This window comes from Eucyclogobius newberryi, unplaced genomic scaffold, assembly GCF_026437365.1.
Source record: "Eucyclogobius newberryi isolate DKJ021-1_F unplaced genomic scaffold, fEucNew1.0.hap1 SCAF_3, whole genome shotgun sequence".
Classification (NCBI taxonomy): domain Eukaryota; kingdom Metazoa; phylum Chordata; class Actinopteri; order Gobiiformes; family Gobiidae; genus Eucyclogobius; species Eucyclogobius newberryi.
Window position 1 is genome coordinate 29,372,358 of NW_027315945.1, and position 70,654 is coordinate 29,443,011.

General features: G+C 41.4%; 5 protein-coding genes across 9 annotated transcripts in view; 4 read left to right on the top strand and 1 right to left on the bottom strand.

Moving 5' to 3' along the window:
- Positions 1 to 3,730: 3,730 nt before the first annotated feature.
- On the bottom strand, positions 3,731 to 6,529 carry LOC140374062 (uncharacterized). Its single transcript, XM_072460842.1, has 4 exons — positions 6,168 to 6,529; positions 5,535 to 5,589; positions 5,203 to 5,317; positions 3,731 to 5,107 (listed from the first exon to the last, which is right to left on the bottom strand). The coding sequence occupies exons 1-4, from the start codon at positions 6,453 to 6,455 to the stop codon at positions 4,657 to 4,659; spliced, it is 909 nt and encodes a 302-aa protein (XP_072316943.1). The 5' UTR covers positions 6,456 to 6,529; the 3' UTR covers positions 3,731 to 4,656.
- A 194-nt stretch (positions 6,530 to 6,723) lies between these two features.
- LOC140373980 (uncharacterized) lies at positions 6,724 to 10,451 on the top strand. The gene is made up of 4 exons (XM_072460741.1): positions 6,724 to 7,341; positions 7,449 to 7,503; positions 8,398 to 8,515; positions 9,034 to 10,451. Exons 1-4 carry the CDS (start codon positions 7,045 to 7,047, stop codon positions 9,062 to 9,064), a joined length of 501 nt encoding a protein of 166 aa, XP_072316842.1. The 5' UTR covers positions 6,724 to 7,044; the 3' UTR covers positions 9,065 to 10,451.
- Positions 10,452 to 10,948: 497 nt separating this feature from the next.
- Positions 10,949 to 15,514, top strand: them4 (thioesterase superfamily member 4). Its single transcript, XM_072460659.1, has 6 exons — positions 10,949 to 11,158; positions 12,405 to 12,594; positions 12,888 to 13,050; positions 14,086 to 14,196; positions 14,813 to 14,937; positions 15,365 to 15,514. The coding sequence occupies exons 1-6, from the start codon at positions 11,054 to 11,056 to the stop codon at positions 15,406 to 15,408; spliced, it is 738 nt and encodes a 245-aa protein (XP_072316760.1). The 5' UTR covers positions 10,949 to 11,053; the 3' UTR covers positions 15,409 to 15,514.
- Positions 15,515 to 17,433: 1,919 nt separating this feature from the next.
- rorc (RAR-related orphan receptor C) lies at positions 17,434 to 59,021 on the top strand. Of its 5 annotated transcripts, XM_072460988.1 has the most exons (15): positions 17,434 to 17,540; positions 17,630 to 17,709; positions 22,587 to 22,616; positions 35,761 to 35,846; positions 36,149 to 36,290; positions 37,446 to 37,513; positions 37,544 to 37,695; positions 37,729 to 37,763; positions 41,503 to 41,604; positions 42,512 to 42,633; positions 43,779 to 43,911; positions 44,892 to 44,999; positions 45,927 to 46,037; positions 56,674 to 56,783; positions 58,665 to 59,021. In XM_072460988.1, the coding sequence occupies exons 2-15, from the start codon at positions 17,658 to 17,660 to the stop codon at positions 58,830 to 58,832; spliced, it is 1,419 nt and encodes a 472-aa protein (XP_072317089.1). In that variant the 5' UTR covers positions 17,434 to 17,540; positions 17,630 to 17,657; the 3' UTR covers positions 58,833 to 59,021. The 5 variants fall into 5 exon arrangements, with proteins under 5 accessions (XP_072317089.1, XP_072317088.1, XP_072317087.1 ...); XM_072460987.1 differs by having other exon boundaries at positions 37,446 to 37,498; positions 37,529 to 37,763; positions 58,665 to 59,018; XM_072460986.1 differs by having other exon boundaries at positions 37,544 to 37,763; positions 58,665 to 59,017.
- A 4,156-nt stretch (positions 59,022 to 63,177) lies between these two features.
- The window catches only part of ecm1b (extracellular matrix protein 1b), a 9,377-nt gene continuing 1,900 nt past the window's right edge, over positions 63,178 to 70,654 (top strand). Inside the window, exons 1-9 of the mRNA XM_072460800.1 lie at positions 63,178 to 63,327; positions 64,550 to 64,603; positions 64,725 to 64,796; positions 65,417 to 65,485; positions 66,298 to 66,330; positions 67,059 to 67,315; positions 68,285 to 68,490; positions 69,316 to 69,607; positions 70,257 to 70,438. Coding sequence (XP_072316901.1) covers positions 63,252 to 63,327; positions 64,550 to 64,603; positions 64,725 to 64,796; positions 65,417 to 65,485; positions 66,298 to 66,330; positions 67,059 to 67,315; positions 68,285 to 68,490; positions 69,316 to 69,607; positions 70,257 to 70,438 — 1,241 coding nt within the window. The 5' untranslated portion in view covers positions 63,178 to 63,251. The remainder of the gene's footprint in view (positions 63,328 to 64,549; positions 64,604 to 64,724; positions 64,797 to 65,416; positions 65,486 to 66,297; positions 66,331 to 67,058; positions 67,316 to 68,284; positions 68,491 to 69,315; positions 69,608 to 70,256; positions 70,439 to 70,654) is intronic.

Genomic DNA, 70,654 nt, shown 5'->3' on the forward strand with positions numbered 1-70,654 from the left:
TTCATTTTTTTAAACACTGAGGTACATTTTGGGGTAATCCCTCATTCGAGTGTTCCATTGTAGAAAGAGATTCAGTTGTATCATCTGTACTCTGTTTTTTAGGAAAAAACTAAATGTTTCGACTTTCATCCAAGACAATCATCCCGATTTAGAATGACTCTTAAATGAGAGTCGAAACGTTCAGAGTCCAGATGACAACAACTGAATCTTTTTCTACACCGAGGTAAATTGTGTTCATTTTAGACAAGGCAACTTACTCCATTGTTTGTTCAAAATATAATTACAGTACAATCTAATCCAAATGTAGACTTGGTATGACCTTGTTCATGGATAAATATTATAGTCTCAGTTTAGTCCCCATTTTGACCTGATGTTTGTGCGTGTGTGACATAGTTTATCTCTGTTTTAAATGTTTCATCCAGTAACTCCTGTACTAGTCCTTAATTGATTGACAGTTGTACTAGACATTTAACTCGGCGTAGCCCTCTTTACCTCATGCACATATTCCCACCACCTCTGGACGGTTCAGACTCGCTCGCCGCTCTCTTTTTCTCTTTGGGTGTCGACCTTGTGGTGCCACTGGGGCGGAATGATGGCCCTGTGATTGCCTGTGCGCCTGGAGGGAGCGTTTGCCCGGGACAGACCCACAGATGGGGCAGAGATTGGACATTTATTCAAAGTTCAAAGTTTTATTATGATGTATTTACTTAATAAACCTAATATTTGACTAGTTTTTCAGCACACTTTGTATTAAACGTATTTACTAACGTGGAATAAAAATTGGATTGGCTTATTCATGGGTTTCAGTGGCCGGTTTTATGCAACATTTTGAGAGTTTTTCACATTCTTAAGATATAATATTTTGTTTTAATGTATTAATCGCTATTGAAACGGTCCTGGATTCTGAAACCTATAGATAGTCGACGGCTTTAATTTAATCACGTTAAGTATGAATATAAAAAATCCGTCAGAAATGTCACACAATTGAACCTAAACTCTCGAATTAAGAGATCATTTTTCTACCTGCAAGCAAAATAATGAACTTGGATTTATTTAAAAATTATTTCAACACCGTCTGTCCCTAAGTTTAATCTTTGCTATATAATAGAAAGTAGATTTGTGCGATTACAGTTTGGCAAAGTGTACGTTTTTATTCACCCATATGACAAATGTACAGTCATATCACAATATTTGCATATTTACAACACATAATTACATCAGGTTAATACAAATAGCACTATGTATGTAAATAATAATAATTCTCATAACACACACATACAAAACCCCCTTTGTAGATTAAGGCTCGAGGTTGATGATTAAATTATGGTGGGTTTAGAATGTAATAAGTGATGACTTGGCATTTTATTTTTTTAATATAGAGGCGCATTAAGTTCATTTTAAACCAGAGTGTTATTCCTGAAAAGTTACTAACTCAATCATTTGGCCAAGTCTGACTTACTTTGCTATAATTTTAGTTCCATAAAAGTGGCTCAGCTTAGTCACTGTGGTATACTGCATTATTGTCTCGTCTTTTATGCTTTTACACTCCAGGATATGGCTGCATTTATGTTTATTGTTGTCTAGTGCAGTGGTGCAAGAAGTACTACGTTTTGTTACTAAGTAACAGATACAGGAGCAAAACAAAGAATATTCAAGTAAAAGTATAAGCAGCACATACAAAAATCTACTCAAGTAAACATTTTGAAGTTTAAAAATGTACTTTAAGAGTAAAAAGTAAGAGTATTTCGAACTGATTTTGAGAACTGTTAATGTGAACTCAAAACTTTTTCACATTATGTCACAACGAATGTGTTTACATAACTCCTCAAACCAGTTCGTCCTCAAACCAGTCCTTCCAGTTTTTTCACATATTTTCCTGCTCTCGGATGTAATGAAGTAAACCAGGCACTGTAAAAACTACTTGCTTGTTACTTTCCACTTCTGGTCTAGTCCAGGTTTAGTTATAATATTATAGTCTCAGTTTAGTCCCAATTTTGACCTGATGTTTGTGCGTGTGTGACATAGTTTATCGCTGTTTTAAATGCTTCATCCTGTACTAGTCCTTAATTGATTGACAGTTGTACTAGACATTTAACTCGGCGTAGCCCTCTTTACCTCATGCATATATTCCCACCACCTCTGGACGGTTCAGACTCGCTCGCTGCTCTCTTTTTCTCTTTGGGTGTCGACCTTGTGGTGCCACTGGGGCGGAATGATGGCCCTGTGATTGCCTGTGCGCCTGGAGGGAGCGTTTGCCCGGGACAGACCCACAGATGGGGCAGAGGCGGCTCCGGCAGTGGGACAGGGGGCAATTCAGTCAGACGTTCTCATTTGATCAAAATATGGCAATTTCCAACAATGGATACATGATTTATTTAGCTGGAGTCAGCCTTAATGCAAAGAAAAGTTTATAGGACTTTTATCAAAGGTCAAAGTTTTTCAGTACACGTATTAAACAAATTTACTAACGAGGGATACAAATAGGATTGCCCTGAGCATTTTGAGTACTTTTACCCATTCTTAAGATATAGTCTTTTCTTTTCATTTATTAATCGCTTTTGAAATGGTCCTGGATTCTGAAACCCATGGATAGTCGACAGCTTTAATTTAATCACGTTAAGTTCAAATCTTAAAAATCCATCAGAAATGTCACACGATTGAACCTAAATTATTGTTCTTTTTGAAATTCCTGCGAGCAAAATAATGAGCTTGGATTTGTTTAAACATTCTTTTAACACTGTCCTTTAGTTTCATCTTTGTGTCTTTGTGCCACAGGTAAGTGTCTGTCAACGTCCACACCATGTAATGCACAAACAACATTCTTTTTGTGCTTTGTTTGTTGCCCGAAACTGCCCAAACTGTGGTCACTTTATCCTCAGAACTGGGCCTTTATGAGGGAAACAAAATATATTTTTTCTGAGGAAATTATGTTATTTTGTTACTGACAGAATGTTTAGAGATGGAAATATCTAAAGGTATAACACACACCAAATGTCTACTCAGTTTCTACCAGTTTCCAAAAAAACTGAATAGTCTCAAATGCACAACAAAAATATGAAATCTATTTGTTGTATTTGTTTAGTAGTAGTATTTGTTTAGTAGATCCGGACTGGAATTTTTGGGCATGCAATTATCTGGTTGGGTGCCAACTGTTACCTAGCAACCATCCTGAAAACAGGTTCTCCTGGTTTTCTAATTATTGACTTAGACTGCTGTAGTAGTCCATATGGCAGTTTGCGAAGAGAAGTTGAAAAAGAAAACTTGAAATTTACTAGTCGAGTCGAGTTTACCTGAAATAAAGGCATTATATGGTATCATTGTTTGTCAAATCATAACTATAGTGTAACTGATATGGATTTTGGGTCTTGTTTTCAGTATGGTTGCTAGGTAACAGTTGTGGTATGACCTCTATATATGTCACATCTACATCTTCTGCTCATGTCCAACCAGGAAGTAACACTATAAATGTCATCAAAATGGGCAAACTGGGCAAAAATATATGGGTGAAATCTTAAATACAAGTCCATTATGTTTTAGTGAAATGTGTAGTTTAACCTGTTGTAAGCACCTTAAACACAGTAGCAATTAGTAGGGTGTTGGCTTTCAACTTGCATCACACAAACTGCATTGTAGGCGTTTGGGTTGGACATTTATCAATAGAAAAATTACTTACAGGTAGAACAAAAACATCCAATTAACATTTTTATTCACTAGAAACTTTTAACGCTAACAAACAATATTTTCAACACACCACATAAATAAGGCAACATTTTGTGGCACTTTACTTGAGTTACTGTGAATTGTACTTCATACTTACCGGTAGTAATAGTAGTAATAATACATCTTTTTAAGTAAAGCCACTCTTTGCTGCAGTTTTTGACTTCTATATTTCATGTCTGACCAATGTATATATGTACTTAGAAAAGTACATATATACATTCATACATACATAAATAAAGAGCCCATGGTACACATCAGGAAAATTAATTCAGTTCACACAACATGATTCTGTAGATAATCACATGATACAATTAGCCTTTTAATTTTAACATTGCATATATTTCAAAATGTGGAGGCAGTAATCACACAGGCCCAATTGTTGCCAGTTTAAAGGACTATAAGCCACTGAATTAGGCTTTTGTGGATTCAATCTCTAACCCAAAACTGATCGAGTTCAACAGTATAGGTGTTTTATCAGGTTTTTCCTTTTCTACGCAGATACAATTGAGATTTTCACGTCATGAAATGATCAAATAGCGTGAATGGGACAGAGCCACAACAGCGCCTGAAAAATAGATTCTGAATCTCGGTGAGACTTTCCCGGTTAATAAAGGTCAATCAAATAAATAAATTATATTCCCATTTGCAGAGTCTCGCCATAATAAATCATTGTTAAAACCGCACATCGGACCGAGTGTCGGGTTGCTAATGAATGATGACCAACAACACGTGTAGAATGTGATGATATGAAAGCTTAAACTGAGGACACGTCTGGTTTGTACAAAGGTATGTATTTTTGTTTTCAAGCTACACATATTTATTCAACGTGACTCTGCAAGTTTTTCATGGGACTTTAATAAAAATGGGCGCGACAACACTATCACTGATTGGAATAAGCCAGGCGCAGTTGTGCATGACAGTTACTATAGGATTTTATTATTTTGGCGCATCTTGCTTTGGCGCTTCTTGCTTTGGCGCATCAGGGTTTGGCGCATCTTGCTTGGGCGCATCTTGCTTGGGCGCATCTGGGTTTGGCGCATCTTGCTTTGGCGCTTCTTGCTTTGGCGCTTCTTGCTTTGGCGCTTCTTGCTTTGGCGCATCTGGGTTTGGCGCATCTTGCTTTGGCGCATCAGGGTTTGGCGCATCTTGCTTGGGCGCATCTTGCTTTGGCGCATCTTGCTTTGGCGCATCTTGCTTGGGCGCATCTTGCTTGGGCGCATCTGGCTTGGGCGCATCTTGCTTGGGCGCATCTGGCTTGGGCGCATCTGGCTTGGGCGCATCTGGCTTGGGCGCATCTGGCTTGGGCGCATCTGGGTTTGACGAGTCTGCTTTCCCCTCGTCCTTCTTTTCCGCTGCTTTTGTTTCTTCTTTCTTCTCAGGACAAAAACTATAAACGTGCAAGTGCAGACACAGAAATGTTACAAATGATGGGTCAAACCACACAAAATGAATGAATGAATAGGACGTTACTGTAGAACATACTCTTTCACTGATGAGCCAGGTTTGAGGTAGTTACAAATGGGACTTTGTGCAGTGAGTTTTTCGTTAAGAGTTGCTATCTCTGCTTCCCAGGCCGTCCTCTCCTTTGTACTTTCATCTGTCAAACGAAATACATTTTAGAACAGTATTTTAGACTGGGCAGTATTGTATAAAATGGGCCAGAGCCTAAAATGTGTGCCGAGACCAAACCCCTTTAGGCAATAATGAGCCACATATTTGTTTGAATTGCCAGTTTATGAATGATTTTCCACCAATCACAGCTAGTTTGGCAATGGCCGAGATAGGTTTGACATTGGAGGTTGAAGAAAACATACCTTGGAAGGTTTTTGCTTGCTCTTGCAGGGATCCGACTTCATCTGTCGCCAATTTCTGCCAAAATAAAAAACAAAAGACAATTATTCATATTTGTAATGTACAGAAGATTAAAACCTTGTAGGAAGAATGATCTGTCCAAGTTTGTTTTTTTCCAAGCTTAACGCTGCCTGCTTGTCTCCATGAAGATATATTCCAATTAAATGTGTTATTTCTTAAAAGATATATATAATTAAAAAATGTGCAACTGTGAGCGGGCTCGCCTTGCCGCAGATCTGATCAAATTTGTGCCACACACTTAATATGATAGGAGTTCCTCCCAGTTTTTATATGACACAAAACAACAGACCAGAAAGACACAGATAGCAAAAGAGTTCTGAATATAGAAACAATTTATTTTGTAGCCATCTGTTGTAGACACTGTTTTCACACAGACTACTGAATGTGTAAAAAAACAAACAAAAAAAACAGTCCCTTGTGATGGTCTTCTTCCCTGCTGCCAGAAATATGCCCATAAAACATTTCAGGAAAAGTTACGCATTGCACCTTTAATTAGCCCATGTTTTGCCCGTCTCTATATGTACATTGCACATATGATTACATGCTTACACCTGTGCCATGATAAACACGCATACCTTCGTGTTCAAACACATATCCAGCTCGCTTTTCTTAGTGTCTGTGTTCAGTCCAGGCATCTCTTTCTGGAGCAACGCTTGCGCAGCCTTCCCCGACTCCATATCTTTATCGGCCTTCGCCATCTCCGTGTGGTACTCCGTCACCATGTCCTGCACCACCCGCAACTTCACAGACAAAAACGTGTCCTGCTTCTCTCGTAAGACCAAATCTTTAACGCGGATTTTCATGAGCGCAAACGAGCCCAACGACACCACAAGAGAAATCGGCAGCAGCATTTGCAACTTCATGATCGATTGCGGGCTAAATTTGGCCGATTAAACAATCTGAAAAATGAACTCAATTCACTACATGTGAATCTACGGAAACCTTATTCCCCTACTGCACCTGTCTGTCTGGTTCGAGCGGTGTTTCGGAGACAGCCAATCACGTTCCGCGCTCACCCTTTAGGCACGCCCCTATTCGGGACTCGGCGCTCGTGATTGGCCGCGTGACACCTGTACACGTTTTGCTGGACATCCCGAATGAGAAAGAGAGAGACAGAGAGATAAGGAGAGAGAGTTGGCAGCCGAAACAGGAAATTAATAGACAACTTTTCCTATTTCTTAAGCCTATTTTGACTACGGTTGACATTTAAGAAGCCATGACGTTTTGAGTTCGGTCTAACTGATGAAAGCTCTGCAGCAGACGCGCGTTCCGGTGGTGATTTGAGTGACGTGGGTGTCAATAATACACCTGCCGTCTTGTTTGCTTATCCTGAAGAGCAAGTTGAGCAGGTTCCGCGGGGGGCAAGGTGCTCAGTGGCACACACACACGGGCGATGCGCGTTTGAGGCGACGGCGATTTCTGTCATATGTGGAGGACTTGCCCCGGTGCAGAATGAAGTTGCTTATCTTCGTGTGCGTGGTGGCAATGGGTGTCACGGTCGTGATGATCTTCCAGCTCGTGCGCCAAGAGTTGACCAGTAGAAATGTGAGAGATTCGACCATAAACAAAGCCGCCGAGATATCGAGACAAGAAACGGCGCTGGCAGGGCTGAAAAAGAATTTCTGGGGGAAAAAAGATGACCTCGAGAAGCTTACCAAACAGGTCGAGGAGCTGAAGAAGACGACGGACACTCTGAAACAAGAGAAAATTACTTTGGAGGGGAAAATCGGCACATGCAACAAGGAAAAGGTAAAGTAGGAACTGAAAGGATGTATTGTTTTAAACTGGGCAAAGGTTACGGATAGACTACAGGTCAAAGTATCTTTAATGATGTTTAATCCTTATTGTTTCTTCAGGGTGATGTGGAGAAAACAAAGAATGAAGTCACGGATTCCTTTGGTAAACGGAAAGGTAAGTGACTGCCACATTTCTGCTACATAGACGTATTATGTATCTTTGGATGTTTTTATTGCCTTTTAAAAATGTACAAAAAGCTGGATCCTTACTGTGAGCAGGCAGTTACAGGCCAGATCTGTGCAGAGGCAACACTGTATTAATGTATGTTTTTTTTTTTACAAATGAAACACCTGCAATTAAAGTGCAAGTTACACTGCCTGTCCAAAATAAAGGGTCACTCTCTCTAATATTTGGTCGGAGCACTTTGATTTGATTACGGCACAATTCTGCAACATTAAGACATTTTATTTCCATCCAGTGTTGCATTATTTTTCACACAGATCTTGTATTGATGATGTGAGAGAGTGACCGCTGCACAAAGCCTCCTCCAGCTCGTCCCAAACACTCTCACTGGGGTTCAGATCTGGGGTGGATTAGTTCCTGCTTCTCCTTAGATGTTTTCTCTCAATGATGTGACCCTTCTCAAACACGCCGACATCTTTTTCCATGACCATGGGATTTGTCTTTCCACACGGTTGTTTCAGAAATGAGAAGCTGCGTCAGTTTTGGTTTAAATACCGTGTTACAGCTGAAAGACCACCCCCTGCAGCTGCTCGTACCTACCGTAATTACTTGGTGGAATCCAAGTGTAGATATGTTTAACGCCATACTGTGGAACGTTCCAGGCAAAGCAATAACTTCTCCATGGCGACAAGCAGATACAGAATAGGACCGCCCCAACAGAACATACACCTTTCACTCATTAGTTATAAGTCTTTGTGAATCATCTTTACTTTTACTTTAGTACTTCCACCACTATCCGCTCTATCCCTCTGAACTTAGAAGTGTGAATGATCTGTGTCTGTACTTTGTTATCAATCATTTTCAATTGTGTCTTTGAATCTGAAGATGAGCACGACGAGGCCAAACAGATCGCTCAGAAGACCATCGAGGATCTGAAGGCACGCATTCTGGAACGAGAGAAAACCATTTGTTTGTCAGTGGATACAACCAATGCTGAGGCTCGGTAAGGATCCAAATTGTTTGCATTCAATTTCAAAAATTAAACTATATCGACTCTCTTTGCAGTAGTGTGACAAATATCTAGCATGAGATACAAGTATAGCCTATAGGGCAGGACAGGACAAAGCACAGATGACAACAGAAAAGAGAGAAAAGATGCTCCAAGCTATTTTCCATCATGCTCAAGTTACATCTAGACTAGTTTCTGTTATGGAATATCACACAAAAACATACTCGACTTCAATAAGTAAACATGCCAGGCTCCACCACCCAAAAAACAATGATGTTTTGCACCAATGTACAGAGAAACATATTTCTTACCACATAATAAAATAAGAAGTTAACAAATAATGACCTAACGACCAACAGTGATTGTTAGTTTGATGGGCGTTTAGTTACCATATGTTCTTAGTAATATTTGGGTGTGACTGTGCATGCAGCCACACCCAATTCATATTTAAATGTTTAACGTCTGAGTAGGAAGTAGATTATTATTAACATTTCCCCTTTTAACTTTTGCAGGAAGCTGTGTGGTATAGGTGACCCGCAGTAGATCTACCAACATTTTGGTCAAACCAGTGAAACTACGTTGTACTGAGCACATCTTGAACCAGTGGAAAAGTTGGTTTGTCTGATTTCTAAGTGAAAGAACAAATATGTGGCCAAAAAGAAACCCCCTCATCTCTTCCATGTAATTTATTTTTGAAAAGTGTGGATATTTTATGTTTCAAAATAACAAACCCTCTTCCTTTTGTTGACTTGGTTCAGTCCGCGTGTGCAGTACAGTCACTGCTTCAGAAGCATTCTCTGCTTTTAAAACCTTTGACACCTGACGGGATTAAACTTAACTGTTTATTATCAGCAAAGTAAGAGAGAGAGTGTGAGGCTAAGTAAAGAGAGGAGAGGCAACAGGTTAGAGCAAGTTGGCAATTAGTTTTCGCTAAAGTGACTGTGCTCTCTAGTAATGCACGAGTCAGGCTTTATTCGAACCGTGGGTCCTGCAATTTTGGCGTTCTCTGACCCGACCCGGATAAATTGAAGAAGATTTACCCCGATCTGCCCCGCGTCCATTAAAAAGGTTGCATATTGAAATGCAGTGTAAATTGGACGGTTTTGATTCTGTCGGAAAATGTACCTGAAAGCTCTAAACTGTTGACAGTATGTAGGATCTGCACCTGAGCAATGATGCTTTTTAACAAAGTCGGCATGATTAATAATAATTTAAAAAGGAACTGGAACTTTGCGTCTGTTTTTCTCACCCTCACTCTCTCGCTCGATCACTTGCTCAGTGCAAGCCCAGGAGCAGAGCCAGACGTGTTCTCTGTATGTTAAGCTTCAAAATTCTGCAAGTTTTTTTTATAATCTGACATTCATAGAGAAATTAGTCTAATGAGGAGCTGCGTCTGAATGCTAAGTTACATGTGCAGTGTGGACATGGATACGGCGGTCAGTATTTTATAACCCACACAGCAATGAAATTGGATTTAGACAACCTGTGCATCACTAGTGCTCTCTGCCTCCTCTGTCTCTCCTCTAAAGTTTACAGCGAGTGCTTGTTCTGACTGTGGACCAGAGGCTGAAGGTTGGACCTGTTTTGCTGTGTCGTGTTTGTAAAACTTGCTCCTTGTTCAGGACAAGAAGCAAGTTTACAAACATCAGTCCAAAGTTTGCAAAAACGGGTCCAAATAGTGGTGCTCGGTCCAGTTAATCTCATTTTAATGCTAGGGTTGGATGATCAAAAAGACCATTTTTATTTGTATTAAAAATGAATAAACAAATGATAGTAATTCATAAGTCACCATTTCATCTTCGCCCCTGCTCTGAATGCAACTGAAGTTTCAGCAAAGTGTGACGCTGTGCCAATGAAACGTTTGTATGTGTCTTATGCGCCCTCTAGTGGAGGCTTGATGGGATTAATACTAGTAAAGCCAGATATTGAATGTGATGTGTTTATTTTTAGTGGTTTTCTATTACCATTCTGCCTGTCAGTCTGTACTAGGAAGTCCCACAGGATCTTGGCTCAGTCCTTCTCTCTCTGTTTCCAAATTTAACCTTGGGGTTTCCGGTCCATACTCCGCACAGATGTTCCTCCACAACGCCAGCCACTTGGTTATATATTTGTTATCTCTGTCAAAGCGTTCGAATTGTATTTTCCTTGAATAAAAGACAAAACAAAAACACATGGCTGCTGGAACTGGACGTTGGTTGTACGTTGCCATGGCGATTATCTCCTTTAGTTAACTGACACAATTATTTCCTCTTTGCGCACGTCAAGTTGAATGCAGTACCGGAACTACCAGTGGGCGGCGACATCATGCGCGGTTCACGCCCTCTACGCTGAACGTCAGAACCAGCGAAGAAGAATATAACACATTGAACCGGCTTTTAGTTGTTTTGACCATGGTTTTGAGCCGTTTTACGCATATTGTGAAGGCGGCTGTACAGAACAAGCTCTCCGAGAGTTCCACAAAACATGTAGAGCTGTGTTTCTCATCAGCGGAGGGTTTGTTTGAATAACGTGAGCTGTTATATGTGACCGGTTATGGCGAGGGTCCTTGGTCAAATGTTCAAGGGCTTCCACACTCTGCGCATCGTGAAGACTTGCGTTTCTGCGGAGTTTTACGGAGCTAAACTGCACACCACAGTGGTAAGTTATGCCTAAATATATATATCTGTTTTAGTCACAGACGTGCTGGTGTGACTGGTTCACAATATCCCTCCCGTGAATGGGTTGTTTTCCAGATGCATCTCTATTATGTGTAATAACCCGAAAACATGAAGAGTGTGTAAACGAATGACAGTTTGGGTACGTCATACATTCCTGAATGGAGGCAACTAAAATGAAGTGGAACATAATGTGATTTCAATGCAGAAACTTGGATTAACTACAACATTTCATAAAATATATATTTATTTAAAACGTCAATCAGATACATGGGATATAACTTGTATCGAAGAGAAATACGGTTGTACTTTACATTGTATTTATTAAGATGTTATATAAGATTTTCTTGTTTTGTTATTCATTCTATCTACAGATATTACATAAACTGAACTTTGCGTGAACCTCAAACACAATTTGAAGCTAGTATATTTTGTAATTGACCAAAAAAACTGATATTTCTACTCTGAAAATTCTAAATTGTTGCTTATTTTTTCTGATAAAGCCTTAAAATCACGAGTGTTTAGATTTGATATCAGTCAATCATTGACATTTGAATAATGTGATGGTCTGCTTCATTTAGCCTCAATCTAACCCATTTTGAACATGCAGACAGCATAGTCCAAACATTAGTGTCTAGATAGGGGACACTGAACAAAAGTAAGTTTTTTTTATGATCTGTGTTTTATCATTTAGAAACTTCATCATCATACATTTTAGACACTCCTGGGAGATAAAAAAAAAATACCTCTTAATTTAGTTTGAAGAAATAGGCTTTTATAAATGGCATGAGCTTATTAAAGCAGTCTGAAAAAGGGAGGAATACAGCCTTTTTCTATTCTGAGTCATGATTACATTTCTAACAAAAAGTGGGAGTCATGGAGCAACTGTTACTCCTGACTCAAAGTTTAAAGAGATATGGGATCACAACTTGTTCCTTTTACCGAAAACCTCATTATTTATAGTAATTAGGAATAGTAACTGTGGCGTGTGCTCTGACACAAAAAAAGAGGCAGCTGAATCCACTGTCAGTTTACTCGGTTGCTCTGCTCGGTATACATATAAGTGCTTAATGTTACTGTTAACATTATAGCAACAATTTTCTAGTACATAGCGCTTTGCCTTGAATGTTCCACAGTATGACATTAAACCTTTTTACCTCCATTTATATTTTAATCTCGTGTTGTAATCAAAATCATATTATCATTTCTTCTCTTTTTTTTTTTGACAGAATTTGCCAGGAATTTTCTCGAGACGACCAAGAGACTTCAGTCTACCAAACTCATCATGGGGCCCCAAAATGATGGAGCTTTACGATCATTACAACAGCCAGTGTGAGATGGAAACAGAAGACGTTCAAAAACAAAAGGAAGCTTGGATCCGACTCCCAAGCTATAACCGCTTTATCAAGTATGCCACAGGTAAAGAACTGCTCACGGCACTGTATTATATTGTTTCATTGCACTTATTTAACTTAACTATTGTTTTCTATGTCTTGCGTTGTCGTTCTTGTCGATTATGTGGATGTATGTATGGTCCAGACTGGGGAAAAAGTGGCCACATTTTTGTTTAATCTTCAACATAATCATCCGCGAAATATGTAGTCAAACCTGTCATATGCACTTTGAGTTTGTGAATGTATAAAAAAGAAGAAAAAATGAGCGTTGTTGGAGCCACTTTGATGTTATTAATATTTAGCGCCTGTGCTCTTCAGGTGGACAGTACCTGAGCGCAATGATACAGTCGAAGGCGAGACTTTTCACCAGGAATATTAAACAGGCGGGAGCAGCTTTTGAGTACGTCATCTTTGTGAACAAGGAGGAGAAGAAAAGCGTCTGTTTATTCCAAGCAGGACATTTACTGGAGGGACCACCAGGGTATTTCACATGTCTTTACAAAATATCATCTGCTTTAGAGGCAAAAATGTGTCTTACAAATTTCTTAGAGCCAGTGCATTTCTTTATATTGCATTCAAAGGGGAAATATTCTGCCGACGTTAATGACTTTTAACCTTGGTATGATAATGTTTCCTCATTTATTTTAAGACATGCAGGGGGTTTATAAGTGGCATGTACACTCTTTCCAAAAATAAAAACATGTCATTTGTTACCGGGAATTGAACGGGACGTCAATGGACCTGTTTCCAAACCGTTTTTTTAGATGTTCCAGTTTACAATGAACAAAATGTAAAGCAATGATCTACTTATGGTATAGTTAGGGTATCACGTAGTGTAAAGGACCCCAGGAAGAGTAGCTGCCTGTTAATTTCAGCTAATGGGCTCCTAATTATAAACATAAAGATAAGCACAAAGATAAGTTCAAGGCCAAGAACCTGAAAAAAAACTCATATCTCTCCGCAATGTACAAGGACGGCAACAGCAAAGTGTTTATTCAAGATTAATACGGACTCAAATAGGGCTATTAAAACAAATACCCTAAAAGTTTACCCAAAAATATAAGGGCTACAACTAACGATTATCTTAGTAGTCGACTAGTCAAACGGTTAATTCTATTTTACATTGATTAAGTTTGAAATATGGTGCCTGAAGACAGAGATCATTTACAACTATCTATTATTGAAGTAGTTTATTCTTTATTGACATTATGATTTAATAAGGCCACTGTGTTATAATAGGTCTTTTCATGTGTGCTTTAGAGTCTAGTCCAGATAACGTTTACGATTATGAAAATACGATTATTTTCTGTAGACAAACAACCGACAACGTTTCAAAAATACTGAATACACTTAAATAACCCGAATCATGGTATTTGTCAAGTTGTTCCAGGGAAAAAGCATGATTTTCATATCGATATTGTAATGTAATAAATATCTGCCCATGTGCCTGCGCCTGATCGTCTGTATAGTGTTCCACGGGGATAAAGTAACGGTGTAAAATCTCTGTCTCATTCAGTAATGTTCACGGAGGGGCAATAGCCACTATGATCGACGTGATAACAGCGACACACGCCACGTTTATCTCTGGAATGGTTATGACTGCCAACCTCAACATCAACTATCGAAGGCAAGTGTTTTTTAAACTTCTTGTCTTTCAGCTTTGGCACAAACCACTACATTTTAAAAGGCCGTTGATTAAATTGTTTAGTCAATGCCATGGACAACAGCTATCTCTGCAGTGTACTCCGGGCAGCAGGGAAAAAGACACTCACAAAAAAATGGGTGACACAAATTGCACTGACAACGACTTTGTTCCCGGTTTATGGAACAAAATACAAAGACCTTTTAAATTAAATTATTGTATGCCTTTTAATGAATTCAGCGTACTGGTTAGAGACTACCATTGGTTTTCTTTTTGAATGTTTTAGGTATTTGTAAATGTTTTATATGCATTTTATCAGGTTATCATGTGTTTCTTTGTTTTCTTTGTATGTTGTATGTTTCTTTCATTTGGTTTCCCCTGTATAAATGAATGTTTAAAAAATTGTATGAAATAATATTGTAGATTGTAGATCACTTACATACTTAAAACACTTATTTATATATTTAGATTTAAATACATATATTAAACAAGTAAATAAAAATACTACATAATGCTGCAGTTGACAACAATTAAGATGGAGAAAAGGGATGATTGTAGCAGTAGTTTTCTCTCTAACCTTTCATTTCCTTTGCCTTCACAGTGCCATACCGTTAGGGAGCACAGTGTTACTGGAGACAACCTTGGACAAGATAGAAGGCAGAAAAACATATATCAACTGTAAAGTGACCAGCGCTGACGGCTCCAAACTGCACACGGAGGCAACAGGTAAGACGGGTTCTGAACAGGTTTATGTGCTCCTGATAAAAAGGACAAATACAGTGATACATAATCAAACATGCCAGCAACGCCAAGCTCCTCGGACAGTAATGACACAAAGACAAGGCTCTTTTTCAGTCCATATTGAAGAAGATAGATTTTAAGGTAACATTTTATTTATTAATTTGGTTTATTTAACAGGGACAGTGAGTGTACTTGAATCAACATTACTGTAAATGTACCAGACTTCGCCAGAGAGACTTTTTTCATCTGTAGGTCCCGGAGCGATGGTAAAATGGTTTCCCTAAAACACAACAATAAGAGTTACACAAAACAGTCCACTTAAAAGGTAGCGATGACACAGATCTTACCCAGCCCTACACTGTTTTGTAGTTTTGCCTTATCTGGTTTTCTAAATACTAACTTTGTTTTTCAGGCCTGTTTGTGTCTGTCAACGTCGGCCACCTGTTGGGGATTTAACAAGACACGTGCTTTTATCATTTTATCTGCAGTATGTTTGCATTATATTCTTTATCTGCATTATCACTAAACTGTTTTGTTACTACCTCATGCTTACTAACTTGAAGTTGAAATCATTTTATTTATATATATATTATCATTATTATTATTTATGTCATTCCCTGTTATTTAGATGGTTCCATCACTCTCTAAATATAACTAATATATACCAGAGAATAATTGTTCTGATGTAAAATAATAATAATAAAAAGTTTTTTTTATGACTTATTAGTCATTGTATTTATACGTTTATGTCACCTTTTTACGACTGAGTATAAGGGCCAACCAAAAATAAAAATAAAATATGCAGCACTACGAGAATAATGTCATCAATTAATGAGGAAAAAGTCGAAGCGGCACCTTTCCTGTTACACATCATCCACAAAGTATTGGATAAACTCTTTACTTTCTCCATGATGTAGCTGTAGTGCATCATGGGCTCAAACAGCAGCCGTGCTCGTGCCACAGCCGCCCGGAGACAGGAGGCTTGGTGTTATATTCACACATGTTCTGCTCCTCTAAGTTGTTTTTCACTGTGAGCACAGTCACTCTTCTCACATGCTTATTGTGTGCACTTAAGTTTTATGCCCGGATTCTAACCTTTTGTGATCCCTTAGACAAACTCAGTCATTGTGTTTGGGACAGCCAAAAAGTACAACGGATTATAAGGGCCAAGCTACAAGTCTGTATTGAACTGCAATGTGTTAATAAAACCTGTAGATGGCAATGTTCATCTAAAGTTGATTTTTATTTGACCAACAGGAGGCAACTATTTAGGGCCATTTATCTTCAGTGACCACAAAAAATATTCAATTTGCTTCAGTGTTGTTTGATTTTATTAATTTGAAAATATGTTGATGTGTGCAAATGACCAAGTCTTAATCACACAATTCATAACCAGGCACAACTTTTTTTTAATGGGGAATCACTACCTGCTCGTCCTTTCATGGGTTTCAGAGTGATGAACATCTCGCACCGTTGCCATAGCAATTAAGAATTCTAAACAAAATATATAGTTTCAATGGTCAAAACACTTATAATCACAAACATACAGAAGTGTTACCCTAAAAGTTTCCTTATTTAAAAAAAAAAAAATACTATAAATGATAAACTCAGTATTCAACATTTGCTAAACTTCAAACTATAACATTCACAATATGATCTACATTTCCATTTGTTTACACCACATTTGCCACATTGTACGTGCGTGTTTGATATTGCCATGGTTTGCATCGTGAGTTTTCAACCATCAGCTATTGTATCTGTCATTTTCCAATCAATCAGTGGTTTGTGTGTGTTGGTTTGCAGCAGCAGTCGTTCTCACACTCTGGTCTGGAGTGTGGTTTGTGAGTACGAGGAGGCGCATTTGTTGGTCTTGGGGCCCCTGCACGTCTAAACGCAGATGGAAATGCTGGCTTTGCACTTGACAGCCTTTTTTTTTTCTTTTTTGTGTGTGTGCTTTGGGTCTGTTACGCAGTGGACGCCAACATCAGTTATTTTTCGCATTTCCCTTCGTGCTGTGGTCAACATGCTTTGGTTTTGAAAGTGGGGGTCGATTATGGGCATGAAAACCACCTGCTGACAAAATATAACTTGCGTGCAGTTTTTGTCACAACACCTATAACTGACCTCTAAATTGAACCCAGTGAAATAAGAATCACAGTAGAAAAGAAGAAAACAAACATTAAACATTGGCCCATACAGCAGCTCAGGGGCCTCCGCTCCCCACATTATTCAGCTGAGAACTGTGCGCCGCGGCTGCCCAATGCTTTGTGTTTTCTAGATTAGTATCAACGCGGGATTACGTTTCTCAACCGTAGAACCCGATCCACTGGCGTTACGTAACGGGGTGGTGACATAACCCGCTCCGGGCAGTGCAGGGACGCGGTCAGGGACGCGGTCAGGGACGCGGTCAGGGACGCGGTCAGGGCGCGTGGAGTGGACAGTGCAGAGGAAGCGGGGCCGGACCGCTCAGCGATGGGGACATAATTATATATCACAAATAACTGGGAAGCTGCGGCGTGGACGGTGAACTTGGACATGTCCGTGCAAGACTTGAAGTGTCTGCGCCGGCCCGGCCGTTAACGCGTCAGGTACTTCTCCCGTTTGTCTTACAAGTTGACTGAAGTGTAGAGGCTATAGTGTTGACCAGGTTGTGTGTTCTCTGTGCGCGTGCGTGCAGGGCTCCACGGCGTTGTCCCAGGAGAGTTATGGACTATGAAGGGCCCCTCCTGCCTCCCGCCGACAGCCTCATCACCAGAGGTAACACAGAGAGTACACGTATATCATCACACATATTACTACGTTCACTACACACACTCTGGCCCCTGATCACATGTGGGTCCAGTTTGTCTTCTTCATTCATTATCTGTTGGCATGATCTCCTCAAGAGTCAGATCGTTCTTCTATCTTTACCTGCAGCTCAAAGCCCATTGACTACTGCACTTAAAATGCTCTGAGTGTATAAGAGTGACAGGAAAGCCGAGTAATCCCATGGATTAGGTCTCATTTTGATTCTGTTTTTGGAAAGGCTATTTACTATTCAAATCCTATTTTAACTTTAAGAGAGTAGAGGGTATTTTAAATACAGTTCTCCATTGCCACAAAGACCCACTGGACAAGTTACACTGAACTCAAAGCACAGAATTAGGGCTTCAGCCTTATGGGCAATAAAATCTTAATCGTAAGTATCAACTATAAAGGTGTGTGTTCTGGTGAAAAGTGGTAGAAGAGACCTGTTCAAACATGAACTGAAATGCTTGTTACTTAGATATTTTAGTTTCACATGTTAATGTTCCTGGATTCTGACTTTAAAATTAAAATGCAAATGTATTTGCAAATGCAATATTTACTGTAGCCTGTGCTCTACTGGTTTAAACACAACTCTCACAACAATGGCTTAACCTGCAGATGGAGGACATATGTGTTTCTCCTTCTCAGTTCATTCACAAACCTCATGTTCAACTCGTTCTCCAGAATTCCCTCACTTAGGCTCATTCATGACTGGTGATGGTGCTGGGCTTTAGGTAGTGACCGTTCAGATCAGAGAGAGTACGCATAGCTTTAAACACACTGGATTTATACAATAAAACTGGCAAAACCAATGAGAGAATGATGTGAGGCTTCTTGACCTTTTTGATGGGATAATCGTCTTGAGAACTGAAACACCAAAAGAAAACACCTGCAACGTGGCAACATGTCCAATGTTTTTGTAATTAAGAATAAATCAACATTGCAATTGTTATAGTAGATAGATAGATATATATATATATATATAGATATAGAATAGTAGAAGCATATTTTCATTGTATCTGGGGTCACAGATAGGTAATGTTAGTGAAATTATTTATACAGTACCTAAGCTCTAACTTAATACAGTTAGAGCTTTTCCCAAAACCATGCGACCCTTTTTCAGAATTCAAAACTACCTTCAACCATAGTTCCACCGTGGACATTTATATAACTAATTAAATACAGTACATTTAGGTAACACTGAGCCATTAAACAATTTAACCGTCTGCACCGTCACAATGGGGCTTTTGTGCGAAACGCCATGAAAATCAAAATACACGCTGCGTTTTGACTATATGAATATGAATATGTACACAACGCACCTTTAATCTTTACAATTATTCAAATCGATTTTAATACACAGTCCATAACAATATCACAGAAATACATCAGGTTATGTTCAAGACGATCAGTAGAGAACCAGATTGTCTCAGGACTTCAGTCATGGAGCGGTGACTTACTGGATGTGCACCTGAAATCTGTGGAGGTGGAAGTTGACTGTGGTTATCGAGTTTTAATTTTGCTGAAGTGACTCTTTGACAAAGTCTTGGTTTTAGTGGCTGCTGTGGGTGTAGTCTTATTTTTCTCAAGTAAAAAAGCTTTTCATGCTCTGCTCCTCACAGTTTGAGCCCGTAGTTTAGTCAAAGTTACTGTATATTGTGTCTGTATTAAGTAACAATGATCAGTGATGATGTATAAAATGTAGCGGTGGGAGACTCATAGAAAAACTAATGTCACAATTGTTGTTTTGGAGATGCTAAAATAGAATATCAATTTCATTGTCTATAACAACATTGATTAAAAAGGCAGGAAAAAGTAGATTAAACAAACTAACAATGTAATCTTTCAAATAAAGATGTAAATAAGTGTTGTTAGTTCTGCAATACTTGAACCTCAGTTCCAATATGTACAAATTTAGTACATTTGTGATGGATTATTATTTCAACTGAATATTGTCATTAACAAAATGATTGCGTTGTGAGGGTTTTTTGTGTGGATACCGAGCAACTGTGAAGCAATTAACGCCTTGTCAAGATGTAAAATTTAGGAATTTTAAAAATATATTCTAAAATACTTTTGCCTTATTTATAATTTTGTTTGTGGCAGAACTTCAGGGATAATTTATATAATAAAAAACTGTGGATATCGGTTATGCCTTTTGCAGAATAGGATTGAATAAACATTTAAAAAGCCGTCCAGTCTCAACAGTCCCTCACAGTTAAATATCTATTTGATCATTCTATATTATAAACTTGAATACATAGATTGTGCTGTTTAAAAGTCTATTTCAATTCAGTTCATATTTCTGTTGTCCAATATTATCACAGCCTTTGAATATAAAGATTGATTTGGTTACAAAATTAAACAATTCATTAGTCAATTAAAGAAACACAACGGGCTCTAAAAACCTTAAATGTGACGTGTAAATTGTATGAACAGATTGTCATTCAAGATCTAAAATAAGAGAAGTTTGTGAGCTCATTTTCATATTGAAGTGTGTTTTTTCTTACAGTACATGTTTGTGGCCTGTAATGACCTAGTTGACGGAGGGCTCTTACTAAATATATAAAAAAAACTTTTAAAAATGTAACAGAGCTCTCATTGGTTTCTGCTTTAAACCAACAACCACCTGTTCCTTCTGACGACACCCGCAGCAGTCATCACACACTGTTACAGTATAATATCTACATATACTCTATACAGCACTAGTTCTTTTCCAACAGGATGACAAGGACTTTAATTGATCTCAATCATTGACTAAATCACACACTTTGTATTAAATGTTCTTATATATAATTATGGGCTCCCAAACAGTAAACGATACAACCTTCTTATCATACTCCAACAAAAACTTTGTCAGAGACAACTACAATTGTCCTTATCCCTGCCCTTTTATGTAGCCTTGGTATATTTTATTTTTTACTAATTGTCTTGCTGTTTTGTGCTACTTTACTTATTTATTTATCTATTTATTAGCTAAGGAAAATTTACTTCTGTCAAGTGGACGCCCGTTTTAAAAGGAGACGTTTGGCCACTCAAAACATCTTCACTCTTAAGAGAAGTACATTTTCTTTTGCTATGGAACTGACTGTCTCCACAGACACCTGGATATTTTATTGAAATGTGTGAGCTACTGTGTCCAAGTCATTTCTCTTGAGGTCTAAAAACTAAAATAATTTAATCAACTAAGTATTTACCCAACACACTTTAAGCTTTCCATTCCAAAAATATGTACCACTTTATAATAACTACTTCCTCATTGGCCTTAACAAAGCATTGACAAAGACTCATCGTGAACATGTCGTTGACAAAGACTCATCGTGAACATGTCGTTTCTTAAGAATGATTCGAGCTTAGTAACTACTTCATTAATGTTAGGGTGCTTTCTTAAGGCAGAAATAAGTGTAGCCATTTTAAAGTGTTACCCAAAAAGTCTACTTAAGGGTTGCATCTAACATCTTTTACATTACTTACAATAGTAATGTGTGAATGAATCAAAAGGGAGTTTGACAACGTGTTACTTTGCACTGCAGAACTGTCTTGTGGCCTCTGGTTCCACTACAGTGCTGGTCTTGCCTTGACAAGTGGCTTGGTGGTATTGAACTTTCTGTGCATTTTCCGCTGTTGTTTGTGCATCTGGTTCATTCCATGCTTTTTGCTTATGAGGCAAAACAGATTTGATGAGGGGAGGAAGACAGTGAAACCACAGAGCCCCGAGCCCAGACCAGCTTCAGCTATAACTCTCCAGTGATATTATCTCTCTCCTTTGACGCACACGGCGCCATAAATAACACTTGGTCTCAAAGGTGCCCCCTCTTTTCGTTTGCCTAGCCCCGGTGTAATTTAAACTTTCTCACAATTGTGGTTAAACAGCCAGACGCACACTAAAAGGTGCTGATTGCTTCATAGTCGCCCACCAGCCTCTGCTTCTGCCTTGTTAACGTTGACTGTGCGTGAGATCCTCCGCAGTTTGGAGACAGGTTGTGACATAACAGAAGGCTTTGATCGAAATGTGTAAATGCCACAATATACAGCATGGTACACGTCTATTGTAGAAGAACAGCAGTTTCATAAATGATGACTAAATATGCAATACTTGTTTGTGTGTCACACCTTTATTGATTAACAGGGGAAACACTGGGTCACATTAGTTCAATTGATCAAGAAAAACAGGCCCAAAAAGCACATAAATAAACTTTATAATATATAATCTACCAATATGCAATATTTACATCTTTGTTACATCTTTCTTGGATCTATTATGGCTATACATTAGTATCCAAAAGATGTCGTTATGTTCAGGAAATATTTTATACAATTTGTACATACGCCAAGTATGATCATAAATGACAAGTTTAAGATTATTATTCACAATTGTTGGCCTTTGAACCAAACACTAAAATCCTTTATTTGCTTTCTCTTCTTTCCCATCCATCTTTGTGAAATCCACCTTTCTGAATGAAAAAGTAAAAATATCGTCACATAAAAAGCCAGATAAATAATAAACACGATGAACCGAATAATCACATTATACAAAGTGGATGTATTATTCACTATTCCAAGTCTCAAGACATTTATCAGATATGAAAGTTGAATGAGCGTCTTGCTTTGTGTCGTCTGATTCAACGGATTAAACCAGCTCATTTTGAGCCTACTTCATACAGTACATAATATACACTTTCTCCTTCTGACTGATAAAAAATAACAATCACTCACAGCAAATATCAATTCAAATAAGAATATTACATGTTTTAAAATGCCAAAGTGCTCACAAAGCAAAACTGTAGGGAATCATGAACAGCCTCTTATTTTCTGATTCATTGTCATTCATCGTCTTTGTTCTCTAGACGCAGTTCTGTCCAAGAAGACTCACCTAAGTAAGTACCTCTTCCCTGACTGTTTGCACGCACTCACTCACATCGCGTTTGTGCTAGATCTGGGCACATGCGTTGTGGTTAAACTTGACAACATCGGGGTGCAACATGCAGCAGTGCACCACCTGCAGTCGGCAAAACACAGAGTTGGGAGTTGGGCCACTAGCCATACGACGCGCACACCTGTTGTAGCCTCGAACACCGCACACTCGCACCGATCATAACACCCGGCTCCGGCATCGACGAGGAGATGACAGCGATACCGGGGCTGCTTTTTTTAACTACTCGGTTTTGCACTTTCTACCACAGTTGAGCGCACCTGGGTGGGTTATCGACGAGGTGAGAGGAGGTCTCGTTCAGATGGCTCTACCTAACGTGTAATTGATCTATGCAGGAGTCGACAGTGTGGGATAAGCAAAGGGAGAAAGGGATTAAAGTGCATGTGACAGGTTTTCGTGTTTTTCTTATTGTTACTCTGTTCGGTGGGATGGTGCCTGTGGTGAATGTTTGTCATCATCAGTCGTACATCAGTCGATTGTAAAGACATTTGGAAAAATAAAAGTTGAAAATTACAGGAAGCAGAAACTGAATCCCTCTGTGATGTCATCAATGAGCGACAGTACATCAAAAATGCAGGGACAATTTACAGCAACAGGCACAATTTTTGGACAGTTTAAACAGTCATTCGACAAAATAAAATTGGCGTTGTTCATCTTTATTTGACTAATCATAACATCTGTGCCTTTTAGACAAGTTTTTGCCCTTGCTTACAATATGGTTGCTAGGTAACTGTTGTGGAATTGCCTCTAGCTATTGCTGCGTTTGTGTTGTTTTTCCGAGTTGATAAATGCACACAAACGCTCGCACAAGACGGGACCAAATCCAACTGATTTGTTTCTTTTTTTATAATTTGAGTTCTTTGACTAAAGGTCACTACATTTAGGGGTTTACTGTTCATATCATTAGATCAAAAGAACAAGAGTTATTTACTGATTGTTAAATTAATAATGGCAGTATCTTTTCCAAACCAAATGTTTAATGTTAGCTTTTTGGAAGGCTACAACAAATCATTCTGGTTTATAAAATGATATAAAAAGATTCAGTGATTTCCTTATTGACTTTATTGACATTATGACATAAAAGCACATGAAAGTAAAAAGTCACATCACAGAAACACAAGAACCAGAGGACGGCATGAGCAAAACGTTTAGTAAATGACTATATTTAAGAATTTACTCAGTGAAATGTGCAGTCTAACCAGTCGTAGGCACTTTAAGTTGTATGCAGGTACAGTATATTCAAGCAATGGAGGAAAGTTGAGTTGGGTATATTCTTTATTTGTCTGGGACCATGTACAAATTCATTAAAATACAAAACATCTGTTGTGTTCCAGACTTACCAACTGCTACTTTCCACACAACAATAAAAATACATCAAAAAGATAATAACTCACATACATACATTGACAAACAGAGATCAGACCACCGACTGTCACACAGTCTCTGCTGACTCAAATTGGAACTTGTTTAAAGTTCAAAAAGCAAGTTCACTGCATGTACTCATAGTATTTGTTTTTTAACCAATTGAAAGTTAACAGACATTTCAGAAGTTTCACACAAAAAAATACCTGCAAAAAGAACAAAAGAAGCTGCATACTTAAGTGGTGAATACTGTTTTTTTTTTAAAAAGTGTTTTTGTTTGTTTGTTTTAATCTTTGGGACACTTTACAATCAGTTCTATCTATACCTTTAGCAACACTTAACTTAAACCAGGACCCATTTTTAGTACATTTTTATGAATCGCAAAAACATTGTCTTGTTAATTTCTTGCGATCGAGATATGTGTGTTTTTGTCACTGTGCCCACAGCTGCGTTAAAGGTAAAAGGAAAAGTACCTTGAGAAAGTCAAAGCACGGGACTGTCCCCCTTCCCTTTGATTCTATCTCCACTCACTCACAAACACTCAAACACACGCGAACGAGGAAGATACAGCGAGGCGGGTCTGTCACTCAAAAGTCTTACTGCGCTCTAGTGAGCAGCACCTGCCAACTTCAAGGACAAACCCACTCAAGAAACAAGAGGAAAGGAAAGGGAAGACTTAAGTTGGGTCGATAGTGAGAGAAAGTGAGTTTGTGAAAGTGGGACACGGCCGAGAACAGAGGAGGATGTTGCGAGGTAGGGATTCTTTGGTGCATCTTAACCTATATCTGTGTGTGGGCATGACTTACAACATGAAACAATCCTTTTGATCCTTTTTCTGTTTGCGATTAGTCTTGTTATTAACGATGGCATTGCAAAAAGGGTTTGACGTTAACTGTATAGACTTTCAAAAGTTACCGATACATGTTTAAACAGCTGCACTTACCTTGGTTGTAATGTTTTGGTGTGTAGTTTGGAATAAGGACAGCAATTCTGGGTAAGCAATAAAGTTATGTTTGACAATATTCAATTTCTGGATAGGGATTTATGTTCTAGTAGAAAAAGAAAGTAAATTTGCAAAAAGTGTATGTATTTGAGACTGAAATATGATCAGCAAAACTAAACTAAAGGGCTGGAAAGTTTAGTTTGCTTAAGACACGTGTATATATATATATATATATATATATATATATATATATATATATATATATATATATATATATATATATAGACACAGATTACAGGTTACTTAAATACTTAATTACTTTGTAATTTGCTAATCGTGACCATTCAAACTGTGATTTCCCTTTGATTGCGATTCATCTTGCTGCCTTTGAGTGGCTTCCAGCTTTAACCCAGAACACTGCAACTTAAATATTTTTAAAATCTGATCATAATTTTTCGTTAATCTCATCATAACAATAACATTACATCAAGCTCCAACTTTGATTTGTCGCACGAAACAAGCAAGTGATCAGACAAGTGTGCTGTAGTGTTCGCTGCAGCGCTTTGTGATTTCGCCCGACTGACTTATGGTTTTGAAAATGACTCAAATTTCGAATTGCGTCTCAAATATTTCTGCTTTCTCGCTCCCACATTTACAGTGCGAGGCAGCTAACCCGAGTACAGTGCAGAATCTCAAGACCATTTCTATTGTTTTGTACTATTGTATCTTAGTCGACCAAAATATGAACCGCAAACAATGGAACAAACTGTAGATCAAGACGTAGTTAGTGCTGGTTTAGTCCAGTTTTAGGGTCTGAATTTTGTGTTGTTTGTGCAAGTGTGAACGCAGCCTAAAATACTGTAATTTAAAAATCAGGTTCTAGTAATGCAAACCTGATTGAATCTTTCTCGAACTGTCCCTATATTGAACTACTGGCATTAGTTTATGATTACCGGTAGTTGTATTTATAATGGCCTTTTCATCATCAGTTAATTGAAACCTTTTGTGTTTGGTAGAAAGGTAAATTTATTGTGCTGTGATTAAAAACATGACAATTAGTAAAAATGGACAGTGTAGTAACATGGAAACGTAGCGCGCAACTCAACTAGTTTTAAGCTGCGTTCATTCTCAACAACACATCAATATTTGGACTAAAGTTGTTCTTAACTTGGACTGGACCGGGACTGAACCCAGACTGGAACAGGACCAGGACCGAGTCTACATCAGGACTAAACCCAGACTGGAACAGGACCAGGACCGAGTCTACATCCGGACTAAACCTCGATCAACCAGGGCCAGACCAGGACGCTACGTAAGAGGACATAGACGTTCAAATGACAAACAAAAAAACAACAATAACAACAAATACCGGTACGTCCAACACAGACTAACATAACACAAAATGCTAAATAAAGTCCAACAGCCAAGTTATAAATGATTCAAATGAAGTGCTCGCGGAGAAATAAAGGATCTTTAGACTGCAGAGAACCTGAACGCTGCAGGATTCGTACACTTTCACCTGAAGTGCAGTATCTTTGTCGTGATGAGATTCCTGTTCATTTTTTAGTAGTTTTATCACAAAGGATTTCCTGGTTCCTCTGGTGCAAACCCTGCACATCTTCTCCTGAGCTTTGGGTGTCACATGAAAGAGCACAGGTGACACAGGCCCCCGACTTTGGTTAACTGAAATTTACAAATGCTACTGTGACAGCGCCACCGCCTCACACACAAAGACATCAAAAGATGATGATGATTTTATGGTAATTCTTTTATTCTTTTAGAGTTTTTGAACCCCTGATTTCCCACACCTACAAACATGTTTTTGTTTTATTTTGGTTTCGGATGTAATTTTGATGCTAAATGTGTCACTTTTATGCAGGTTTAATTTTTTTTTATCCTAAACCTCACATCGTCGTTTTATGGTTTTGCTTTTTAAGAAAATTATAACGTGCACATTCTTTTTTAGACGTCTATCCAAAAGAGAAGTCTCGACGGTAAATTGCCAGCTAATTTAATCTCAACGTAATGTTATGGATGAGATACAAAATTATACATAAAACTATAAAACCAAAATTTAAAAAATTAATAAAACTGAAAACCCAAAACGTATTTTTGCAGTGTCAGCAAAATCCTGCCTCTTCTCGCTTTAGGTGAACAACATTTTCATAATTTTGACTTATCGACAGATCAGGAAAGCACTATTGTTTATGAAATCACACGTCGCCTGTAGATAAATATGTCTATCATTGTAGTATTCAGTGCATTTAGACACCAAACAGTTATTATTTACTGTTTTAAGATAAGATAAGATAAGATATTCCTTAATTAATTCATTTGAAATTCGTTTGCCGTCTTTTGCAATTATTGTACCTTAGCCGATGTTCCATGCATGGCTGCTGCTGTACGAGCGTCTGACACAAATATTTAAATATCACATCGTTAAAAATCGCAAAAAGCTTCTCGACACCTCATCTGCGAATGTGTAGGAGGTGGAAGTCTTTTATATTGACTACCTGAGATTGTTCCACTGCCGGCGCTCTGTGAAGAATTTGTAATGTTATGATAAATGTTAAATGTACAAAACGGAACAGAAATACAAAGAGCACGACCAGAGTGAACAGAATAGAAGGCAGCAAAATATAAATAAATGACATATAATCCAACTTTGGTCCAAAATCTGTCAAATGTATGCATTTGAATAGCTGCATTGTAAGAGTAGTATTTCATTGACTGTTAACTGAACTGTAAGTGGCTGATGCAGCAGCTTTTCAAAGTGGCTGTTATCTGTCCATCTCTCACTGTAGACACGCTACAGGAGATACTGGCCCTGATTGGATAAGAACGGCAAACAAAAGACACACTACTACTACTACTACTACTACTACTACTACTACTACTACTACTACTACTACTACTACTACTACTACTACTACTACTACTACTACTACTACTACTACTACTACTACTACTAGTACTACTACTACTACTACTACTACTACTACTACTAGTGAAGGATTAAACAGACACCGTTATAGATCAGTGTTTCCCATCCAGCTGATGTTGTATAGATATTTTGTATAGTATTTGAATATAAATATGTTGTTTTTTAGTAAATTCAATATGCTTAAAGGAGAAATATTATGTTTTTTTCAGGTGCTTAGTATTAAACTGTATCGTAAGGAGATCACCATTTTACATTTTGTTCATTGTAAAGCACGATATTGATCTAAAACAGATTCATAAGAGAAACAGGTCCATTGACTTCCTGTTCAAGACTGCAGAACTTATAAGCTCCGCCTCTTCGTAGTGACATTTCACCATAACAAGCAGCAGATTGTCATTTACATGATTTTATTTTTAAAAAAAAGTCTCACCCTAATTTACCCTTAATTTCTCAATAATAAAAAATAAAATAAATAATAAATAAAACAATCTCAATAAGTAGAGGGGTGTGGGCTGAGATGGGGGGTAGGTGAAAACTGGAATGTTCTGAGCACTCTGCAGGATTACTCAAACATACAGGAATCAATCAATCAAAATACAACTTTTAACAAGCTAATGATGAGGAAACGATAAGGTTAAAAACTCACTGAGGCTGAATTAGCATAATGTCCCCTTTAATAATGTTTTGGAGGCTTGAGATGTCAGCGTCGTTAAAACAAGAAAATATAAAAGTAATGATTTACAGTAGACTAAACTGATTTGTTGGAGGTGTTCGCAGTGTGAGGCAGAGGACGCTTACTTGAGATTCAAATAGTTGGGAACCAGTGTGACTAAAACCATGGCAGTGTTTCAAGAGCAAGAGAGAAGAACTAAATCTACTGTGTTACTAAAATGTTCATGAATAAAACAAAACACTCTCCAGTAGTTCTGTTTGGAGAGAATGTTCCACATTTATAGCATTGAACTGACACAGAGCCTTGAACCCTCTCACTTCAGAATCAGAAAACTTAAGAAATAATCTATATATTTTACTATAGATTGTTACAGATTAGTCAAAGCAGTGTTAGCAAAAATGACAGTAGATTGTGAACAAGCGTGTGTGTGTGTGTTGCATGTGTGTGTGTGTGTGTGTTGCGTGTGTGTGTGTGTGTGTGTGTGTGTTGCGTGTGTGTGTGCTGCATGTGTGTGTGTGTGTGTGTTGCGTGTGTGTGTGTGTGTGTGTGTGTTGCGTGTGTGTGTGTGTTGCATGTGTGTGTGTGTTGCATATGTGTGTGTGTGTGTGTGTGTGTCTGTGCATGTGTTTGTGTGTGTGTGTGTGTGTGTGTGTCTGTGTGTGTGTGTTGCGTGTGTGTGTGTGTTGCGTGTGTGTGTGTGAGTGTGTGTGTTAATAATAATAATAATAATAATAATAATAATAATAATAATAACTTTTATTTATATAGCGCTTTTCAGTGACCCAAAGACGCTGAACATAATAAAAAAGGGGGGGGTATTTACAGACACGTACAGAACACATTAATATACAGATAAAATGAACAAGACAGAAGAAGTAGAGAGAAAAACATGGGGATGTAACAGGGGGTAGAAGAGTAGGCAATGGGGTAGAGGAGGCTAGGGGTAGGGGAGGTCATAGGCTTGGGTGAAGAGGTATGTTTTTAGGCGGGATTTGAATGTTGTGAGGGTTAGGGTTGTGAGGGAGAGTGGCGGACAGGTTGGGGGAGGGAGTTCCAGAGTCGGGGTGCTGTTCGGGAGAATGCTCTGTCGCCAAAAGTTTTGAGTCGGGATGTTGGTGCAGTCAGGGTGAGAGAGGAGGAGGATCGGAGAGCTTGGGTGGGGCGGTGGGGGATGAGGAGGTCAGACAGGTAGGGGGGGGCAAGGTGGTGAAGAGCTTTGAAGGTGAGGAGGAGTATTTTAAAGTTTATGCGCTGCTTGATGGGGAGCCAATGGAGAGAGCGGAGAACGGGAGTGATGTGATCACGGGACCAGGTGTGGGTGAGGAGGCGGGCAGCGGAGTTTTGGACCATTTGGAGTCTGTGGAGGGAATGGGAGGAGATGCCAGTGAGGAGGGAGTTGCAGTAGTCAAGGCGGGAGGAGATGAAGGCATGGATGAGGGATTCAGCAGCGGGGAGGGTGAGGCAGTGTCGGATTTTGGCGATGCGGCGGAGGTGGAAGTATGAGGTCTTGACGATGTGGCTGACATGGGGAGTGAAGGAGAGGGTGGGGTCCATGATGACACCGAGATTGCGTACCAGGGTAGAGGGGGTGATGGTCGAGGTGTCGATGCTGAGTGAAAAGGGACCAGTTTTATTGAGAGTGGATTTGGTGCCAATGAGGAGGAGCTCTGTTTTGTCACTGTTCAGTTTGAGGAAGTTGAGAGTGAGCCATGATTTTATTGTAGAGATGCAGGTTTCGATGTGGCTGAGGGGAGGGTTTTGGGTGGATTTGGTGGTGAGGTATATCTGGGTGTCGTCAGCGTAGCAGTGAAAGTCCAGGTTGAGTTGGCGGAGGATGTGACCAAGGGGGAAGATGTAGCAGATGAAGAGGAGGGGGCCGAGGACTGAGCCCTGGGGTACCCCCTGCGTTACTGGGGAGAGGGTGGATGAGTGACCGGAGAGGGAAATGAACTCTTGCCTGTTGGTGAGGTAGGATGTGAGCCAGTCAAGTGCAGAGCCCTCAACACCCAGTTGGCGCAGCCTTTGTAGGAGGATGGAATGGTTTATAGTGTCAAAGGCTGCGCTGAGGTCTAGTAGTAACAGGATGTTGAGGGCCCCGGAGTCTGCAGAGGTGAGGAGATCGTTGAGTACTTTGACCAGGGCTGTTTCAGTGCTGTGAAGTGGGCGGAAGCCAGATTGGAGGGGTTCATAGAGGTTGTTTGACTGGAGGTGGGTGTGAAGTTGGGCGGCGACGATGCGTTCCAGCGTTTTTGAGAGGAACGGCAGGTTGGAGATGTGGCGGTAGTTGGAGAGGTTGGCGGAGTCTAGGGTGGGTTTTTTGAGGATGGGGGTGATGGAGGCCAGTTTGTAGATGGAAGGAACATGGCCGAGGGATAAAGACTGGTTGAAGAGGGAGGTGAGATGGGGGATGAGAGCAGGGAGGCAGGCCTTGGTTAGAGTCGTTGGGAGGGGGTCGAGAGAGCAGGTGGTGGTTTTGGAAGCGGTGATGAGGTCTATGATATGAGAGGAGTTAACAGAGGAGAAGGTGGTGAGGGGAGGGAAGGGTGGGTGGTCAGGGAGAGGGGGGGGGCAGGGGTGGGGGTGGTGATGGAGTTAATGGAGACGGCAGTCATGGAGCTGTTGATTTTGGAAATTTTGTCATTGAAGGCAAGGAGGAAAGAGTTGCAGAGGTCAGGGGAGGAGGGTGGAGTGATGTCCGGTGGCTGGAGCAGCTTGTTGACGGTGGAGAACAGGGTGCGAGGGCTCCGGTGGGAGCTGTTGATGAGGGTGGAGAGGTGGGCAGATTTGGCGGCTTGGAGAGCGTCACGGTAGGAGGAGATGTGTAATTTGAAAGCTTCGGCGTGGACGGTGAGGCGGGTTCTTTTGAGGAGTCATTCGAGTTGGCGGCCAGTCTGCTTCATGGTGCGGCGTTCAGGGGTGTACCAGGGGGCGGGGTTGATGTATGAGACGGAGGAGGTTTTCCAGGGGGCTAGGGAGTCAAGGGAGTCGGAGAGGGTGGTGTTGAGCATGACAGCATAGTCAGCATAGAGGGGGGGAGTCAGGGGGGAAAGCAGAGGATATGAGCTGGGAGAGCGTTAGGGGGTTGACTGACTTGAAATTGCAGTAGGTGATGGTGCGTTTTTTGGGGTTGTGGGGCGAGGGTAGGGGGGCGGAGAAAAGAATGCAGAGATGATCAGAGAGTGGGAAGGGGAGGGGGTGGGGCTTAGATATGGGTAGGAGAGAGGAACAGACTAAGTCCAGAGTGTGGCCTTTGGTATGGGTGGAGAAGTCAATATGTTGGGTGAGATGGAAGCAGTCCAGAAGAGAGAGCAAGTCGGATGTCAGTGGGGCGTTGGGGCAGTCAATGTGGATGTTGAAGTCACCAGTGAGTAGGAGGCGGGCAGAGAGAGAGGATGCGATGGTGAGGAGTTCAGACAATTCAGTGAGGAAAGAGGGGTGGGGCTTTGGGGGACGATAGATCAGGATAGCGGTGATAGAGTTGGGGAGGGAGAAGGCGAGGTATTCAAATGATGAGATGGATGGAAGGTTGAGGTTCAGTTCAGTGATGGATGTAGATTTTTTATGAATAACAGCAAGACCTCCCCCACGCCCGGAGAGGCGGGGTTTGGCAGTGTAAGTGTAGTTGGAGGGAGTGGCTTGGTTGAGAGCATAGAAGTCCAGGGGCTGTTGCCATGTTTCACAGAGGAGAAGCAGGTCAATGTTATTGTCCAGTAGCAGTTCAGATATAACAGGTGATTTGTTGGAGAGGGAGCGGCAGTTCAGCAGTGCAAGGGAGATGGATGGGGGCGCGGAGATGGATGGGGGTTGCTGAAGTTGGCAGTGCGGCAGGTGGGGGTGACGGGGGGGCGAAAACTAGTCCAGAGTGAGGGGATAGGTGAGCCGTCGTTGGAGTGTTGGTTATGGGAGAGACCAGAGCCCCTGTGGATGTAGCGGGGCCGGCGAAGGATCCCAGCTGAGCTAGCTGCAGAGGCAGCAGCAGCTGGGAGACGGTGGTTATGGTTGAGGAGGTGAAGGTCAGCAGCGGTGTAGGTGAGTAGGCGAGAAGTTGGTGGAGCGGTGGCCTGGAGGCGCGGGAGTGATAGTCCGAGGAGGAGATGGAACGTAGCAGCAGATGAGAGTAATCCAGTTAGTATGTTGGCGGTGGCTAGAGGCTGGTTAACTAGAAGCTGGTGGGCAGAGAGTTGTGAAAAAGCAGCAGTGGACCGGGTGTTGAAGCTGGTGGAGTGAGTGGCGTTGGTTGCCCCAGACCTTGTCTGCACGGCAGGGAGGCCCCGCGATACCATGACGGACCTCAGCAGGTGTTAAGCCAGCTGTTAGCTGGCGGCTAGGGCAGTAGATAGTCCAGGAGTGAGGGAGGAGATGAGCGATGGACGGTGCAGTAATGTCCGATGAAGTTAAGGAACAGGGATGTAGACAGAAGACAACACAGAGACGCGGGAACAAAACAAAACAATGGAAACGACTAACAAAACAAAGACGTTGGGACAGAAGCGGCAGTCCACATACCAGACGCCGGCGTTGCTCTAGCCCAATCAAGACGCATTTGAGTCCAGTTTTGTGACCAGATCACCCCCGTCTGTCGAGCGGGGAAAGCAGAGAAACGGGGCTGTACCTTGGTTGTATGGGGCTGCTTTTCTCCGGGTGGAGCCGGTGCCCCGCTCTCCGTGTCTGCTCCTGTGGCGGGCTGGGGCCACACCTTCGCCCAGGTACAGACCTCCGGGGCGGCGGGTGCGGGAGCGCGGAGCCGGTGTTCGGGCGTGGAAACGCCGGTGCAGCGGAGGAGAAGCGGAGCCGCGTGCGGCTCGTGGCGGTGCGTGCCGCTCGTGGTGGAGCCGGTGATCGGACACGGAAACGTGTTGCATGTGTGTTGCATGTGTGTGTGTGTGTGTGTGTGTGTGTGTGAGTGTGTGTGTGTGAGTGTGTGTTGCATGTGTGTGTGTGTGTGTGTGTGTGTGTGTGTTGTGTGTTGTGTGTTGTGTGTGTATGTGTGTGTGTGTGAGTGTGTGTTGTGTGTTGTGTGTTGTGTGTTGTGTGTTGTGTGTTGTGTGTGTGTGTGTGTGTGTGTGTGTGTGTGTGTGTGTGTGTGTGTGTGTTGTGTGTGTGTGTGTGTGTGTGTGTGTGTGTGTGTGTGTGTGTGTGTGTGTGACTGTCTGAGTGAACAGTGAAAGGTTGTGGGTCCCGGTGGATTTCCTGTTTTTTGAGGTTGACAATCAGAAGTGAAGTAGTGAAAAAATATGAGAACAGACCACTAATGCTCTCCCAGTGACGGTAATTTACCATTATTTGACTTATTCACATTTCAGAATTGAACATAAAAGGGTTCGTTTCAAACATCAATCATGATCATTCAGGCAATTTATGTCATTTGCAGAGAAAAAATATCCTGTCTCCATCAGGTTTTCACTTCCCTGTTTGCCTCATAAAGTAATGCAATTCATATTTTGGTATGAAGTGTGAACGCTGTGAATACTTGGTGAACTGATTTCCTTGTTGATTTTGCATTTCGGGAGTTAGGAAAAGTGCCTTAGATTTACATTGTACGGGTCACGTGAGATCAACCATTGTTTCCTCACACAATAAAAGAGAGCACAAAGTGACATACTAACACATTGGTGAATACTTTGACACAGTTACGCACGGAAATACTACTACTACAGGCAATGGGATTTACAAAAACAGGCAGAGTGACAGTGACGAGTGCTTTGCAGGAGGAGGCTGAGGTTAACCCAATGACAATGTTAAAGTCCATTATAGAATGGATGTGTAATTTCAATGGAGACATTGGGATTAACTGCTGAATATGAAAGATAACCACTCAGATATGTGAGGGTTTAGGTGAGAGACCTTTACAATTTAATTTGATTTGTTAAGGGCATTGTGATCATGCACTTTGATTATGCGACAAAATATACATTTTGCAAACGTTTAGGACGCTTTTTAGGGATATACATCATTTGGAATAAGTGTCGTATCCTGGATCCTCAGGTTTTTTAAAATGTGGTTTATAATGGAAAGCACTTCGATTCAGTTGTTGCTGTTACAAAGCGTTTTGTACATAATAGTTTTGTTGATAAATTGTTATAAATGTAGTTTTTAGTTATTTTTTCTGTGTACGTTCTTCATTCACACAGTCTGGCTCTCTGAACACCGCCCATTATTCAGTCACATTAAACACAGGAAAGGTGTGTAAAGTGTTTTGCCCAAGGAAACAACAACGATTAAAGCTTAAGCTGGAACAAAACCCTCATCAAATAGACCCTTTAAAATGCTGTCATCAGAATGGTCAAACATCTGTAATTTACACACATCAGATCTAAATTCTAATGGTCTTAAGTCTTCATCACTAAAATGTGCAGTTCCAGGGTATAAATGTCAGTTTTAGTGTAGAACTCAGCAAGTTGGTGGAAAAGGTTTCAAAGATATAGCTATTTATTCTGAATTGACACTGTTTAAAAGCGCTCGCCTTATCGCTGCACCGATACGTGTCTGAAGTCCGTCTCGATATATATACTGCCGCGGCGATGTTTTGAGTGACATCTTTCGACCTTCTTCATTTGCTGGTGGATTAATAAGTAAGTTTTATAAATGACAAAGCGCGAGAGCTGTTGGTGTGAGAGCTCGCCCGGTTCACAGCGGTTTGGGGAGTCGGGGGACGACCATTACTGGCAGTGATGATGGCGACAGAGTCTTACTGGCAGCGTCTCCCGCGTGAGGCAGACAGAGAAGGATTTGACAAAGAAACAAACAGATGAAAGAAGGACAGTCAGAGCGAGAGAGCTGCACCTGACCACTTAAAAAGACTTTGAGGTTGACACATTCTCCTTCTCCATTTGCAAATATTCCACTCACAGCTTTTGTCTATTTGACGTGATATGGTTTGAGTTCAAAAGTGGCAAATATGAAGGGGAAAGTACAACTAATGACTTGACTGAAACTAGTTTAAAATAAAGAGTTTAATACTTTATTGAGCCACAGTGACTCAAAATACTTAAACTAATATTGGTAACAACCAGCAATTATAATAGTAACACAATTCACATATTAGTACTATATATTTATAAATGTATCAAGGTACGACGCAGATTTTTGTATGTACAAGTGAAATGGAAGTAAACTGTAAAACTGTAATTTGTTGTTTATTTTATTTTTGTATTCATATTTTTCAGCCCAGATTGAAGTTATCCCGTGTAAGATCTGTGGAGATAAGTCATCAGGAGTTCATTATGGAGTCATCACATGTGAAGGCTGTAAGGTGAGACCGAGACACACGCTAGAGGACTACAGTAAACGTAGACACAGTTCTTGTCAGACAACTGTGCAAGAAGTCATAAGAGAAATATATTTGTGGACAAAGGGATCAGGTCCAGCGGTTAATGAGGCAAACTGACTCTTGGCGTGATCAAATTTCAAGTCATTAAGTATCAACTTTCCAGAGATTCCGAGGTCCGCAAAAAATACGGACTTCCTCATAAATATAAACTTTATCCATGACGCTGATTTATGACTCCATTGCTCATGTGGCTGTGTGACATACATTCCCTGGCGTTTCTTCAGGGTTTCTTCCGGAGGAGCCAACTGCCCACGGTGTCGTACTCGTGCTCCCGTCAGAGTAACTGCCTCATCGACCGCGCCAGTCGTAATCGTTGCCAGCACTGCCGCCTGCAGAAGTGCCTGGCCAAGGGCATGAGCCGAGACGGTGAGCATCACTCTGCTCCAAACAGACTGTAGGGAATGGAAATGACACTGTAACTCAAAATGTAAAGCCATCTTCTGAGCAACAAAGAGCAGATAAAATAGTCATGGAACTTGCATTTTGGAGTATGGACCTTGAACAAATACATTCTGAAAGGTAATGAACTGGGAACTGCGTTTTTTAGGGAACAAATTAAGTGAATAAAATAAATAAAATAAATAAAATAAATAAAATAAATAAAATAAATAAAATAAATAAAATAAATAAAATAAATAAAATAAATAAAATAAATAAAATAAATAAAATGTAATACATTTAAATAAATTTAAATACAATGCAATAAAATACAATAAAATAAAATAGGAATAAAATAAATGGGGATAAAATAAATGGGGATAAAATAAATTGGGATAAAATAAATAAATAAGAATAATATGGATAAAAATAGAGAAAAGCCTCAACTCAGCTTTGTATATATTTATGCTTATTGAATTTATGGTTTGCTATGTGTGGTTTGCATAGTTTATTTTAACGTGGGCTGCTTGTGCTAAATAGAGGAATATTGATTGGCAAATTGACATTGGATTATAGTTGTAATCCATTCTAATTTAAATAAAAATAAAATGTAACGAAAATCAGTTTCACGTTTGAATAGATAATTACTTACATTGATAAACAGATGAAGTGACACAATAAAAAATGTCATCTGATTTATCACAGTAGCAACCCGGGTCTTATCTTGTAAATAATGTGTGCCAAAAAGTGAATGAAATCTATGCATAGACATTTTATAACGATTCGGTTCACAGGTTTCAAAAATCCGCAGCTGACTACTATCCACACATGGAAATATCCTTCAAAAACTGAAGGCCTTGAACCCCAGATGAACTTCCACACCTAGAACTCCTCCTCATGTCTCAATACACAGCAGGAACTCCACCCTTCAGTAACCACGCAGATACACCAAATAATACTACAGATCTAGACATGAAATTAGACTGTTTTTTATTCAAATAATGAAACTATAACCCTTTTTTAACAAGTATACACAAATACTACTACTAGCTTCATGCAAAACACAGAAATAACGAATATATCAGACATGCACAGACAGCAAACTGGCTTTGAGCTCCTGACCCTGTTCTCTCTGGTTCTCAGCGGTGAAGTTCGGGCGCATGTCCAAAAGTCAGCGAGATTCTCTCATCGCTGAAGTGGAGCGACACCGACGACAGCAGCAGCAGCAGCAGCAGCAGCAGCAGCAGCAGCAGCAGCTCCAGGGCCAGACTCAGGCCGCTCTGTCGTTTTCCTCCAAACCCCGAGAGGAGGGCTCGCCACAGCACATCCAGCCCATGGCCTCCATCTATCCCTTCAACGGAGACTACACTGCCGACTTACACCCTTACCTCATGTGCTCCCCCAGCGAGCCCACCATGATCTTCAGAGGGTCCCAGGGCAGCGCACACATGGACTCCAGGGGTGAGGCCGCCACACACTCCTGTTACGTGCGGCTTTTAAAAGATTATTAAAAAGATTTGTAAACAGCCACATAATCTGATGTTCATTTAAATAATAAAAAAATCTGATGTAAACATAGCCACTGTTATTATTATGGGAGGGCAAAATGGCACTTACATTATAATCTTTTTGAAATTAGGGTTAGGGGTTAGGGTTACTAACCTTAAATTTGCATAACTGTATCTGATATTTATTATTCTTTTATGTAGCGCTAATGTTTAGTGGTTTGTACTGGGGTCCATCAGGCACTGTCTCGTCCTGACCAAATAAATACATAAATAAAGAAACTAATCACTTACAGTGAAATGTGATTATAGAGCAGTGCAAATAGGAACAAAAGAAACAAAACTTGCAAATAGTTTGGACAAATATATTGATATACATAGTAGAAAAAAGCTTCAGTTGTAGTCATCTGGACTCGGTTAGAAAAAATAGACGTTTCGACTCTCATCCAAGAGTCATTGTCAATAAAAGAATTTAGATCGAGAACTCCGATATTAATACTGTTCTGTGGTAAGACCCGCCCATTGGGCGGAGCCTTCCTGAAGAAGAAAGAGTTGTTTGTTTCAACAGAAACTCCCCCTTGTATCTACCGAGCCTATTCAGAATCTTAATGGGCTATTAGAATCCTCTTTGTCTTTGTGAGACCCTGGCTCAACCACCCTGAGTACCTGATTAGCATCTAAATGTCCTGGTCCTGGTCCTCTACCTTTCCACGGGTTCAGTATACCATTATAGATACCAGGAAGATTGAATCTTAGCCCTCCATTTCTGTTTAAAGAAGGTCTTTCTTTTTTAACAAAAATAGCTTCCTTGACTCCTCTTTCAAACCATCTTTTCTCCCTGCTTAAAACCTTCACCTCACCGTCTTCAAACGAGTGATTAGAGGCTTCAAGATGGAGATGCACGGCGCTCTGAGGTCCTGAACTTGTATTTCTTCTGTGCTGATAGAGCCTCTTGTGTAGAGGCTGTTTCGTCTCACCTATGTAACGTTCTTTACAGCTTTCTTCACTGCATTGGATCGAGTAAACTACATTGCTCTGTTTTTGAGTCGGCAACTTGTCCTTAGGATGAACCAGTTTTTGTCTTAAAGTGTTTCCTGGTTTAAAATAAACAGGGACTTCGTGTTGTCTAAAAATTCTCTGCAGTTTTTCCGACAGGCCAGACACATAAGGGATAGAAACACCCTTCCTTCTCTGTTCAGTTTCCCTTTTGTCCTGCTTCTTGGTTCTCTTCACTCTGTTGAGGGCCCAAGCGGGGTAACCACAGGCTGAGAGGGCATTTCGGACATGTTTTTCCTCTTTCTTCTTGCCCTCTGAGCTGGTGGGCACACCTTGAGCTCTGTGTTGTAAGGTTCTGATCACACCCAGCTTGTGCTGTAGTGGGTGGTTGGAGCCAAAGAGCAGATACTGGTCCGTGTGTGTAGGTTTCCTATATACTTCTATTTGGAGTTTCCCGTCCTCTCCTCTGATCGTGGAACAATCAAGAAAGGCCAAGCGATTCTCCTTAGCGTCTTCTCTTGTAAACCTGATATGTGGGTCCACAGCATTGATGTGATTAGAGAAGGTTTCCAGCTCTTGTTTCTTAATTGTTACAAAAGTATCATCGACATAGCGGAGCCACAGTTTTGGGGCTATGCCTGAGAATGAGGACAGTGCCTTCTTCTCAAAGTGCTCCATGTACAGGTTGGCCACTATGGGAGAGACGGGCGAGCCCATGGCACAGCCATGAATCTGTCTGTAAAATTGTCCCCGGAATTGAAAGTAAGTGGTGTTCAGACAGATGTCCAACAGTTTACATATGTGTTCAGGTGTCAGTTTGGTCCTTTCCTGTAGGGTGGTGTCTTCCTGCAGTCTGATCCTCACTGCTGCTACTGCATCAGTGGTCGGGATGCAGGTGAACAGGGACACAACATCATGAGGTCATCTGGGTCCAGTTGGAGATGTTTCACTTTATCCACAAAGTTGTGCGTGTTTTCCACATGATGTTCCGAATTCCCCACAAGCGGAGCCAATATAGTTGTTAAATGCTTGGCCACATTGTAAGTGATGGAATCTGTGCTGCACACTATGGGTCTGAGTGGAACATCCTTTTTGTGTATTTTTGGAAGGCCATAAATGCAGGGCATGGCTTCACCAGGATACAGTCTGTAATACAGAGGCCGGTCTATCGCTTCCTCTTTTTCCAGCCTTTGTAAACAGTCTATCACTTTCTTCTTGTAGCCACTGGTGGGATCTCTTTTCAAGCGCTCGTATGTGGTCGTGTCCTCGAGGAGGGTGTGGACTTTGGCTTTGTAATCAGCTGCGTTGAGAATCACAGTGCAACGTCCCTTGTCTGCTGGGAGGATGTTGATGCTATGATCTTTTTCTAGTGCTGAAAGTGCTTTTCTCTCTTCAGATGTGATATTTGAAGGAGGTGGTTTGGCACTCTTCAGGGTCGCTGTGACACGTAACCTCAGGTCTGCAGCCTCCGATTCAGTCATTTTGTTGTTTCTAATTGCCGTTTCAGTGGCTGTGATGTAGGGATGTGTTTAGAGGTGACAGAAAAGTTGAGCCCTTTAGAAAGCACCTCCTTTTCTGCCTGTGTCAGAACACGATCTGATAGGTTCTTAATCCAATTGTTTTTGCTAGTCGCTAATTTGTCTGTCTCAGTCCTAATGTCTAGCTCGACCTCACCTGCATTCTTTTTGTTCAAAAGAATGTTGAACTTCTTGATTTGGCGTTCCTTGCTCTTCTTGTGCTGTGCTTCTTGTGCTGTCTGTGTAAAATCCAGCACTCTTTTGAAAGCTTCTTCAGGGAGTATGCTGGTTAATTTCTCCTGTAAAGTTCCTGTTCTGTCTTTCAATTTATCAATTCTGACATTGTTTTCCTGGATCCTTTCACTGAGCATCTGCATAAGGCTCCTTCTCCAAATCTTCTCTGCTCTGTGTTCTCTGACCGGTGATTTGATCTGCAAGCTCTTCGGGATCATGTTGTTCTGTCTGCATCTAAGATTGAACCTCAAGTGATTCCTGTTGTCTGCTAGTTTCCTGGCTACAGATTCAAGTTCCCGAACTAAATCCAAGGTTTTAGGCCCAAAATTCTTGGAAATATGTTGGTGTAACAATGTAGGAAACCTACACACACGGACCAGTATGGTCCGTGTGTGTAGGTATGTAGGTGTGTAGGTGTAACTTTCTTTTGTATTTAAATTGAGTTTGAAAACACTACTTTCAAACCAACCAAAGTACTTGCTTAATTTTACATATCTTTCATAATGCAACATCTTTTATAAACAAGCAGATTGTTTCCCTGAATAAACTGACTGAAGTGAACCACAACGAGGAGTGGGTGGAAGTAGATGATGTAGATGATGATGTGTGTGTATAGAGTTGAAATAAAAAAAAGGCTGTTGGTGCAGATTGACAGCTACTTCTCTGTTAGTTCGCCTCAGGGCAGCCGTGTGATGGTGACTTACCATTAGAGAGTGTTGAGAGGGATATAACTTATTAACACAGGCCTGATGTTAAGGTTCTTGACATCTGATAAATGCAACTTTTTGAATCAATCACGCTGTTTAACACTGGTCTGTGGAACTTCTCTTGGTTTCAATATGCAACAATATAAGTTTGAACACCCCTGATTCAAATGGCCCCTATGTAGTTCACAGTTCTCATGGTTTCACTGTACACTCATCTTGTTCTTTCTCTCACTCGTGACAGGTTTTGAGTCCAGACAGAGCTCGTACGACCTCATGACCATCTCCCCTTACAGTCCACTGGACAACTCCTACAGCCCCCATCCTCACTCTCTGAGGAGCCTAGGTAAGCTCAGGGAGAATGCTCAGAATATCAATAGGCTGATGATCACTTATTATAGGTGGACAATGTGTGTTTTTAGGTGGAGGGTCCAAACTTGTTGTTGTTTTGCCTGTAATCAGCATCCTCCTGTCACTTTATTTTTGTAATGGTTCTGGAAAGGATTTTAGATGTGGAAACTATCTGAATAATGATAAAACCGGGAAGTGTTTATCCTCGTCTCCTAAATCATGACTCCAGTCCAAAAGTGTTCCTGTAACTTCTGATGTACAAATTAAGCCCTGCCTGTAATGTTCCACAAACTTACCAACCTCCATGGAGACAAGCGAGGGACAACAGTATTTTAACATTACTTTTGTGGCAAAAAAACCCATATAATTAAATAAATGAAAGACAGATGAGTTTATATCATACTGTTGAGCAATAACACTTGCATGGGAGAAGCAGGGGGCGGACTCTCCACCAGGAAACATCCATTGCATCCATTACAACTTTATTTCTACAGCACATTTCATTACCAACACAACATCTACAAAGTACTGCACACAACACAGAACAAGCGCAACTTCAATACTAAATACATACGGGACACGGTTGATAAACAAACATAGCGCACACACACCGTAAAATTATGTTGGACACGGTGCAAGAAAATAGACGTAGTACAATGTGTGGTTTCATGTGATGTTAATTGAGGCCGTTGTCATAGCAATTAAAAACAATAACAATTCAAAACATCATCGAATGGTTAAAAGTCCTCAAAACTTTAACCATGACAGTAAAAAAGAAACACTCATATTATTATTCAGTTTATCTTTGTTGGTCTGAAAACAACAAACAAACCAACAATGAAAGAAGTCTCTACACTGCCATGTCACGTTCATTTTCATTTGACTGTTTTTCTGCTTTGCAGACGAGCTGTGTGTGACTATTTTGCGTTCCCACCGCGAAACAAGCCAGTGCCGAGTGGAGGAGTTGAACGTGCTGCGCTGGAAGCTGTTCAGCCGAGAGGAGGTCCAGATTTACCAGAGCAAAGTACGAACGCCCCTTAATCACACAGTCAGTGTAGGCTGCGTGTCCCGCTATCGCAGCCAACAATCACAACATGCCATTTAAGACGCAAGGTGCTCTCGTCAGTTACATGAGTCAGAGACTGAGAACTGAAAGCTTTTGTGGCATTATCCCCTCCTCTTCTCTTCATTTTTATTCTGCAGTTGTGACAAGAGAAGATGCAATATTCACCAATAAATGTGTTTTTATGAAAGCAGTAAACCAAATGACTATTATTTATCCCCAAGGTGCGATTTAAAAGTGCAAAAGTAGACTATAATAGACCGATCTATGGGGTTTAAAAACATCACTTTTCCCAGAACACAGTTTAGCTAACTCAAAAATAAATATTTCCTTGCTTAGTCACCAATCCACAGCAGCAGTTGTGTGGTGGAGCTGGGTTGGGGGTAGAAATAGTGCGTTTTGGAATAATGAGAATTTTGAACGGTTGCCATCGCAATTAAAACAACATATTCTATTTTTTGAATGGGAAAAATTGCTTCTAAACTTGAAGCAAAAATCCATTAAGGCAAAAAACTGTTGCCATAGGCTATTATGCTTGTGAGAATATGAAATGTGATTAGTGGTAGGTGCTAATAATGAGTTATAATTTCTGACCCACTTGAGCTGCGACCACGACAACAAGACCAGACTCTGATGTCATTTATTAAAAGTGAACTGATAATGTGGTACTTCATATTGAACATAATCATTATTTTCAATCAATTATTCTCAATAAAAGCTTTGGTTCTACACCAAATGAATATAGTTGGTAACAATTTATAATCTACAATTTTAATAGCCTTAATAAAGCGTAAAAGATTTAATTCATAAGTAATAGATAATTTATTTAGACTGATTCAGGCTTAGTAACTACTGAAATAACACCAAACCCTAACTCCTTATGTATGTACTAAGACTGAATCAAATACGTGTTAATTCTTTATTAAGGCTAATCAAAAGTGATGCCATATTATGCTTATCACAATGAATGTGTTGCAACCTTAATTGGTGGCAGTTTTCCACCATTTTGAACCCGTGAGATCCCGTCCCCTCGACTCTCCAGTTATTTACACTCCAGGACCCTTTAACGGAGGCTGTTTTCTGACTGTGCGTGTGTCTGTGTGCAGTCTGTGGACGAGATGTGGCAGCACTGTGCGATCCGACTGACCGACGCGGTGCAGTACGTGGTGGAGTTCGCCAAACACATCCCAGGTTTCCGTATCCTCAGCCAGAACGACCAGATCGCACTCCTGAAGGCTGGTGAGAACGGATTTGTTGTTGTTGTTGTTGTTGTTTTATTTCTCTTCTGCTTCCCTGTCTCTGGTGATTTTACAGTCTTTCCTGGTGCTTTTTTGTTGAACTCGGGAAAAATCGCAAATAGATTTCATCAGTAAAGTTCAAAATGTGCTTCCTGTATTGTCCTCGAGCGCGTTCACCTACCCCCTGTCTCCGCCCACATCACTGCACTTAGTTGTGATTATTTTTCAAGTGAAGACTCAGGGCATCACTTGTAGGGTTCTAAAATGTCACGTAATCTCTCTTAAAAAACAACTAAAGACATGTAAATGAGAATGTGCTGCTTGTTACAGGAGGCGGGGCTTATCAGTGCTGCAGTTTTGAACAGGAAGTCAAGGGACCAGTTTCCATTACTAAGCTGTTTTAAATCCATAAAATGATGATCTACTTATGTTAAAGCTCTACATATACTCAAAGTTAAAGTTCTATATATACTAAGAACCTGGAAAAAGTATAATATGTCTCAATTACAACTAAACTAGAGCCTGGATCACAAACAATTTCAGTTTCATTTTGCCACAGATGACTAAAACAATATGAGTAATGAAGATACAAGCTTCCTAAAGTGTGTACAACAGTCTTTTGACGCCTTGGCAGAAATCAAACCAGTGAAATGTTAACGGGGCACTTGACAGCTCTGAGGTGGAGGTGGTCAGACCTCAATGGGCCTTACCTACCCGAGCTGTAAGAGTGAAACAAGTTCAGCCCTAGTTTCAGTTATTAAGCTCACAAGAGTAAACATTCTAGCTGCTTCCATCCGATTGAAAATGACTTTTGGATGAGTCGTTGTATTTTGAGTTCTAAAACTTGGTCCAGACGACTCCCTTTGGAACCTTTTCTTCTTCACCGTGATTGGTTGAACTGGCTTGTCGCTCACTCAGGTCATGTCAGAGGCTGGAGGGGTGAGTCCTCTCGACTAATCGTTACGCTTGTTTGTTTCTTAGGCTCTATGGAAGTCGTTCTCGTGCGTATGAGTCGTTTCTTTAACACAGACAACAACACGGTCTACTTCGATGGGAAATATGCAGGCACTGAGGTCTTCAAGTCTCTGGGTGAGTCTTGTCTTTTTAGTGTTGAATAAGTAAATGAATATTGCCATTTTCGGACACAATTATTGTTGCCCCGTAAAAAGATAAAAAAGATAACAAGTAAAACTTAATTTATACTGTTTTATACAATTATGCCAACTTCAGATTTAAATGGCATTAAAGCTGCTTTGCCTGGAGTGTTCCACAGTATTTATTGGCCAAAAATACTTCTGAGATTGATCTGACCTGCAAATGCCAAACTGTGGAATGTTCTAGGCTGAACAGTGACATCTTCATGGAGACAAGATACATGACGCATCTTTAAAATGCATTCAATTTGAGGACACTTCAATTTATTTTCCCTTAAATGTTTACTCTTGTATTCTAAAGCCACAAAAGTTTGTAGACAAAACTTCTGGAATGAAGGCAACGGGAGGCAAAAGTGGACAGAATGTGATTTAGAGACATGTGAGTGACATCAGAGCCTGGTTTAAACAAATGTACTTTTGTATTCGACCTTATTTGTTTATTGATACCGAACCCTATATACACGACCCTACTCTTACTTAGAAATGTAATGTAAAGCCCACAATTCATTTTGTCCTCAGACATATCACTTTAACAAAGATTATACTTTTTGTTTGACCTCTGTAAGATTTTTCCAGCCCATCCTTTGTAATAGAACAGCAATTAAACTGACATTTCTACCCTGGAAATTCAACATTGTCCCTAACATTTTGATAAGGAGCCCAAAATCCATTTGCATTCAAGTCTGATGTCAGTTAATCATTGGAAATATGCTTTTTGGTCTGCTTAATTTGGCCTCCAGTCGCCTCCATGCCAGACTTCATACTTTTGGCGTGGCATTTGAAGGTGATGAGCCCGTCACATGATGCTCAGGCCTCTGATACTGTGCTGTAATTGGGTTGTTGTAACGTGTCTCGTTTGCAGCTTGCGGTGACCTGATCTTGGCCGTGTTCGAGTTTGCTCAGAGTCTGTGCGCGCTGAAACTCACTGAGCAGCAGCTCGCCCTCTTCAGCGCGTTAGTGCTCATCAGCGCAGGTACGTCACCGTCAGACCGCAATATGAAAACTGGAGCTCTTCAAAATGTGCTTTTCCAAACAGGTTGGCGGTACTTTTGGTTTTAGTTCACTCACTTCAGACCGTCTCGTCCCGTGCTGATTTCAAGCTCATTCAATATTCAAATTAACTTTATTTATATGGCACATTTTATTAACAGACCCAGAACATACCAACAGAATCAGAACCAGAACATACAATTATTAAATAGCAATAAATAAGTAAAATTGAATAAAAACAACAAACAAAACTTTTTTTATTGTAGACTTGAATTGATACTAGATGCGGTTTTGCAGATTTACTTTTGCTTTTAATTCCTGTCAAACAATGAATTGGTCATGAAACATAAAAAACAGTAATATAATATAAAATATTCAGGTTGTTTCATAAGTAGGCCTTCTTAATTTACTAGTTTAGTATTTGCAGAGGTAGAAATGAACTTTAGTATTTCTTCGTGCTTCCAGAAATACCACATTCTGTATTTTTATTTTCTTTACAGTTTTACATTTACTTTTCATGATTGTGTTCTATTAATGTTAGAACTTTCAGTATTTGTGATATTGGGAATAAGATATAAGATATAAGATATAAGATAAGATAAGATATTCCTTTATTGTCTCACATGGGGAAATTTCATTGGTGCAACGCAGGTAGATACAGAGGTAGATACAGAAGAACAGATCACTTATAGGAAGTCTGAAAAACACTTTCAGTAGAAGATCTCCTATAAATAAATAAAAACTCCCATAGACAAATAAATAAATACATAAATACCATTGCATGTGATCACGACAGTAATTGCACATGAATATGTGTCACGACAGCACATAGGTTGCACATAAATTGCACATGAATTCCAACAGCAATTGCACATATGACAGAATTGCACATGGTTAGGTCATTATTGCGAGTGTTCAGTACTAACAGTTTTTGTTATAAAGTCTGACAGCAGCAGGAAGGAAAGACCTACGGAACCTTTCCTTCGCACATCGAGGGTGGATCAGTCTCTCACTGAAGCTGCTCTCCAGAGCGGAGAGTGTCCTGCAGGGGGTGACACTCATGGTCCAGCATAGATGTGAATCTAGCCAGGACCCTCCTGTCCCCCACCTCCTGCACCGAGTCCAGAGCACAGCCCAGGACGGAGCTGGACTTCTTGATGACTCTGTCCAGCTTCCTCCTCTCCCTCTCTGTGATGCTGCTGCTCCAGCAGGCCACACCGTACAGGAGGGCTGATGCCACCACAGAGTCGTAGAAGGTCTTCAGGAGTGGCCCTGTCACTCCAAAAGACCTGAGTCTCCTCAGGAGGTAGAGCCGACTCTGGCTCTTCCTGTACAGTGCGTCTGTGTTATGAGTCCAGTCCAGTTTGTGGTTCAGATGAACACCCAGGTACTTGTATGAGTCCACTCTCTCAATGTCCCGTCCCTGGATGTTCACTGGTGAGGGGGCAGTGGGGTGGCGTCTGCGGAAGTCCACCACCATCTCCTTGGTCTTCCCCGCGTTGATGAGGAGGTGGTTCCGCTGACACCAGTCCACAAAGTCCTGCGCCAGTCCTCTGTACTCCGCATCATCGTCGTCCGTGATGAGTCCGATGATGGCAGAGTCGTCAGAGAACTTCTGCAGGACACAGCTGTCCGTGTCATGTCTGAAGTCTGCAGTGTAAAGAGTGAAGAGAAAGGGCGCGAGGACAGTGCCCTGGGGCGCCCCCACACTGCAGGTCCGAGTGTCAGACACACAGTTCCGGGCTCTCACAAACTGGGGTCGGTCTGTGAGGTAGTCCAGGATCCACTCTGCCAGGTCATACTCCACACCAGCCGTCTCCAGCTTGTCCCTCAGGAGCAGCGGCTGGATGGTGTTGAAGGCGCTGGAAAGATCGAAGAACAGAATCCTCACAGAGCTGCCAGGCTTTTCCAGGTGAGAGAGAGAGCGGTGCAGCAGGGAGATGACGGCGTCCTCCACTCCGATGCCAGACCGATATGCAAACTGCAGCGGGTCCATGGCTGAGCTCACGGTGGAGCGGAGGTGGTCCAGGACTAGCCGCTCCAGTGTCTTCATCAGGTGGGACATGAGAGCCACTGGCCTGAAGCTGTTGAGGTCTTTGGGGCGCGGTGTCTTAGGCACAGGTACCAGACAGGAGGTCTTCCAGACCTGTGGTACCACCCTCAGCTTCAGGCTCATGTTGAAGACATGCTCCATAACTCCACACAGTTCATCTGCGCAGGACTTAAGGAGCCTGGGGCTGATGCCATCAGGTCCTGCTGCCATCCTCACTTTAATCCCCTTCAGCTCACTCCTCACCTGTGCTGCTGTGACAGTCAGTGGTTGGCAGGGGGACTGTGTGCTGGGGGGATGGGTGAGTCCAGGCGAAGTGGGGAGCCGATGGTCCGGGGCAGATAAGCGAAGAGGAACAGATGCAGGGCATTGTCCAGCTGTGGAAGAGGGAGCATGCAGCTGTGCAGGGGGAGGGGCGGGTGACCGATCAAACCTCAAGAAGTGAGCATTTAAATCATTCACCCACTGTAGATCCCCCTCTGTCTGGGCAGGGGGGATTTTGAAGCCCAAGATGGTTTTCAGGCTCCTCCACACTCCCTGAATGTTCTTTTGCTGCAGCTGCTCCTCCATCCTCCTCTTGTAGCCGGCCTCAGCCTGCCTGATCTTCCTCCTCAGCTCCTTCTGCACAGTCCTCAGCTCCTCCTTGTTCCCTGACCTGAAGGCTCTCTTCTTCTCCTTCAGCAGAGCCTTCAGTTCACGGTTAATCCATGGCTTGTTGTTTGGAAAACACCGCACCGTCCGGGAGGGAACAATGTTCTCAAAACAGAAGTTGATGTAGTCCGTGATGCACTCTGTGATGGTGTTGATGTCCTCCCCATGTGGGTCATAAAGCTCAGTCCAGACAGTGGTGCTGAAGCAGTCCCTCAGAGCCTCCTCGCTCTCAGCAGACCACATCCTCACCTCACGGGACACCACAGGCTGCCTGCGCACGATGGGTTCATACACAGGCCTCAGATGTACAAGGTTGTGGTCCGAGCTGCCCAGGGGAGGGAGGGGGGAAGAAGAATAAGCCTCCTTGGTGTTGGCAAAAAACAAGTCCAATGTTCTATTCTCTCTGGTGGGGCAGGTAACATACTGGGTGTATGTTGGTAGAACAGAAGAGGGAGAAGCGTGGTTAAAGTCACCAGAGATGAGGAAGAGAGCCTGTGGATGCTGTGTTTGCAGCCTACAAGTGCAGGAGAGCAGTGCTTCACAAGCATCTTCAGCATTGGCAGACGGGGCCACATAGACTGCGATCAAAATCACATGTGAGAACTCCCGGGGCAGATAGTATGGCCTCATGCCAATAGCCAATAGTTCAATATCCTTGTTACATAGCTGCTCCCTCACTGTGCAGTGTTCGGGTTTGGACCAGCTCGTGTTCACATACACCGCCAGACCGCCTCCTCTTTTCTTCAAGCAGTCTTTCGTTCTGTCCGCCCGCAGCAGATGAAAATTGTCCAAACCTACAATAGAGTCTGGCATTTCTGCTGTTAACCAGGTCTCTGTGAAAATCAAGACGCTGCTGTCCCTATAAATCCTCTGGGACCGCATGAGGCTCGCTATTTCCGTCATTTTATTTTGAAGGGACCTCACGTTACCCATGACTACGGCGGGAACCGACTTCCTGTTTGTCCCTCTCTTCTCTCGGAGTTTACGTCCAGCCCGTCTGCCTCGTTGCGTTTTCCTTAGGATGTCCGCCGGGATAACGTGACGATCTCCGGGTAAGACGACTGTTGTCCGCAGTTTCATGAGTTCCTCCTTTGTTGTTGTTGTTGCTGTTGTTGTTTTATGGCGGTTGGCATCCGAGTGTTGCATTACCGCCAGACTTTATTCCTCAGACGTTTCGTAGTCCTCAGACTCTGTCGTAGTCCGTAAAAGTACTCTTCCCATTGCTTTGGCGTTACAAAGCCCATGAGGTCATGATGTGTTTTTGTGACTAGAATAGTTGTTGTGTTGTTGTTGTTGTTGTTGTTGTTGTTGTTGTTTTATGGCGGTTGGCATCCGAGTGTTGCATTACCGCCAGACTTTATTCCTCAGACGTTTCGTAGTCCTCAGACTCTGTCGTAGTCCGTAAAAGTACTCCTCCCATTGCTTTGGCGTTACAAAGCCCATGAGGTCATGATGTGTTTTTGTGACTAGAATAGTTGTTGTGTCAGAGACCAACCGGCTTCATTCCAGGGAGACTCTTCTTTACCTTCCTCGCCCTCTTTGACGTTCTGTGCTTTGGAAGTACAAAGCCCATGAGATCATGGGACATCTTTGTTGTTTTACAAAGCCCATGAGGTCATGGGACGTCTTTGTCGTTTTATCCTTTAGAAGTCCTTCTTCCATCACTTTGGCGTTTCTAGGCCCATGAAGTCCAAGCGCGTTAGAACATCCTCTTGCTCCTCATCCTCGGCTCAGTCTCCAACACCCCCCACCTCTATAAACGTTTACCCAGCCCTGTGCTACATAAGTAAGCAACCACAGCCTGACACAAACCCTGTGACTGGATCGCCAGAACGTTCCGCAGATTGAACTCCCGCCCATTATTCCGAAACCACAAGGCCAACCCGGCCCTTTCCCTATCATAAGCCTCACAGCAAATCAGCACATGCTCGACAGTCTCTGGCACCCGACAGTGACCACACAGACCGGTCGGATGTTTGCCTATCCTACTCAGTGACCAATTGAGTCCAGTATGGCCAATCCTCATGCGGGCGAAGGCCCTTTCCTCCCACGCGTTCCTGCCCATAGACCCGCAAGGACCCACACTACCCTGTATGTGATAGAGATGCCGTCCAGTAACACAGTGGCTCCAAAATTCCTGCCAAAGGCCGACCACATGACTCTTGATAACGGGCTTGATTTCAGACTTGCCCAGCTCAACCGCCACATCAATTGATGGCCGCCGAAGGGAACGTTTAGCCAGTGCATCAGCCATTTCGTTACCATCCACCCCCACATGCGCAGGGACCCAAATGAAGGAAACCCTCACATCCTTCCTGGACAGGGAGAGCATCAGACAGAAGATGCCATTCAACACATCCTGTCTGCAATCCGATTTCCCAGATTTAATGCTTTGCAATGCAGAAAGGCTGTCAGAGGCCACCACAATGCCGCAACACTGCAAAGCAGATTCCGCCCATTCCAACGCCAACCGTATCGCTATAAGTTCCGACGTGAAAACAGAAAGGCGATCTGTCAACCTCTTCTTGACCGCTAGCCCCAGGTCAGGCACAAAATAAGCGGCGCCAGTACGCCCACTCTCAGGATCCCTAGACCCGTCGGTATAAATAAACACATCACCTGAGTGCTTATCGATGAGCGCTTGAACGGCAAACTGCGGTGCCCTCCCAGCGACTCCTCTAAGCTTGCCATGCAAGCTAACATCAACAGGAGCCGGGACAAACTTCCACGGAGCTATAGCAGACAAAGCCACCGACGGGCTCACACGCAGATCACCAACCCCCGCAAGCCGCGCCTTCGCATTTCCTACCTGGCTGAAAACCATACCGTCAGCCTCACTCTGCCCCCCATCAACCCTGAGAAAGTCCCTCACCGGGTGAGAGCTCGTATGACCTTGCACATTCACCCAGTAAGCCAACAGAAGTTCTAGCCTCCGGAGCCGTAACGGCAATTCCCCCAACTCAACCTGCAGCGCCGAGACAGGGGAGGTCCTAAAAGCCCTACAGCAGATGCGCAAGGCCTGGGCTTGCTCCACATCAAGCTTCTTTAAGTTAGTCTCAGCCGCAGACATGTAGGCTATACAGCCATAATCAATAGCCGCCCTCATGACGGCCCGATAAATACCCAGGAGCGACCTTCTGCTGGCCCCCCAGTCCTGGCCGGATAGACAACGAAGCAAGTTATTCACCCTTTTGCATTTACCACTGACCTCATCAATGTGCCGACGCCAACTAAGCCTCTCGTCAAAGGTGACCCCCAAGAACCTCACCTCCCTGACCTGTTCGAGCACCTGCCCATGCAGTCGAAGGGAGACGTCCCTATGCCCATTGAAGAAACAGATCACTTGAGACTTCCGTACGGACAGTTTAAACCCCCACTTCAGGGTCCACTGCTCCACCTGCTGTATTGTCCTTTGCAGTTTCGCCTCGTAAAACCGGAGATTCCTCCCTCTCACCCATAGAGCGCCATCGTCAGCATAAAGGCTCCTCCCAACAGACCCATCCACGTCGTCAAAGATGTCCTTAATCATAACATTGAACAAGATAGGGCTACACACACTCCCCTGCGGGATCCCATTCTCCACCCCATAGACCCCAGAGTAAGCAGCGCCCACTCTGGTTTGGATACGCCGGCCAGACAGAAAGCTCCGGACCCAGTTAAACAGTTTACCCTTCACACCACACTTCCGCAGCTTAATGAGGAGCCCATCCTTTCAAACCATATCGTACGCCTTCTCCACATCAAAGAGCACCGCAATAACCTTTTCTTTCTGAGCCCTGGCCAGCTGGATATCAGATTCCAAACACAACACGGAATCCATGGTGTTCCTGCCCCTACGGAAACCACTCTGGTGCGCGGGAAGCAAACCCTGACTCTCCAAGAAGTAATCCAACCGCTCGGTAACCATGCGCTCCATCGTTTTCCCGAGCTGCGACGTCAAGGCAATCGGCCTATAACTTGAAGGGTCAGACGCTGGCCTACCCGGCTTCAGAACCGGCACCACCGTAGACTGTTTCCACGCAGATGGAACACAACCTGAATCCCAAACACGGTTGAAAAGACCCAGGACTAGCCCAAGCGTGTCATCAGTCAAATGAGAGAGCATGTCATAGCACACCTCATCTTTACCCGGGGCTGTCTGTTTCGCCTTAGAAAGTGCTCTCCTTAGCTCAAACAAACTAAACGGAAGGTCAAGGTCATCTTGAGTCGAAGGCTGGTGCCCAATCAGCTCAGAATTCTGGGCCAAAGTACTCTCCCTGTAGTGCCTTTCCGCAGGTGAGAGATTGTCAGAGCTGTGCACCGACACAAAGGTGCTGGCCAACAGTTCAGCTTTGTCAACGTTGCTGACTGCTTCAACACCATTCAGTATTAGGACCGGGGTCCCATGACGGCGCTCAACCCCATGCATCCGCTTAATCATCCCCCAAACATCCCCGAGACGCGTTTCTCTCCCAATTTTGGAACAATACCGCCTCCAATAGGCACTCTTGGCCGTTCTCACAGTTTTCCGCACAACAGCGCGGGCCCTCTTGTAGTCAATGAGGGCACCCTCAGTGTGGGCAACCCTTAGCCGGCGAAACGCCGCATTTCTCACCCTAACAGCATGACCACATGCTTCAGTCCACCACGGCACCCGCTTCCTATGTCCACTACCACCACTCTCAGGAATCGTGCCTACCGCTGACTGCGTGATGAGCGAGACAATTGCACTATTGAGATCATCCACCTGAGTCAATCCTCCTTCCTGCAGAACCCTAGAACCATCATCAGCTTTCCTCAGGAAAGCCCCCCAGTTCGCCCTTGCCAACTGCCACCTCTGGATCCTCGTCCCCCTGACCACACAGCTCCCAAAGCCAATCACGGTGCGGACTAGATAGTGATCGCTACCAAAAGAAAGATTACCAAGAACCTCCCAACTACAAACACCAGCTAACTCCTTGGACACAAGCGTAAGATCTATTGCACTTTCCGCACCGGTCCCCATATCATAGCGGGTCCCACCCCCATCATTCAGACAAACCAACTCCCTTTGATTGATAAAACCCTCTACCACCTGCCCATACCTATCGGTACCACTACCGCCCCACAAAGCGCTATGCGCATTAAAATCCCCACACCACACGGCCTTTCCCCGAACATCCTTACCGATACTATGTAAGGACTCTAACGTTAACTCACCACACGGATTATAAAGGTTAACCACAGTAACAGCTTCACCACCCAGCCAGACCCTCACCGCCAGGGCCTCCGGCGCTTTACTCACACTGACAACAACGTAATTTAGGTCATCTCGGACAAACACAGCCACACCTCTGCCTCTACCCTGCTCCCTATCATTCCTAACACACACATACCCTTGTATCCCAAAACCCCACCTAGGTCGTAACCAAGTCTCCTGCACGCACATAACGTGAGGCTTGTTCAACAAGGTAGAGACAAAATGCTTAAATTCCTGGCCATTAGCACGAAGACTACGCGCATTCCATTGCAAGACAACCACCGCCATTATGAGCCCCCGGAACCTGACGGCGCATCGGGAGCCCCCCCACTCCCACTGCCAGAATGGGGCAGGGCGCCCTCCCGCAGCGCATCCTCTATCTCCGTCCACTCGGGGCCCCCAGCTCCAAAGTACTTCCCTGCAGCCTTAGCGATGATCTTAGTCTTTTCGGATCTCTTCTTGGTTTGCCCAGTACAGTTAATCACTTCCACTATAAAGAGGAAGAAATCTTTCCTCTTCACAACCAGTACATCCTCCGCACCCACAGGGCCTCTGCCCGTGGAAGCCACACTCACAGGCATCCCAGTGGGGACCTCCCCCTGGCCGCGGGCAACGCTGCCCCCTCCCCTGTCGCCTAGGACACCAGCAGCACTGGCAGCCCCCACTGCATCCACCGTCACCTGACTACCAGACACCTTCTTGACCGCATCCGCGTAGGATATGCCTTGAGAGGCTCTAACTTTTTGCACCTCAGCAGCCCTCTTGCTGAACACGCATCCCCCGTAGGCAGAGCTATGCTCTCCCCCACAGTTACAGCACTTGAGTTTTGCTCCTTCGTCACACTTCCCATACTCGTGGTCTCCTGCACATTTACCACACTTCTGCTTCCCTCTACAGACCGCTGCAATATGCCCAAAGCGCTGGCACTTGAAGCAACGCAGGGGCGGCAGAACATATGGGCGTACGCCATAGCGCATGTACCCAACGCACACCACACGAGGCAGGATCCCACCTTCAAATCTAATCATTATCGACAGGCTGTCACACCTTACCCCATCCCGGGTCATCTTCAACCGCCTAGCATCCACCACCTTAGCTCCAGTCAAATTCTCCTCTATGTCATCCACAGATGTCGTCGTAGGGACGCCTACTATAACTCCCCTGACCGTGCCTCTTACAGCATCAGACACAAGAATGTCCTTCCCCCCCAGACACTTAGCCTCAATCGCCTTCCTTTGCTGAGCCACGTCCTTGCACACGCCATCCCTAAGGACACTCGCATGCTTGACCACTCCCACAGCTACAGTCAGGCTCCTTGTCAACGCCATCGGATCCCACCCCTTAAAGGACGCATTATCCTGCGCGAGCTTTATGAACACCTTACACTCTGAACTCACATCCCCGACATCTGCAACCCCCCCGCCCTGCTCCTCACTGAGAGAGCCCTCCATAGACGAGCAAGAAGACGCCCTACGCTGCACAGGATCAGTGGCTCCAGGGGAGTCCTCCCCGCTGTTCATATCGTCACCGACCAGGTCACGCCTCCTCTTCTTCTTCCCCGTCATACGGACCGAGGCGTTCCTCTATGTTGCCGTAATATCCAAACTGTTGTCGTTGTTGTTTTTTATGGCAGTTGGCATCCAAGTCCACGAGGTATTGTTGTTGTTGTGTTGTTGTTGTTTCAGAGACCAGACCGGCTTTTTCCTCAGACTCCAGACGTTTTATCGTGTCAGAGACCAACCGGCTTTATGTAAACGCGGTACGGCGCCGGCCGGGGGGCGGGGCCGGAGCCGGGGGGCGGGGCCGGAGCCGGGGGACTCAGAGCCAAAACACATCACAACGACACGACGAAAACACTCAATCCAGCCGAATAAAGTCAAAACAAGTTAATTTAAAGCGATTCCAGTGCGTGTCCCGATCGTTCGTGAAGTTCCTCTTTCATATAAACGTGTATATAAACGTGTACCGACGACACGCCGTACTTTAGCGCGGCCGGAGGGCGCGGGGGGGGGCTGGTGGGCTCGCTCGGAGCTAGCTCACGTCACAACAACACAACGAACGCAACGAAAAACGCTCAAATCCAGCCGAAAAAAGTCAAAAACAGTTGAATTAAAAAAACTATTCCAGCTCGTGTCCCTATCGTACAGTAAAATAGAAAAAATATACTAATTATATTTACAAAATATAGGAGATAAAGCACAATAAGTGTGAGAAAGAAGAGAGAGCGTTTACACCGGGCTGCCAGCTGTACCAGCGCCTTATGAATGGTGATTGAGCTTTCATTACGTTATTATTTGTATTTGTTTACGTAAATATTTTTTCTGTTTCATGTTTGTGTTCTCATGTACTTGGGTTTCTTTTTATGTTTGTTTGTTTGTTTGTTTACTGTATTAAGCTGTGTGTTTCTGCACAAGGGTTTAGTAAAAAAACAAAACATAAATATTGTGTCTATACCTGTTATTAATGTGACATAATGTAAATGACACTAAACATATCAAAGGCAATGGTGACTGGTTTAAGTTCACTGCTCTTTGTAAAATTACAAATACACTGCGCCCTCTAGTGGCTCAATGTAGAACCTACAAACTTAAATCCACTTTTCTCTTTTATGACAAAATGAAAAGCATAAATATATTAAGTACAAACGGTGTAACATTGTTTGTGTCTATTACAATGCTCTGTTGTATCTGATGTGTGCAGATCGTCCATGTTTGGAGGACAGAGCTCGAGTGCAGCGAGTGCAGAGAGGCATCGAACTGGGTCTGACCACTATTTTACAGCGAGACAACCAGGAGAGTTTGATGCAGAAGGTACAACTGTCTGCACACATATGTTTAGTTTGCAAAGCTACGCAGATGTGTCCAAGACCAAGACCAAAAACGAATTGTTATTGATCTGTGATGTCTGTGTCTAGGATTAAAACATCTTTGTGTTTGTTGTTCCATTTCTTACACACATTATTCATCACTGATCAAATATGTAATCTATGTTTTATGTTTTGTCTTACTATTACTGTGTAGTTTGAAGACCTGAATTGTATGATCAAATACCCCAATGTATTCCTCTGATTTTAGGAAAGTAACTGTATTCTGAACACCACCAAACGAAAGAGTAGCTAGTATTATTTTCAGTACAAATATTTAGTTTTTCCCAACACTGTCAATTGTATGTTTATGTTTCTATAATACCTTGAAACACATGGATCCTTCTTTGAGCAGCTTGCTTCTCCACAGATCTGACCTGTAACTTGGCCTTATGGCGTCACCTGCTTGTGTCCATGGGGATAGGTTTAATGCTGTACTGTGTATTGTACTCAAACAGAAGTAAAGTAGTGGTCCAAGAAATTACTGAGAGTCAAATAATAATAATAAGTAAGAGTAAAAAAGTATTTCTCAAATGAGAGTACGTCATCATGTCTGGACGTCACCTCTGATTTATAATCGGGAGTTTACATCATTGGAGCAATACAAAATTCAATAAGGCACAAAATATACTTTCAAATATAGACACAAAACAAAATCATATCTGAATGAGCGGCGCGAAAAACTCAAATGTTAAATAAATGTCATATTGTCAACATAAAGATGAACGATGATGGGATGAATAACACTTACATAAGCGTACTGTTACTTCAATAATAATATGACTCCAGTAGTAGTAAAAGTATAGTGTCAGAAAGTCACTCCAAGAAGTACACTTCCTTGAAAAGGTTACTCAAGTAAATGTAGCTGAGTAAATGTAACTCTGAGTGAATGTAACGCTGAGTAAATGTAACTCTGAGTGAATGTAACTGAGTAAATGTAACTCTGAGTGAATGTAACTGAGTGAATGTAACGCTGAGTAAATGTAACTCTGAGTGAATGTAACTCTGAGTAAATGTAACTCTGAGTAAATGTAACTCTGAGTAAATGTAACTCTGAGTGAATGTAACTGAGTAAATGTAACTCTGAGTAAATGTAACTCTGAGTGAATGTAACTCTGAGTAAATGTAACTCTGAGTAAATGTAACTCTGAGTGAATGTAACTGAGTAAATGTAACTCTGAGTGAATGTAACTCTGAGTGAATGTAACTGAGTAAATGTAACTCTGATTAAATGTAACTCTGAGTAAATGTAACTCTGAGTGAATGAAACTCTGAGTAAATGTAACTCTGAGTGAATGTAACTCTGAGTAAATGTAACTCTGAGTGAATGTAACTCTGAGTAAATGTAACTCTGAGTAAATGTAACTCTGAGTGAATGAAACTCTGAGTAAATGTAACTCTGAGTGAATGTAACTCTGAGTAAATGTAACTGAGTAAATGTAACTCTGAGTGAATGTAACTCTGAGTAAATGTAACTCTGAGTAAATGAAACTCTGAGTAAATGTAACTCTGAGTAAATGTAACTCTGAGTAAATGAAACTCTGAGTAAATGTAACTCTGAGTAAATGTAACTCTGAGTGAATGTAACTCTGAGTAAATGTAACTCTGAGTGAATGTAACTGAGTGAATGTAACGCTGAGTAAATGTAACTCTGAGTAAATGAAACTCTGAGTAAATGTAACTCTGAGTAAATGTAACTCATGTAAATGTGAGTACGGCACACCTATGTTACTATTTCCATGGTGACTGAAACTGTGCCGCTTCAAACTGCATCTCTGGTTAAAGACGGCGTCAGTAACTTTCTCTCCCCTCTGCGTGTGTTCTGCAGTTGAACCAGAGGATGGCGCGGCTGCGATTTCTCTGCAGCCTTCACACGGAGAAGCTGCACTGGTTCAGTCTGCGCCACCCGCACACGGCGCACTCGCTGTTCCCGCCGCTGTACCGCGAGCTGTTCGCCACCGACACCGAGCAGCAGCAGCAGCCAAACTCGCTCTAGAAAACACCTCTATTTTTCTAAACACAAAGCAAAGCAGTTCAAACGGAGATATTTTCTTATCAGCAGTTTTGAAATAGATATGAAAATAATGTATATAGGCCCGTATATTTGATTTTGTATACCTGTCATAGGCCTACATTGTACATATGTCTACTCACAATAAATATATACCGGTATTCGAATTGGAAAACCCTTGCTTTTTGAGAAGGTTGCAGCTTATTTTTATGTTTATTGCCAGGTTTTCAGATGGCATGACAACATTTTATAACATCATTCCATTGTTAATGTTGATTTGAAGCAACCTTTTAATATTGAGTATATCATTTATAGTTAAACATTGCAGATTTAAAAAGAAAAAAATGAAAAAACTTTGTTGTAAACTTGATTTTTATTATTAAAAGTGATATTCCTGCACTTCTGCGATTAATTTTGCAGACATTGCACAGTTGTCTTTCTATTAAACCTCAGCAAACATATTGAAGACATTTAGCACATTTATGTTGGATTTACACCATTTTTGTCAATATTGCCCACCACTAAAAATTTCAGATTAGATCATTACAGTCTTTAATGTGCAGATTTGTTCTAAAAAGGTGATTTCATGGGTCAATCACTGATAAATAATAAATGATCATGGATTTTCCTCTGGCATACTGTAGTTCTCATAAAAGTACGATGAAATAAGTGGTCAAATCTGTCGCATCTGGTAGAAATGGCATATTTATATTCTAAAATCTGAAATCCACCTTTAGATTTATTTATATTGTACACAAGAGCTCAGCCTGCTGCCACTATTTCTTGCTGAAGTATCGTAGTATCTTGGCTGTGGTTTTGGGTTCACTCGTGTGTTTTGTGCTGTTATCGCGGGTTTCAGATTCTGTCATCTATAGAAACAAGTCTTTTTCTCTCCATGTCTTTGCTGCAGCCTCGTGTTAAGCAAACTATTTAAATGAAATCCAAGGCCAAGTCCACAATGCACATAACTTCTCAACTATGTATCATTATTTTTGCTCGCTTTGTCCTTTCTTTTTTGTTATCGTCTTAAGACTGACTGAGAAACATTGAAGGAAAAATATGTTACAGCATTAATGGCATTGTGTAGTGTACTATGTGGATATATACTGAAATAAAAGTGGATGACAAATCCTTTTTTTTTTTTTTTGCAAAGCTCCTGAACGTTATTTACATGGTCAGCAATTAGAAAGCAGAACATGTTAGTCACTGGTTTGGGGAAACGGGGAGAAAGTTATGAGTCAGAAGTACAGCCGAAAAGTTAATGTGGAACTCTTAAAAACTGAAGGCTGTTTAAAGGTGCACCGTGTAACTACCAATAACATGCACACAAAAAACACAAGTAAATGTGGAGCTCTTTAGAAAAGTTAATGTGGAACTCTTAAGAAACTGAAGGCATAATTCTCTGAAAAGTGTGGCGAGGGTTGAGAAAGTTTAACTCATGACCCTTTTTTCCATCGTGAGCAATTGAGTAGTCTCAGGATTACATGATGATGATGATGATGAAGACCATGACTAAAACATCATCAAACCAGGTCTACATCAGGACTAAACTGGGATCAAACCAGGTCTACATCAGGACTAAACTGGGATCAAACCAGATCTACGTCAGGACTAAACTGGGATCAAACCAGATCTACATCAGGACTAAACTGGGATCAAACCAGGTCTACATCAGGACTAAACTGGGATCAAACCAGGTCTACATCAGGACTAAACTGGGATCAAACCAGGTCTACATCAGGACTAAACTGGGATCAAACCAGATCTACGTCAGGACTAAACTGGGATCAAACCAGGTCTACATCAGGACTAAACCCGGATCAAACCAGGTCTACATCAGGACTAAACCGGGATCAAACCAGGTCTACATCAGGACTAAACTGTGATCAAACCATGTCTACATCAGGACTAAACCTGGATCAAACCAGGTCTACATCAGGACTAAACTGGGATCAAACCAGGTCTACATCAGGACTAAACCTGGATCAAACCAGGTCTACATCAGGACTAAACCGGGATCAAACCAGGTCTACATCAGGACTAAACTGGGATCAAACCAGGTCTACATCAGGACTAAACTGTGATCAAACCAGGTCTACATCAGGACTAAACCTGGATCAAACCAGGTCTACATCAGGACTAAACTGTGATCAAACCAGGTCTACATCAGGACTAAACCGGGATCAAACCAGGTCTACATCAGGACTAAACTGGGATCAAACCAGGTCTACATCAGGACTAAACCGGGATCAAACCAGGTCTACATCAGGACTAAACCTGGATCAAACCAGGTCTACATCAGGACTAAACCTGGATCAAACCAGGTCTACATCAGGACTAAACCGGGATCAAACCAGGTCTACATCAGGACTAAACTGGGATCAAACCAGGTCTACATCAGGACTAAACCTGGATCAAACCAGGTCTACATCAGGACTAAACTGGGATCAAACCAGGTCTACATCAGGACTAAACTGTGATCAAACCAGGTCTACATCAGGACTAAACCTAGATTAAACCAGGTCTACATCAGGACTAAACTGGGATCAAACCAGGTCTACATCAGGACTAAACTGGGATCAAACCAGGTCTACATCAGGACTAAACCGGGATCAAACCAGGTCTACATCAGGACTAAACTGGGATCAAACCAGGTCCAAACGCTGCTGTTTTGCTGCTGTTCCTTGGGGTCGTGTGTAGTTTTCGGTGCATTGTGAAGCGCTGGAGGGAGTGCTGGAGGTCACAGGTGACACACAGGAATCTTTAAAGCCACTGTAACATGGGGCCCACACTGTCCGCCTCCGCAAATGTGACCAGGACAATGTGTTCAAGACAGTGTTCTTACACATTATAAGCAACATATACTAGTTTGATTTTGTGCTTTACACTATGGGGTAGGCATCCAGCGGAGGTGTGCAGTGCAATTACATTTATCTGAGTCACGTTTTGAAGAAATTATACTTTTGGGAGTAGTTTTCAAAATTGCCCTTTTTTAGGGATTTATAGAATTAGTTATTAAAGTATTTGCAACTACTATAAATTTACTTCTACTTGAGTAATAGTCGAGGAGAGTAGGCTCCCTTGAGTAAAAGTTTTGGTTCCTCTTCCTCTCCCACTGCACAAGTCTTAAAAGCTAAAAATGTTGCGTGTTGACAATATTAAATTATTTAAACTTTTATGTTTCTTCCATCACTTCTTCAGTAATTAGCTTGTTTTTCTAGTTTTGTATAGTAGTTCTAGTTTAGTCCTTCCCATTAAATCTACTTCAAATTATCAGTCCGATGTTAAAGTGCATTTGACAGCTTTGACTACACACTTTACTGAAACATGGTGAACATGAATACACTTAAAACGTTACTACATTTTGCCTATTTTCCCCCAGTTTGATGATTTTGGTTCTGGTTGTACATGAGCAGCAGATGTGACAGAGGTAATTCCACAACTGTTACCTAGCAACCATGATGTAAACAAGGACCAAGAGCTATATAAATTACACGTTAGTTATGATTTGACAAATAATACCTGACAACACCTTCATTTTGTTAAATGATTGTTAAAACGGTCGGGAAAAATGTGTCAATTGCCTGTAAATTGTCTCTGCATTTCTGATGAAAAGTCGCTTATTGATGACATCACAGACGGTTTGACAACTCTGCTCTTCCTGCAATTTTCAACTATTATCTTTTCCTTTTTTCTTGGAAAAACTGCGACTTGATAATACATATTTACCACGGGGACTAACCCACAAGTAATAATTAGAAAAACATGAAAACCTGTCACATGTGCTTTAAGTCTAGACAGTCATTAGTCTCCTCTTTTTTACCTGAGTAGTTTCTTGGAGCACAATTTTGTGATAATATTTGAACTTTTATGTAACGTTTTGGCTGCTCTACCCACCCCTGCCTGTAAAGTAAATTATGTTTAAAAAAAAATCAAACTAGCTCTACTAGGACAAGCAAATGAGAAGAGCATATGATCTAATTTAATTCATTTTATGGTCATACACGTTACTTTTGATGGGATTTCGAGTTGAAAATTAGACGTGTCAGACTCTTTGTAGCCCTGCTGAGTTCACTTCATCTGGGCCAAATGTTCCTGTGACACAAATCCTACTTGAAACAGTTGTAACACTGGAGAGATCTGAGTCGAGCACGTTCCCAAAGATCACGCACGTATGAGTCATGGCAGAAGAGCGTGCTCCCTCCCTGTTTGTGTCTCACTCCAGAAGCTCCACAACAACCACACACCGCACACAGGCAGCGCAGGCCGGACCAATAAGAGCCCGGGGAGGGACGGGAGGGGGGGCTCTACGACACGCCCCCTTCTGTCCGCCCTGGCCTGGACTCGGAGTGTGCGGGACGTCCGGACCACAGCAGCGGGACCACAGCGGCAACAACCCCCGACATGAGCGCCCCGACCCGCGCTTGCGTTTGCGCCTTCACCGCGCTGGCTCTGGTTTGCCTCGGCTCAGCATCCAGCGGTAATTATTATTATTATGATGATGATGATGTTATTGTTTATTTGTGTAGGAGCAGAAAAGGTTTGTCTAGAAAAGTTTTTTATTTGGCATGTTGCCAGACTCTACATTTGCAGATTCACTTTTTGATAGTCAGAGGTGATTCATAGACTCAATAGCCTTCTTTTTAGTCATTTTATACGGCATACTTTTACTTCTGCTTTATTGTTGTTTTGAATTGGAGCTGCAATAATTAATCAACACATTTTGACTGTGTTTTTATCATCGTCATCATTCTCTGGACTATACAATCTCTTAAAACACACAGTAATATTAAATCATTATCAGTTATTATTAAATCTAAATGTCAAAAAGAATAAACAATTTCTGATTTTCATGAATAATACACATTATTTGTGAATGTTCTCCATCTAGAAGCCTTCAGTCAGCATATTTCACCTTTTGTTTGGTTGATAATTTATTTTAAAAGTCTCTAGTGTACAATAGAAATAATCATTTGACAAGTCGACTACTACAATAATCGTAAAGTATCAGTACACTTACTCGGGTAAAAGTTTAATTCTATAATAATAAAGTTTTGTGTTGACAATATTAAACACCCGCTACTTCAGATATGATTTTCTTTTTATTCTTTTAGTGGTATATCCTTAAACTTCGCCCGGACAGTTAGTCTTACTTGACAAGTAGTTTCCCCAAATACATTTTTACTCTTACTTGACTAATTTCTTGTGCAACTACTTTGTACTTTTACCTGAGTAATATTGTTTTGAAGTAACAAGTTTAGGCTACTTTATCCATCTCTGTTGGACAATTGCCTGCGAAATGATTTGTGTTGTTGTTTTGCCTTTATTTTCAGACAGTGAATGGCCTAAAGCTACATAAATGATAGCGCTGATTGTGTTGGTTCACATGTCGGTGCATTTATGGCCTATTCATACAGTTAAGACGCCCGCACAGCAATGAATTCATTCCGTTTGTGTCACAGGCCTGCTGAAACCTGTGCAAACTTGGCATAGTGGTTATTCTTGCATCTATAAAACGGAGCTGAGTGTGAAGTTGCTGGAAAGGCTTAGAAAGTCAGAATGGTCTGTTGTTGTTGCTGTGGCTGACGCTAAACTCTCATAAACTCCATTTCTCCCTCACTTGATCCATATCTGATGCATGATGCTGAAACAGTGAATAGTTACATAACCGTGTTGCTTCTCTGTGCTTCGCACTTTTCCAGATGAGCCCGTAGGGCAGCGTGAAGTCACCTTTGACATCCGCCAAGTCATGAAAGGTGCCTGAAGAATACACTCTAGATTCACTATATTTGCCCACTTTGACTTTAAAATATTACTATGTGCATGTACTGATCATTTGAACCTACTGACTGTGGTGTTTTTCTGTCAAACTCTCAGAAACTCATCGACCAGAGGAGGACTTTTTGCAGAGGGAGATGGACCTATCAGAGATCCTGGCGGATTTTAAGGGTAAAGAGATAAGATAAGCCTTTATTTGTCCACACAATGAGGAAATTTCAATGTTGCAACTCAAGTAGGTACAGAAGTAAAATAACAGATAACTTAAAGAAAGCTTAAGAAAACACTTGTTTGACAGTTTGTGAAGAAAAATGAAACATTTAAGTTGAACCTTTACAGGAAGTAGAGCTGAGTTCTAAAACTGAATCCCTCTGTGATGTCATCAATCAGCGACATTGCATTGAAAATGAACACACCTTTTTTCTGACTGTTTAGACTGTTTATCATTCATATTAATTGGCAAATCATATTGTAATGTATATGTTTTTTGGCTCTTGTTTACAGAATGGTTGCTAGGTAACTGTTGCGAAATGACTTCTCTTTATGCCACATCTGTTGCTCATGTCCAACCAGGAAGTAACATTAGAAATGTCAGCAAACATGTCAAACTGGGGAGAAACAGGAAACAACATTTAGTACAGCCTTAATTATAACCTTGTTGTATGAAAGGTGCCTGAAGAATACACACTAGATTCACTATATTTGGCCACTTAGACTTTTAAAATATTACTATGTGCATGTACTGATCATGTGAACCTACTGACTGTGGTGTTTTTCTGTCAAACTCTCAGAAACTCATCGACCAGAGGACTTTTTGCAGAGGGAGCTGGACCCATCAGAGTTCCTGGGGGATATTAAGGGTAAAGAGATAAGATAAGCCTTTATTTGTCCACACAATGGGGAAATTTCAGTGTTGCAACTCAAGTAGGTACAGAAGTAAAATAACAGATAACTTATAGAAAGGTTTAAAAAAAACACTTAAGAGTGTTAAGTTCATTATTTAGTACAGCCTTAATTATAACCTTGTTCACTACGTTTTGGTGAAATGTGTACTCTTACCTGTCATATGCACTTCAAGGATAATCTATTTGATAACGACATGTCAGATGTCTAATTGACCTCGTCAGTCAACCGCCAAATTCAATTCTTACACTTGTTTACAGATAAAGACTTTTCCCACTAAAGTATTAAAAACAGCCACTGTACAAACCTTCTTAAGGAGTTTCCACTTACGACAGGCGTTCATGTTCACACGCTGCATATTCACATAGACAACACAAATAAAACAATGCAACACAGAAAGCTAGTGCAGACAATGACACACTTCACCAACATTGTTAACCTGGGGAAAACTAAGCCACAATCTTAAATATAATTATGGTAACTACAAAATAGGTAATTGAATAGTCTAATTTGTCCTATGGGACTTTAAATAATGCTCTGTGTTGGTAATAAAAGATAAATGATAATCATAAATGATAATCATCCACAAAGTCTGATTTATTGAGTATTTAAACTAGATACTAATATTTGCAAGTGTCAGGAAAATGGAACAATTAGAAAAAAATACTATCCTTCTTATTATCAACACTGAGTACCATGAGTTAGTGATGCTCTATATATTTTAATTTGTGCTTCCTTACCGTCATAATATAATGTTTTGATCTTCCAGATGAACCCAGTCCAGGCTTTTCACCCAGAGCAAGTGAGTGTTTCATTTCAAATATAATTAAGACAACAGTGGTATGATAATGTATGTTTGCTAAAGGTGTAAATTTGTATTATACATGAATTCATAATTTGATTTCCTATACTTTTTTTGTCCTATACGTGGCTGCAAACAAATTGTTGTGTTGGTTAAAGGCTTTGGTTTTATTTTATACTAGAATCTAAAAGAAAAATTAAAAGAACGTTCAAAATTATGGATTGTATGCGACTGGAGTCAAAATGAAGACGGCCATAACACATTTTCCCTGATTAACTGACATCAGATATGTCCACTAATGATTTTACATTTTTACCACAAAGAATAAGCAACCATTTTGAATATGTAGAGTAGAAATGTCACTTTGCCAGCGTCTCCACTAAAGGGATTGATGTATTTGAGCTTCACCGTATAAATTGTGGCACAGTGTGTAATATATCTGTAGATAAAATGAAAAACTATTGTGAGGCTCTGATGAAAACAGGCTCTGATGTCACGCTCATGCATCTGAGTGGTTTTCATTTGCCCTGATTTTTCATATCTTGTCATATTCTGAGGCTAATCTCAGTTTCTCCGTTGAAATCACAATATGTTCCGCTTCACTTTTTGCTTTCATTCTGTAATTTAGCATGTTTTTTGAAGGGTCTATCCCCCGTAACAGAAATATCTCAGGCGTTTAGGCTTAACTTTACATCAACATTTATTTTCATTTGGATCACTGTGTTCAGGTCGCCCTCATGACGTGGTCCCTGCGTTACAGTACAACGTCCAGTTCCCTCTCGCTCGCCCCTCTTCCGCAAACATAGGCTCCATCTGTCTCCATGGAGATCATCGCCCGCGGTACCCAAAATCCTTCTTCCCCGTTTCTGGGTTCGGGGTGCACAAGCGGGAGGGCGACGCGGTGAACACGCTGGAGGCCTGGTTTACGACATGCTGCGGACAAAACCAGACAGAGGAAGCGCTCCTCTGTTGCGCCACACAAGCCGTGAGTCAAACTATTTTCAAGCAGTTTTAGATCAATATTGTGGTTGATAGTGAACAACATGTACAATTAGTATCTATTTGTTTTAGTTTAATACTAAATACCTGGGGGAAAGCATAATATGTATTTAAATGGCAACACTTTATGGTGTTATCACTATTAACTGATAATATTTTTGCAATCCATCAGAAATGTGCTAAAACATGTCTGGAAATTCAATAATAATAGTATAATAATAGTTTATGTTCAAGTATCACAAAGAAAAAATGGACAGTAAAATTAAATGCTTTCTTGGTTGGAATACAAATATTTGAGCTTTTTTGTTTTTTTCAAATGCAACAATGTTTGTAAAAATGTGGTGCAGGGGCGTTTACTAATATCAAATACATAAACAGGACAGAATTCCTGAACAGTTTTAGGATGATCTTGAGCTTTATCAGAACCATAAACCAAGTTCACAACTAAACATGTGTTGTGACCATACAAAGATTTCAAACTCGATTTGAAAATGTGTCTTGTTCAAGTGTTGTCCCAGTTTGGATGTTGTGCATGAGCACAGGGTCAAAGAAAGGTCACGGTGGGACACATCTGTCACTGGACCCATTATGGTCCCATTATGGTCCCGTACACAAACTGTGCAATGTTTGTTTGTCATGTGAATGTGAGAATGCTGTACATTTCTGATGCTTTTCATATTATGAATCCATGACACGATAAGAGAGTGCACAAATACATTCTTGACATTGCAGAGATGATAGTCCTGGCATATTTGAACGCTTTGGAGGCTTTTTCTCGATAAGCCTTTTATAAACGGAGCAGCAGACATAACAGACAGGCCTTGGCTTGAGCCTCATTCATCTCCTCCCCGGGGCTTAAACTAGTTCCAAATACTTGAGAAGTCCCTCTTTTTGGTTTTAATCATAGAAAATATATAATTTCAATGAATAATATTGTTTTTTCTGTTTTCCTTAGTGGGAGAAGTCCATCAAGCATTTCTGTAAAGTGGGGTTTTCCATAAAGGCTCCACATTTCCACTGCTGTAAGCGCAATAGCAGTGAAGTGCTTCCATGCTTTGACAGTTCAGCTCCAAACCCAGACTATAACCCCTCAGAGGAGTTGCCTGTGCAGCCTGTGCCCCCGAAGGCCAAGTTCAACTTCGACCCCAGCTCATGCCCCGAGTAAGAGGACAAATATTATATGATAATAATAATATTGTAGCTCATTTTCCTGCATATGATTTTATGGAAACATATTTTGCCCTGACATAAGTAGACAGACATTAATTACAGACAACAAAAACAGAACAAAACCTAGAAATATTTACATGGTCTTGTCTAAATTAAGAAATGCAGCATTTCTTTTCAGACTTTACAGAGAAATGTAACCAATGTATTCACATGAAGACAAACATTTTGATCTCTCAAATATTGTACCTGACAGTAAAGCATTAAAAACATCAGAATATTTTTATTGTGTATTTTGTATGGTGGAGGATCCCCCATCTGCTTGTCTCTGTAATGTGACCTTGTCTCCATGGAGATAGATAAGTTTAATGCCGTACTGTGGAACTGTGGAATCTGATGTAAACCAAATTGGCTACACAAATTGTTTTGTTCATAACTGTCCTATAATAATAATGTTTCCTGGTAATTTGCAGTCTTTTCATTGGCTTAGGGTTAAGGTTCATCAGATTACCATATTAAATTATATGTTAACAATATAAGGTTATGGGTAACTTTATTGATGCCCAAACGAATTGTGTCCTCTGCATTTGACCCATCCTTCAATACCGCTGAGGCAACCTGTCAAGAAGAACACATCTCCAGATCTTGGTCCATTACCATATTTACACTTTAATTTCACACTCCCTCTGTTTCTATTCTGTTTCCATTCTATTTCTGTGCTGTTAAGTGAAGTCCTACCAAATGTGTTACAGACACGCATGCCCTTCTACAAACATGATTTGTTGGAAATGATTCACATCACATGCCTCATACTTACAGGACGTCGGTGACTCCTCTCAACATCAGAGAAGGAAAAAAAGGAAATAAGGAAAAGAAACAAGCTACTTCCCTCAAAGTGGACCTCGACTTCCCTCTTGCAGTGCCGACCGATTCTAATGTTGAGTCCATTTGTCGCAATCTGAAACTGCGTCCACGCTACAACACCAAGTGTCTGAAAGGTCTGAGCTACAAACTTGTGGCTCATCAGGCACAGTCCATCAACCACCTCGAAAAAGGTTTCAAACTGTGCTGCAGAAAGAAGGAGGGCGTTCTCCCCTGTGTCCAGCAATCGGTAAGATAGTCTGCATCCACACTGGTTTGAGCCCTGACTTGTCCTGATGCAGACTGGCTTTAGTTCTGTTCCAGTCCTGTCCCAGTTCTGGTCTAGTTAGGACTGTCATAATAATACAAAAGTGTATTCCACTACAATAATAACACCAAAGCAGGAGAATCCCAGTAAAGTATTTGCTAAACATTCTGTATCCAAAAAAACAACAAACATATACTGAATTAAGTTACTTATTTGATGCTCTACAGCTCAAATCTTATCTGACTGCAAAAACTTCCCCATTAGTGCAAAAAAAGGTACACATGCTAAATCTTGAGCCCAATATATGTTCCAGTTTTCATATACTGAACATTAAGTTGACATAGTAATAATCCTGGTCTAGTACAGGTTTAGTTCTAGTTTTCTCAGTGTTGATGTGTGTGTGAACAGCTTTTTTTATATGATAAAGCAACATTTGTATAGTTGGTCAAATCTGTGTTTGACTAGAACATGGTCATTTATTATCTAGGGACATAGATAAGTAGTGTTTATGAATTATCAAAATCAAATCCTACATTCACTACAGCAACAAAACACTCATGAGATGTTTTTACTTTTTAGTGTTTCTTTTGTATGTTCTATTTTAATGTTATTTTGTTTGTCTTTTTGATAGTGGAGGCAGGAGATGAATAAGTTCTGCTCCAGCTGTAAAAGCAAAAGCATTGACTTTCCCTGTTGTGATGATGGAGTTAAGTTTGAGTGCTTTGAAAGCTTATCCAAAGATCCTTATTATAATAAGACGGACAGTCTCTCACTGAGCGACGTATGCGACACTCACAAGATTATCATGAAGAGGTAAGTTTTTGTTTATTTTACTTTTTCATTTTATTTTATTTTTACAATAAAAACAAGTAAATGGTAAAACACAAGGTAAAATGCCAACTTGAAAAGGCAAGGCTGCTCAGTTCTGCAGTTTTAAAAAAGAATTCAAAAGGCAGTTTGTATTATTAAGCTGTTTTAGATCTGATGATCTACATTTGTTGTAGTTTAATAGTAAATATCTGGAAAAAA

What these genes read in the sequence shown, in the direction of transcription:
- rorc (XM_072460985.1), top strand. Translation starts at nt 17,658, where the DNA reads ATGGACTATGAAGGGCCCCTCCTGCCTCCCGCCGACAGCCTCATCACC. An exon ending in CGCACACATGGACTCCAGGG is followed by an intron (nt 37,764 to 41,502) that starts GTGAGGCCGCCA and finishes CACTCGTGACAG; the next exon opens with GTTTTGAGTCCAGACAGAGC. An exon ending in GTTAGTGCTCATCAGCGCAG is followed by an intron (nt 46,038 to 56,673) that starts GTACGTCACCGT and finishes TGATGTGTGCAG; the next exon opens with ATCGTCCATGTTTGGAGGAC.
- LOC140374062 (XM_072460842.1), bottom strand. Translation starts at nt 6,455, where the DNA reads ATGAAGTTGCAAATGCTGCTGCCGATTTCTCTTGTGGTGTCGTTGGGC. An exon ending in ATATGTGTTTGAACACGAAG is followed by an intron (nt 5,590 to 6,167) that starts GTATGCGTGTTT and finishes TTATTTTGGCAG; the next exon opens with AAATTGGCGACAGATGAAGT. An exon ending in GCAAGCAAAAACCTTCCAAG is followed by an intron (nt 5,318 to 5,534) that starts GTATGTTTTCTT and finishes TTCGTTTGACAG; the next exon opens with ATGAAAGTACAAAGGAGAGG.
- them4 (XM_072460659.1), top strand. Translation starts at nt 11,054, where the DNA reads ATGGCGAGGGTCCTTGGTCAAATGTTCAAGGGCTTCCACACTCTGCGC. An exon ending in CTAAACTGCACACCACAGTG is followed by an intron (nt 11,159 to 12,404) that starts GTAAGTTATGCC and finishes TTTTTTTGACAG; the next exon opens with AATTTGCCAGGAATTTTCTC. An exon ending in CTCAACATCAACTATCGAAG is followed by an intron (nt 14,197 to 14,812) that starts GCAAGTGTTTTT and finishes TTGCCTTCACAG; the next exon opens with TGCCATACCGTTAGGGAGCA.
- LOC140373980 (XM_072460741.1), top strand. Translation starts at nt 7,045, where the DNA reads ATGAAGTTGCTTATCTTCGTGTGCGTGGTGGCAATGGGTGTCACGGTC. An exon ending in GCACATGCAACAAGGAAAAG is followed by an intron (nt 7,342 to 7,448) that starts GTAAAGTAGGAA and finishes TTGTTTCTTCAG; the next exon opens with GGTGATGTGGAGAAAACAAA. An exon ending in ACAACCAATGCTGAGGCTCG is followed by an intron (nt 8,516 to 9,033) that starts GTAAGGATCCAA and finishes TAACTTTTGCAG; the next exon opens with GAAGCTGTGTGGTATAGGTG.